Genomic DNA, 72089 nt, shown 5'->3' on the forward strand with positions numbered 1-72089 from the left:
ATTGGCAAAGCTCTAGCAAATGAACTACACGATCTTTTGTGCTAGTCTTAGGATTGGGTCTTGTCCATCACATCATTCTCCTAATGATGTGATCCCGTTATCAACGACATCCAATGTCCATAGCCAGGAAACCATGACTATCTGTTGATCACAACGAGCTAGTCAACTAGAGGCTCACTAGGGACATATTGTGGTCTATGTATTCACACGTGTATTACGATTTCCGGATAATACAGTTATAGCATGAATAAAAGACAATTATCATGAACAAGGAAATATAATAATAATACTTTTATTATTGCTTCTAGGGCATATTTCCAACACTATCGTTATCAACTTTACATCTTTTGGTATTCACACTATGAATATATGTAACATTACGCTCGAGATTCATTAAGAATAAACCATTCACCAGCGGGGCATGACCATAAAACATATCACTCATATAAATAGAACAACCATTATTCTTGGATTTAAATGAGTAGCCATCTCGAATTAAACGAGATCCTGATACAATGTTCATGCTCAAAGCTGGTACTAAATAACAATTATTGAGGTTTAAAACTAATCCCGTAGGTAAATGTAGAGGTAGTGTGCCGACGGCGATCACATCGACCTTAGAACCATTCCCGATGCGCATCGTCACCTCGTCCTTCGCCAGTCTCCGCTTATTCCGCAGCTCCTGCTTTGAGTTACAAATATGAGCAACCGCACCGGTATCAAATACCCAGGAGCTACTACGAGCACTGGTAAGGTACACATCGATTACATGTATATCACATATACCTTTGGTTTTGCCGGCCTTCTTGTCCACTAAGTACTTGGGGCAGTTCCGCTTCCAGTGACCACTTCCCTTGCAATAAAAGCACTCAGTCTCAGGCTTGGGTCCATTGTTTGACTTCTTCCCGGCAATTGGCTTACCGGGCACGGCAACTCCCTTGCCGTCCTTCTTGAAGTTCTTCTTACCCTTGCCTTTCTTGAACTTAGTGGTTTTATTCACCATCAACACTTGATGTTCCTTTTTGATCTCTACCTCTGCTGATTTCAGCATTGAATATACCTCAGGAATGGTCTTTTCCATCCCCTGCATATTGAAGTTCATCACAAAGCTCTTGTAGCTTGGTGGGAGCGACTGGAGGATTCTGTCAATGACCGCATCATCCGGGAGATTAACTCTCAGCTGAGTCAAGCGGTTGTGCAACCCAGACATCTTGAGTACGTGCTCACTAACAGAACTGTTTTCCTCCATCTTACAGCTGAAGAACTTGTTGGAGACTTCATATATCTCGACCCGGGCATGAGCTTGGAAAACCATTTTCAGCTCTTCGAACATCTCATATGCTCCGTGTTTCTCAAAACGCTTTTGGAGCCCCGGTTCTAAGCTATAAAGCATGCCACACTGAACGAGGGAGTAATCATCAGCACGAGACTACCAAGCGTTCATAACGTTTTGGTTCTCTGGGATTGGTGCTTCACCTAGCGGCGCTTCTAGGACATAATCTTTCTTGGTAGCTATGAGGATGATCCTCAGGTTCTGGACCCAGACCGTATAGTTGCTGCCATCATCTTTCAGCTTGGTTTTCTCTAGGAACGTGTTGAAGTTGAGGTGGACATGAGCATTGGCCATTTGATCTACAAGACATTTTGCAAAGGTTTTAGACTAAGTTCATGATAATTAAGTTCATCTAATCAAATTATTCAATGAACTCCCACTTAGACAAACATCCCTCTAGTCATCTAAGTGAAACATGATCCGAGCCAACTAGGCCGTGTCCGATCATCACGTGAGATGGACTAGTTAACATCGGTGAACATCTTCATGTTGGTCGTATCTTCTATATGACTCATGCTCAACCTTTCGGTCTTCCGTGTTCCGAGGCCATGTCTGTACATGCTAGGCTCGTCAAGTCAACCTAAGTGTATTGCATGTGTAAATCTGGCTTACACCCGTTGTATTCAAATGTTAGGATCTATCACACCCGATCATCACGTGGTGCTTCGAAACAACGAACCTTCGCAACAGTGCACAATTAGGGGGAACACTTTACTTGAAACTATTTCAAGGGATCATCTTATTTAAGCTACCGTCGTTCTAAGCAAATAAGATGTAAAACATGATAAACATCACATGCAATCAAATAGTGACATGATATGGCCAATATCATATTGCTCCTTTGATCTCCATCTTCGGGGCGCCATGATCATCTTCGTCACCGGCATGACACCATGATCTCCATCATCGTGTCTAGTTGTCACGCCAACGACTACTTTTACTTCTATGGCTAACGCGTTTAGCAATAAAGTAAATTAATTTACATGGCGTTCTTCAATGACACGTAGGTCATACAAAAATAAAGACAACTCCTATGGCTCCTGCCGGTTATCATACTCATCGACATGCAAGTCGTGATTCCTATTACAAGAACATGATCATCTCATACATCACATATATCATTCATCACATCCTTTGGCCATATCACATCACAAAACACTTGCTGCAAAAACAAGTTAGACGTCCTCTAATTGTTGTTGCAAGTTTTTACGTGGCTTCTATAGGTGTTCTAGCAAGAACGTTTCTTACCTACGTAAAACCACAATGTGATATGCCAATTTCTATTTACCCTTCATAAGGACCCTTTTCATCGAATCCGCTCCAACTAAAGTGGGAGAGACAGACACCCGCTAGCCACCTTATGCAACTAGTGCATGTCAGTCGGTGGAACCTGTCTCACCTAAGCGTACGTGTAAGGTCGGTCTGGGCCGCTTCATCCCACGATGCCGCCAAAGCAATATAAGACTAGTAGTGGCAAGAAAATTAACAACATCTACGCCCACAACTACTTGGTGTTCTACTCGTGCATAGTAACTATGCATAGACCTAGCTCATGATACCACTGTTGGGGGACGTTGCATAAAATAAAAAATTTCCTACGTTCACCAAGATCAATCTATGGAGTCATCTAGCAACGAGAGGGGAGTGCATCTACATACCCTTGTAGATCGCGTGCGGAAGCGTTCAAGAGAACGGGGTTGAGGGAGTCGTACTCGTCGTGATCCAAATCACCGGAGATCCTAGCGCCGAACGGATGGCACCTCCACGTTCAACACATGTACGGTTGGGAAGACGTCTCCTCCTTCTTGATCCAGCAAGGGGGAAGAAGAGGTTGATGAAGATCCAGCAGCACGACGGCGTGGTGGTGGATGCAGCGATGATCACGGCAGAGCTTCGCCGAGCTTCTGCGAGAGGGAGAGGTGTAGCAGGGGGAAGGGAGGCGCCAAGACTTGGGGTGCGGCTGCCCTCCCTCCCCCCTCTTTATATAGGCCCCCTAGGGGGCGCCGGCCCTAGGAGATGCAATCTCCAAGGGGGGGGCGACAACCAGGGGGGAAACTTGCCCCCCAAGCCAGGTGGAGGCTGTTGGAAATATGCCCTGGAGGCAATAATAAAAGTATTATTATTATATTTCCTTGTTCATGATAATTGTCTTTTATTCATGCTATAACTGTATTATCCGGAAACCATAATACACGTGTGAATACATAGACCACAATATGTCCCTAGTGAGCCTCTAGTTGACTAGCTCGTTGTGATCAACAGATAGTCATGGTTTCCGGGCTATGGACATTGGATGTCGTTGATAACGGGATCACATCATTAGGAGAATGATGTGATGGACAAGACCCAATCCTAAGACTAGCACAAAAGATCGTGTAGTTCATTTGCTAGAGCTTTGCCAATGTCAAGTATCTCTTCCTTCGACCATGAGAGCGTGTAACTCCTGGATACCGTAGGAGTGCTTTGGGTGTATCAAACGTCACAACGTAACTGGGTGACTATAAAGGTGCACTACAGGTATCTCCGAAAGTATCTATTGTTTTATGCGGATCGAGACTGGGATTTGTCACTCCGTGTAAACGGAGAGGTATCTCTGGGCCCACTCGGTAGGACATCATCATATGCGCAATGTGACCAAGGAGTTGATCACGGGATGATGTGTTACGGAACGAGTAAAGTGACTTGCCGGTAACGAGATTGAACAAGGTATTGGATACCGACGATCGAATCTCGGGCAAGTAACATACCGATAGACAAAGGGAATTGAATACGGGATTGATTAAGTCCTTGACATCGTGGTTCATCCGATGAGATCATCGTGGAACATGTGGGAGCCATCATGGGTATCCAGATCCCGCTGTTGGTTATTGACCGGAGAACGTCTCGGTCATGTCTACATGTCTCCCGAACCCGTAGGGTCTACACACTTAAGGTTCGATGATGCTAGGGTTATAAAGGAAGTTTGTATGTGGTTACCGAATGTTGTTCGGAGTCCCGGATGAGATCCCGGACGTCACGAGGAGTTCCGGAATGGTCCGGAGGTAAAGATTTATATATGGGAAGTCCTATTTTGGCCACCGGAAAATGTTCGGGATTTTTCGGTATTGTACCGGGAAGGTTCTAGAAGGTTCCGGAGTGGGGCCCGCCTGCATGGGGGGACCCACATGGACGTGGGTAGTGGGGGCAAGGCCCCACACCCCTTGTCAAGGCGCACCAAGATCCCCCCTTAGAAGGAATAAGATCATATCCCGAAGGGATAAGATCAAGATCCCTAAAAAGGGGGGATAACAATCGGTGGGGAAGGAAATAATGAGATTTCTTTTCTCCCACCTTGGCCAACGCCCCAATGGACTTGGAGGGCAAGAAACCAGCCCCTCCACCCCTATATATAGTGGGGAGGCGCATGGGAGCTATACACGAAGTTCTGGCACAGCCCTACCTCTCTTCCTACTCCTCCTCTCCCATGGTGCTTGGCGAAGCCCTGCTGGATTGCCACGCTCCTCCTCCACCACCACGCCGTTGTGCTGCTGTTGGATGGAGTCTTCCTCAACCTCTCCCTCTCTCCTTGCTGGATCAAGGCGTGGGAGACGTCACCGGGCTGTACGTGTGTTGAACGCGGAGGTGCCGTCCGTTCGGCACTAGGATCATCGGTGATTTGAATCACGACGAGTACGACTCCATCAACCCCGTTCACTTGAATGCTTCCGCTTAGCGATCTACAAGGGTATGTAGATGCACTCTCCTTCTACTCGTAGCTGGTTTCTCCATAGATAGATCTTGGTGACACGTAGGAAAATTTTGAATTTCTGCTACGTTCCCCAACAGTGGCATCATGAGCTAGGTCTATTGCGTAGATTCTTTGCACGAGTAGAACACAAAGTAGTTGTGGGCGTTGATGTTGTTCAATATGCTTACCGTTACTAGTCCAATCTTGTTTCGACGGTATTGTGGGATGAAGCGGCCCGGACCGACCTTACACGTACTCTTACGTGAGACAGGTTCCACCGATTGACATGCACTTGGTGCATAAGGTGGCTAGCGGGTGCCAGTCTCTCCCACTTTAGTCGGAACGGATTCGATGAAAAGGGTCCTTATGAAGGGTAAATAGCAATTGGCATATCACGTTGTGGTTTTGCGTAGGTAAGAAACGTTCTTGCTAGAAACCCATAGCAGCCACGTAAAACATGCAAACAACAATTAGAGGACGTCTAACTTGTTTTTGCAGGGTATGCTATGTGATGTGATATGGCCAAAAGGATGTGATGAATGATATATGTGATGTATGAGATTGATCATGTTCTTGTAATAGGATTCACGACTTGCATGTCGATGAGTATGACAACCGGCAGGAGCCATAGGAGTTGTCTTTATTTATTGTATGACCTGCGTGTCATTGAAGAACGCCATGTAAACTACTTTACTTTATTGCTAAACGCGTTAGTCATAGAAGTAGAAGTAGTCGTTGGCGTGACAACTTCATGAAGACACGATGATGGAGATCATGATGATGGAGATCATGGTGTCATGCCGGTGACAAGATGATCATGGAGCCCCGAAGATGAAGATCAAAGGAGCTATATGATATTGGCCATATCATGTCACTACTCTATTTGATTGCATGTGATGTTTATCATGTTTATGCATCTTGTTTGCTTAGAACGACGGTAGTAAATAAGATGATCCCTTACAACAATTTCAAGAAGTGTTCTCCCCTAACTGTGCACCGTTGCTACAGTTCGTCGCTTCTAAGCACCACATGATGATCGGGCGTGATGGATTCTTACGTTCACATACAACGGGTGTAAGACAGTTTTACACAGCGAAAACACTTAGGGTTAACTTGACGAGCCTAGCATGTACAGACATGGCCTCGGAACACGGAGACCGAAAGGTCGAGCATGAGTCGTATAGTAGATACGATCAACATGAAGATGTTCACCGATGATGACTAGTCCGTCTCACGTGATGATCGGACACGGCCTAGTTGACTCGGATCATGTAATCACTTAGATGACCAGAGGGATGTCTATCTAAGTGGGAGTTCATAAGATGAACTTAATTATCCGGAACATAGTCAAAAGACCTTTTGCAAATTATGTCGTAGCTCACGCTTTAGTTCCACTGTTTAGATATGTTCCTAGAGAAAATATAGTTGAAAGTTGATAGTAGCGATTATGCGATCAGTAGAAAGCTTATGTCCTTAATGCACCGCTCAGTGTGCTGAACCCCAACGTCGTTTGTCGATGTTGCGAACATCGGACATACACGTTTTGATAACTACGTGATAGTTCAATTAAATGGTTTAAGTAGAGGCACCAAAGACGTTTTCGAAACGTCGCGGAACATATGAGATGTTTCGAGGGCTGAAATTGGGATTTCAGGCTCGTGCCCACGTCAAGAGGTATAAGACCTCCGACGATTTTCTTAGCCTGCAAACTAAGGGAGAAAAGCTCAATCGTTGAGCTTGTGCTCAGATTGTCTGAGCACAACAATCACTTGAATCGAGTGGGAGTTGATCCTCCAGATGAGATAGTGATGTTTCCCCAAAGTCATTGCCACCAAGCTGCTAGAGCTTCGTGATTAACTATAACATATCAGGGATAGATATGATGATCCTTGAAATATTCATGATGTTTGACACCGCGAAAGTAGAAATCAAGAAGGAGCATCAATTGTTGATGGTTGGTGAAACCACTAGTTTCAAGAAGGGCAAGGGAACAAAGGGATACTTCATGAAACGGCAATTCAGCTGCTGCTCTAGTGAAGAAACCCAAGGTTGAACCCAAACCCGAGACTAAGTGCTTCTGTAATAAGGGGAACAACCACTGGAGCAGCATTACCCTAGATACTTGGTAGATGAGAAGGCTGGCAAGGTCGATAGAAGTATATTGGATATACATTATGTTAATGTGTACTTTACTAGTACTCCTAGTAGCACCAGGGTATTGGATACCGGTTCGGTTGCTAAGTGTTAGTAACTCGAAATAAAAGCTACGGAATAAACGGAGACTAGCTAAAGGTGAGCTGACGATATATGTTGGAAGTGTTTCCAAGGTTGATATGATCAAGCATCGCACGCTCCCTCTACCACCGAGATTGGTGTTTGCGTTGAGCATAGACATGATTGGATTATGTCTATCGCAATACGGTTATTCATTTAAGGAGAATAATGGTTACTCTATTTTTGAATAATACCTTCAATGGTCTTGCACCTAAAGGAATGGTTTATTGAATCTCGGTCGTAGTGATACACATTTTCATGCCAAAAGATATAAGATAGTAATGATAGTACCACTTACTTGTGGCACTGCCATGTAAGTCATAATGGTATAAAACGCATGAAGAAGCTCCATGTTGATGGATCTTTGGACTCACTCGTTTTTGAAAAGTTTGAGACATGCGAACCATGTCTATTGGTGTATATGCATGAAGAAACTCCATGCAAATGGATCGTTCGGACTCACTTGATTTTGAATCACTTGAGATATGCAAATCATACCACATGGGCAAGATGACTGAAAAGCCTCATTTTCAGTAAGATGGAACAAGATAGCAACTTGTTGGAAGTAACACATTTTGATGTGTGCAGTCGAATGAGTGCTGAGGCATGCAGTGAATATCATTATGTTCTTACTTCACAGATGATTCGAGTAAATGTTGAGTATATTTACTTGATGAAACACAAGTCTGAATTATTGAATGGTTCAAGTAATTTCAGAGTGAAGTAGCAGATCATTGTGACAAGAGGATAAAATGTCTATGATATGATCATAGAGATGAATATCTGAGTTACGAGTTTTGGCACACAATTAAGACATTGTGGAAATTGTTTCGCAATTAATACCGCCTGGAACACCATAATGTGATGGTGTGTCCGAACATCATAGTTGCACCCTATTGGATATGGTGCGTACCATGATGTCTCTTATCGAATTACCACTATCGTTCATGGGTTAGGCATTAGAGACAACCACATTCACTTTAAATAGGGCACCACGTAATTCCGATGAGATGACACCGTATGAATTATGGTTTAGAGAAACCTAAGTTGTCGTTTCTTAAAAGTTTGGGGCTGCGACGCTTATATGAAAAAGTTTCAGGTTGATAAGCTCAAACCCAAAGAGGATAAAATGCATCTTCATAGGAAACCCAAAACAGTTGGGTATACCTCCTAATTCAGATCCGAAAGCAATATGGATTGTTTCTAGAATCGGGTCCTTTCTCGAGGAAAAGTTTCTCTCGAAAGAATTGAGTGGGAGGATGGTGGAGACTTGATGAGGTTATTGAACCGTCTCTTCAACTAGTGTGTGACAGGGCACAAGGAGTTGTTCCTGTGGCACCTACACCAATTGAAGTGGAAGCTTATGATATTGATCATGAAACTTCGGATCAAGTCACTACCAAACCTCGTGGGATGACAAGGATGCGTACTACTTCAGAGTGGTATGTAATCCTGTCTTGGAAGTCATGTTGCTAGACAACAATGAACCTACGAGCTATGGAGAAGCGATGGTGGGCCTGAATTCCGACAAATGGTTAGAAGCCATGAAATCCGAGATAGTATCCATATATCAAAACAAAGCATGGACTTTGATAGACAACAATGAACCTACGAGCTATGGAGAAGCGATGGTGGGCCCGGATTCCGATAAATGGCTTGAGGCCATAAAATCCGAGAGAGGATCCATGTATCAAAACAAAGTGTAGACTTTGGCAGAACGGCTCGATGGTCGTAAGGCTAATGAGTACAGATGGATTTCAAAAGGAAGACGGACAATGATGGTAAATGTCACCATTAAGAAAGCTCGACTTGTCGTTAAGATGTTTTCCGACAAGTTCAAGGAGTTGACTACGATGAGATTTTCTCACTCGTAGCGATGCTAAGAGTCTGTTGGAATTATATTAGCGATTACTGCATTATTTATGAAATCTTGCAGATAGGATGTCAAAACATTGTTTCCTCGACGATTTTAATGAGGAAAGGTTCTATGTGATACAACCGGAAGGTTTTGTCAATCCCGAAAGATGCTAATAAGTATGCAAAGCTCCAGCAATCCTTCTAAGGACTGGAGTGAGCATCTCGGAGTTGGAATGTATGCTTTGATGATGATCAAAAATTTTGGGTTTGTACAAAGTTTATGAGAAACTTGTATTTCCAAAGAAGTGAGTGGGAGCACTATAGAATTTCTGATGAGTATATGTTGTTGACATATTGTTGATCAGAAATGACGTAGAATTTCTGGAAAGCATATAGGGTTATTTTGAAAGTGTTTTTCAATGGAAAGCCTGGATTAAGCTACTTGAACATTGAGCATCAAGATCTATAAGGATAGATCAAAATGCTTAATAATACTTTCAAATGAGCACATACCTTGACATGATCTTGAAGGTGTTCAAGATGGACCAGTCAAAGAAGGAGTTCTTGCCTGAGTTGTAAGGTACGAAGTTAAGACTTAAAGCTCGACCACGGCAGAATAGAGAGAAAGGACGAAGGTCGTCCCCGATGCTTAAGACGTAGGCTCTTCAGTATGCTATGCTGTGTACCGCACCTGAAGTGTGCCTTGCCATGAGTTAGTCAAGGGGTACAAGAGTGATCCAAGAATGGCTCACAGGACAGCGGTCAAAGTTATCCTTAGTAACTAGTGGACTAAGGAATTTTCTCGATTATGGAGGTGGTAAAAGAGTTCGTCGTAAAGGTTACGACGATGCAAGCTTGACACCTATCCGGATAGCTCTGAGTAGAGAGACCGGATACATATAATGGAGCAATAATTTAGAATAGCTCCAAGTAGAATAGTTGTTTGGAATAGCTCCAAATAGAGCGTGGTAGCTGCATCTAGGAGATGACATAGAGATTTGTAAAGCACACACGGATCTGAAAGGTTCAGACCCGTTGACTAAAACCTCTCTCACAAGCAACATGATCAAACATAAAACTCATTGAGTGTTAATCACATAGTGATGTGAACTAGACTACTGACTCTAGTAAACTCTTGGGTATTAGTCACATGGCGATGTGACCTGTGAGTGTTAATCACATGGCGATGTGAACTAGATTATTGACTCTAGTGCAAGTGGGAGACTGTTGGAAATATGCCCTAGAGGCAATAATAAAAGTATTATTATTATATTTCCTTGTTCATGATAATTGTCTTTTATTCATGCTATAACTGTATTATCCGGAAATCATAATACACGTGTGAATACATAGACCACAATATGTCCCTAGTGAGCCTCTAGTTGACTAGCTCGTTGTGATCAACAGATAGTCATGGTTTCCGGGCTATGGACATTGGATGTCATTGATAACAGGATCACATCATTAGGAGAATGATGTGATGGACAAGACCCAATCCTAAGACTAGCACAAAAGATCGTGTAGTTCATTTGCTAGAGCTTTGCCAATGTCAAGTATCTCTTCCTTCGACCATGAGAGCGTGTAACTCCTGGATACCGTAGGAGTGCTTTGGGTGTATCAAACGTCACAACGTAACTGGGTGACTATAAAGGTGCACTACAGGTATCTCCGAAAGTATCTATTGTTTTATGCGGATCGAGACTGGGATTTGTCACTCCGTGTAAACGGAGAGGTATCTCTGGGCCCACTCGGTAGGACATCATCATATGCGCAATGTGACCAAGGAGTTGATCACGGGATGATGTGTTACGGAACGAGTAAAGTGACTTGCCGGTAACGAGATTGAACAAGGTATTGGATACCGACGATCGAATCTCGGGCAAGTAACATACCGATAGACAAAGGGAATTGAATACGGGATTGATTAAGTCCTTGACATCGTGGTTCATCCGATGAGATCATCGTGGAACATGTGGGAGCCATCATGGGTATCCAGATCCCGCTGTTGGTTATTGACCGGAGAACGTCTCGGTCATGTCTACATGTCTCCCGAACCCGTAGGGTCTACACACTTAAGGTTCGATGACGCTAGGGTTATAAAGGAAGTTTGTATGTGGTTACCGAATGTTGTTCGGAGTCCCGGATGAGATCCCGGACGTCACGAGGAGTTCCGGAATGGTCCGGAGGTAAAGATTTATATATGGGAAGTCCTATTTTGGCCACCGGAAAATGTTCGGGATTTTTCGGTATTGTACCGGGAAGGTTCTAGAAGGTTCCGGAGTGGGGCCCACCTGCATGGGGGGACCCACATGGACGTGGGTAGTGGGGGCAAGGCCCCACACCCCTTGTCAAGGCGCACCAAGATCCCCCCTTAGAAGGAATAAGATCATATCCCGAAGGGATAAGATCAAGATCCCTAAAAAGGGGGATAACAATCGGTGGGGAAGGAAATAATGAGATTTCTTTCCTCCCACCTTGGCCAACGCCCCAATGGACTTGGAGAGCAAGAAACCAGCCCCTCCACCCCTATATATAGTGGGGAGGCGCATGGGAGCTATACACGAAGTTCTGGCACAGCCCTACCTCTCTTCCTACTCCTCCTCTCCCATGGTGCTTGGCGAAGCCCTGCTGGATTGCCACGCTCCTCCTCCACCACCACGCCGTTGTGCTGCTGTTGGATGGAGTCTTCCTCAACCTCTCCCTCTCTCCTTGCTGGATCAAGGCGTGGGAGACGTCACCGGGCTGTACGTGTGTTGAACGCGGAGGTGCCGTCCGTTCGGCACTAGGATCATCGGTGATTTGAATCACGACGAGTACGACTCCATCAACCCCGTTCACTTGAACGCTTCCGCTTAGCGATCTACAAGGGTATGTAGATGCACTCTCCTTCTACTCGTAGCTGGTTTCTCCATAGATAGATCTTGGTGACACGTAGGAAAATTTTGAATTTCTGCTACGTTCCCCAACAGAGGCGCCCCCACCCCTAGGGTTGGAAACCCTAGGCGCAGGGGGGCCCAGGAGGGGCGCACCAGCCCACCAGGGGCTGGTTCCCCTCCCACTTCAGCCCATGGGGCCCTCCAGGATAGGTGGCCCCACCCGATGGACCCCCGGGACCCTTCCGGTGGTCCCGGTACAATACCGGTGACCCCCGAAACTTTCCCGATGGCCGAAACCTGACTTCCTATATATAATTCTTCACCTCTGGACTATTCCGGAACTCCTCGTGACGTTCGGGATCTCATCCAGGACTCCGAAAAACTTTCGGGTTACTGCATACTCATATCTCTACAACCCTATCGTCATCGAACCTTAAGTGTGTAGACCCTACGGGTTCGGGAGACATGCAGACATGACCGAGACGCCTCTCTGGTCAATAACCAACAGCGGGATCTGGATACCCATGTTGGCTCCCACATGCTCCTCGATGATCTCATTGGATGAACCACGATGTCGAGGATTCAATCAATCCCGTATACAATTCCCTTTGTCAATCGGTACGTTACTTGCCCGAGACTCGATCGTCGGTATCCCAATACCTCGTTCAATCTCATTACTGGCAAGTCACTTTACTCGTACCGTAATGCATGATCCCGTGACCAGATATTTGGTCACATTGAGCTCATTATGATGATGCATTACCGAGTGGGCCCAGAGATACCTCTCCGTCTTACAAAGTGACAAATTCCAGTCTCGATTCGTGCCAACCCAACAGACACTTTCGGAGATACCCGTAGTGCACCTTTATAGTCACCCAGTTACGTTGTGACGTTTGGCACACCCGAAGCACTCCTACGGCATCCGGGAGTTGCACAATCTCATGGTCTAGGGAAATGATACTTGACATTTGGAAAAGCTCTAACGAAACGAACTACATGATCTTTGTGCTATGCTTAGGATTGGGTCTTGTCCATCACATCATTCTCCTAATGATGTGATCCCGTTATCAATGACATCCAATGTCCATAGTCAGGAAACCATGACTATCTGTTGATCAACGAGCTAGTCAACTAGAGGCTCAGTAGGGACTTGTTGTGGTCTATGTATTCATACATGTATTACGATTTCCGGATAATACAATTATAGCATGAACAATATACAATTATCATGAACAAAGAAATATAATAATAACCATTTTATTATTGCCTCTAGGGTATATTTCCAACAGAAGATGGGATGAACCTTTGATTAGAGACACATTTCATTCAATTGATGCTGAAAGGATTCTAAAAAATTCATTGAATGAGCATATATATGGCAAATGATTTCATCGCGTGGAACAAACACAAAGTACTTCTCTTTCTTTGTCCGCTCGGCCTATTACCCTGAATGAGATTACCAATCCGGCAATAGAATGAGAAGGGAGAATGGTCATGGCTCGGCAAAACTGAACCTAGTATGGGATATCTTATGGAAGGTAGATGTTCCTAGTAAAGTATTAACTTTTTCTGGAGGGCACGCCATGGAACAGTCCTTAGCATGACGATTCTAGTGGCGAGGCACATTCCGGTTATACTCAATGCCCAGTTTGTCATGCGGGGGCAAAGGATATTAGACACATGCTATTCACATGAAATCATGTGCATGAAGTATATAAATCCCTTGGCATTTTTTATATAATTGAACATGCGCTCACAGCTGACCAGTCGAGATCCATTGTCCCTGAGGAAATTATGTGCAATCCTCTAAATAAATCTATTGTGCCTGGTCACATACGAGTTAAAGAATTAGTTGCAGTGAAAGCTTGGTACATATGGTGGCAAAGAAGGGAGATGGTTAATGGAGAAACGAAGGCCTCCCCAGCTAGGTTTGCATCTGTTATACAAGCTTTCTCATCAAATCACTCATCAGTTCGAATCATGAAATACCATGGTCTAAATTTCCCCACGAATCCTATAAAACTGAACAACGATGTTGCTTATTTCGAGGATGGTATGGGTGCTACGGGTGCTGTATTACACAATGATCACGCTGAGGCTGTTGTAGGTGTCATTGCTCAGCTATTTCAAACTGCTAGTGCAGCTTCTGCAGAGGCCTTTGCAATGGAAAATGGTCTCGCCCTCCTGGAACAATTAGGGTGCTCCCCAGTTATCATCGAATCCGACTCTTTGGATATTATTCAGCTATGCAATGGTGATATGGAAGTCCTAACCCATGTTCTGTAACTACAGATGAGTGTTTTGTGAGAGCTCGGATAATTGAACAGTCTCATTCCCACATTGTTCAAGGAGTGCCAATAAGGTGGCTCATTCTACCGCAAGGCATGCTTATGATTCAAAGTGTAGTCTATTTTGGGATGGTGATCCACTCATGTTTGTCACGCTTCTTGTAACGATATTGCAATAAATGAGCCAAGAGGCATTTTTCAAAAGAAAAAAGTCTATGATTTGTATATTCTTTTGAGTGGTCAACTACAATTTGTAAGCTCCCACATAAAAAATGGTTACCTCCATTCCTCAATATAAGACGTTGGGTTAGTTTAATTTTAGGACCCTGATAAGTGGCATACGTGTGGCACGAACACATGGCAATTCCGAACATTTTTGATGGCAAGTTTAGTGACGCGAGAATGGCAACTGTAGTTGTTAAGCATGGCAAATTTATTTTTCGGATGGCAAGTTTTAGTTTTTCTGGGGGGTTGTTTTTTTTTCTTTTTGGATGACAACTTTAGCTATAAAAAACGTCAGGACCAGAGTGCTTCATGCCACACATGTGGCACTTACCAATTGGATAATTTTAAACTGGCCCAATGTCTTATATTAAGGAATGAAGGTAATACACGGTGTGTTTGCTTCCAAACCTGGAGAACAATTGCCTGGCCTGAGACTTGCCTGAGATGTGCCTGGATATTGTTTTGTTAGAGGCCTCGAATATCGGATACCTCCCTGGCCTGGAACTGATAGCCTAGCAGGCATTTTGCTTAGCCTGGCTCAGGCCGATGAATTTGGACGCCTGGCTTCCAAGCTAATGCCACCCGAGATTAATTAGTGCACCTGCATGTGATTATCTATGGTTTGCATGCTCACTGCCGTCAACTCAACCTGACATGCTGATTTTTTATTGTGTATGTATGTGTGGGGAGCTCCTAGTCAGCGCTGAAGGCGCCCGTTAACGAGCTGGCGCCTGCAGCGTCGCTGACATGGGCCGGCCCAACACGCGCTTGCACTCAGGACTGGATTCGTTGTTGAAGTGAAAAGGCAATAAAAAATGAGGATCGCTGGAATATCGGATACCTCCCTGGCCTGGAACTGATAGCCTGGCAGGCATTTTGCTTAGCCTGGCTCGGGCCGATGAATTTGGACGCCTGCCACCCAGGATTAATTAGTGCACCTGCATGTGATTATCTATGGTTTGCATGCTCACTGCCGTCAACTCAACCTGACATGCTGATTTTTTTTATTGTGTATGTATGTGTGGGGAGCTCCTAGTCAGCGCTGAAGGCGCCTTCGAACTCAGGACGGGATTGTTGCGGGTGCACCTCACTAACCACTAGACCAAACTAGCTTTGTTATTTACTACAAGAAAACAGTTCTACTTAACCATTCCGTGCAGTAAAACATTAATATATACTCAATATAAATTATCTCAAAAAAAAGTGAATTCAAAAAAAATTCATCAAAATTTTAAGAAAAGTTTCAAAAAAATGAAAAAGGTTCATCGATTTTCGAAAAAAGTTCATTGAATTCGAAGAAAGTTTAAAGGATTCAAAAAAAGTTCATTGAATTCAAAAAAAGTTCATCAGATTCAAAAAAAGTTAAAAAGTTCATCGGTTTTGAAAAAAGTTTATCAAATTCGGAAAAAGTTCATCGAATTTGAAAAAAATTCATCGGATTTGGAAAAAGTTCATCGAATTTTGAAAAAAAGTTCATCGATTTTGAAAACAGTTCATCAGATTCAAAAAAAGTTCATCGGATTTGAATAAAAGTTCACAAATCTGAAAAAAGTTCATCGATTTGAAAAAAAAAGTTCATCGAACTCGGAAGAAGAAAAAGGAAAAAACAGAAAACGAAAAAGGAAAAAAGGAAAAAAAGAAAAAGGTAAAAAGGGAAAAGGTAAAAGAAAGTAAAAGTTCATTCTAAACAAAATCAGGTGTGTTGGCGTGGTTGTATCACCCACGGTACTATGTGTGTGAGGTCTGTGGTTCGAATCACAGCTAACACATGTATTTTTGCTTATTAAAACAGAGAAGAAAAAAATCTATTGGGCCGGCCCATCGCGCGAGCGCTTCAGGCGCCGGTTATATGCGCCAAATAGGAAATCCCGTATTTGTGTCAGGCAAGGCGTTCAACCAAACAGTAGGTGCACATGCAAGCCTGACCAGACATATTTTCCCTTTTCTCCAGGCTACCAGGCATCATTTTTTGCCTGGCATGAAGCCCAGGCATCAACCAAACAGACCTACAATTTGTAAGCTCAGGTGAAAAAAACTCATCCCCGTAGTTGCATGTAGGCCATTCTAGCCCATCTGGGTCGTAGCCAGCCCATTTAACCTTCTCTAGCCAGCTCATGTAGACCATTCTGGCCCATATGGATCTTAGCCAGCCCATTTATTAGCCTTCCTTCTCTAACCTTTTCCCCAAGGAGAGAAACGAGAAAGGCTCACCGTGGAACCGATCGAATCGCAGCGAAGCAGCGGCGGCGGCGGCGATGGGGATCGGCGAGCACTTTGAGGGCGTGAAGCAGCACTGGGCGCGCAACTTCGCCTTCCTCGACTACTTCAAGAAGGTCTACGGCCGCGACCAGCCCCTCCCCAAGTGGTCCGACGCCGACGTCGAAGAGTTCATCGCCTCCGACCCCGTCTACGGCCCGCAGGTATCTCCCTGCCCTGCCCTCTCCCGCAACCCGATCCCGATCTTTCCCTTCCTCCTCCCTCTAAATTACGGAGATCCGTTTCCAGCTCAAGGCCCTGAGGGAGTCCAGGAAGTTCGCGCTCGGCGGGGCCCTGGCCGGCGCCGCGCACCTCGGCGGCGTTGCCTTCAAGTACTCCAAGAGCCCGCACGGTACGGAAAATCTCTCGATCGATCTTGATTCTGGGCTTGCACGCGTCGTCGTTGCTGCTGTGGCTGATCGAGATGCGGTGGGGAATTGATCCGTGGCTGCCTGCCTGCCTGCAGGTGTCGTGCTGGCGACCGGGTTCGGAGCGCTCACTGGCGCCGTGCTCGGGTCGGAGGTGGCCGAGCACTGGTACGAGCTCTACAAGATGGACAAGCAGGGGGCCAACCTCAGGTTCATCTACTGGTGGGAGGACAAGGTCTCAGGTGTGTTGCTTTCTTCTGGCTTCATTCCACATATTACTTCCTTCTGTTTATCCTCATTGTGTGACTCAATTCCAAAAGGTAGCATGTTGCATGTTATACATGTATGCCATGCCACTTTGTAAGACAACATTATGATAGTGATTCCATTGGTTCCTATGCAAAAGTTTCGACTGAGAGGTGTTGATGCTATGCCACTTGAGTGAATTTGGATTTTGGGCTGTGATTATGTGGTATTGATGATATGCCGTTTGAGTGAATTGTGTTTTCGGACTGCAATTATATGGTGTTGGTGAAGTGTTGTCTGAGTGAACTAGGAACGCTAGAAGGATATGATGTGGTTGCATCAGTTTCAGCATGATGATACTCATCAACTTGCACCTGATCATAGTCCAGTAAATGCATGACAGTGTTTCGTTTAGGTTGACATGTTTCTGTTTAGCTCTCACAAAACAATTATATTATATAAGAGTGAATCATGTAGTATGAATTACCATGGTCAAGTGGCTGCGTACAGCTGCATGCCAATATCTCATTGAACTTTGCGTATTTCTGTTTATTTTTCTTAGAACATTATATGACAGTGATTGGCATTGTGATTGTAATTGAGTGACAGTATGACACTTTTTAATTTAGTTTTGGATGTTTCTGTTTAGCTTTCTTAAAGCATTATATGATAGTGACTCTGGCAGTGTGATTGTGTTTTGTATGTTTCCGTTTAGCTCTCCTAGAACATTATATGATAGTATCTCGAGTAGTGTTGATGTGAAGATCTTAGGGATTTATCATAAAGCTATTTATGTGAATTAGTAGTGGTAAGGTATAAGATGAAATATGATTGTTAATTTGATGATAGTACTTGCTAACGCACCATTGTTGATGATATTGCCTGCATGAAAGTATTTTGTTTACTTCCGCTGCCAAACATTTCCAAGATTATTCTAAACTTGCTGCAAATCTTCTTCTGTGAGCAGGCCAGAAGAACTGAAGAAGACTTCTGCATAAGCGTATGCCTGTTTCAGCATACTGGTTTGACAAGACAATGATGTCTCCAGTTTGGGATTTCTAGTTTTTACTTCCTAGTCTTTTTCCAATAAGGTGCATATTGGCAATCAACTGGACAATGTATTTTATTTTCTCTACTATGGGTTTGCTCTCAGTTTCTCTACGATGTTCATGTTTGCACCTATGGAAAACTAAATGCCAGTACTTTTCAGTCTATCAGTTCGCACATGACCTGTAAGTATTCAATGACAGTAAAAATAATATCGGGGATGCCTACTTTCTCCAAAACCATTTCCACTCACGTTTCCAGTATGAATATGAGTGTAGGTCTCGAGGCCTGGAATTATGATCTGGGGTTCAGATACTGGTCTCTCCTACTGCAAGTGATTATGATTCCAATTGCATAGGAGAATTTCTGGAACCAGCTATCCTGACTTGATAACTGCGTGTTTCTTTGGGTCATTATTTTGATGCTATGTCATGTTGTAAGCGTCACTGCATTTAGTTGCCTGAGAAACTATGTTGTATCAGCATTTCATAGGTATCAACACTTCTGTAAGTAGGCACATTCACCTACCCTGAGTTTAATTAGACTGTGTTTTCTAACTCAGCTGCCGCTGGATCTATCCTTGGTACTAGGTTTTAAATATGCCTCGTCAAATTATCTGATACTGGTGATTTTCCAGCATGGTTTCTCATGCCTAATGCTAACAGTTTTTGTTTGCATGTCACATTTGCTAAACAATGTGCCCATGTAAAAACAAGTTACTCAAGGGGTAATAAGTATGCAACATCTCAACATTCGAAGCAACACACAAACAAAGGTCTTGATTATGTGAAATAGCAACATGAGAGCTCCTCAAGAGTTCTTTAGGTAATGTAAAAGCACAGTGCAATGCAATACTTAAGGCCTTAAGGGCACTCCTGAGGGAATATGGCCTATATAGATTACAGAGTAGTACCAGAGCAAACCATACATAAAGCAAGCTTTGTTAAGTATTAACCACCACATTACACACTAATAATAGTCCCTCAAGGCGTTATTACCATCAGAAGGAATAGCCCATCTCTGAGCCCCTACAAGTAGAATAGCCACTCAGTATAGTCAGTGGGTTAGTGATCTCCTCTAACAGTGGGACTGTACTAAAATGCCCATTCTGCTGATCTGCTATAGTCATGCCTACGTCGATCAGTCCATGCTGTTCTACTATCTGCAACCAGGAACACATTTTTTGGTATCAGCAACCATGCTTGCACGGCAGTACACAACACAAAATCTAGTTTGCAGTTCCATGTGTCAATATACGTACAATCGGTACCTTTTCCTGGAGAATTTCGTTGGCAGCTTTCAACATGCCCTCCTGCATATAAAGAATCTAAATCTACTTTCAGCAAATTGTCAATGATATTTGGGTATTTATAAATGTTAACTGTTATTAATTGACTTGCCTTGCTCTTCAGTGCCTGGATCTCTTGAATCATTATCTGCATCTGTTAGATAACAAAGTTTTAGTGGTGCCCAAAAGAGTTGATCTTCCAATAATTTATAGGCTTTGTGTTGAATTACCTTTGCGGAGCGGATGTTGAACATCCATATCTCCAAGTACCTCTCCAGGGCATTCAGCTCGTCAACATTCATGTGCTCATTTGCCCTGTTGCCGTAAATGTACCTGCCATGGTTTTCATTTTGCCAAGATTAAGTCTCTGAGTTCATCGAAGTATAGCTAGAAGACTTTGATGTTCATGTCACAGCCTTTTCCTTTCAATCGATAGTTTTGTTTGGTTGGTGGAGATGGAGTTCAACTAAATGTAAGAGCAAAAGCAGGTCTCTAAGTTTGTGCTACTTATAGACAAGTTTGTGTTGCTTTGAGATGATTCTGTGCAAGTAAACAAATACTCCCTCCGTCCGAAAATACTTGTCGCAGAAATGCATAAAAATGAATGTTTCTAGAACTAAAATACGTCTAGATACATCCATTCTGCCGACAAGTATTTCCGGACGGAGGGAGTATTTCAGGGTTACCAGGGTGTGGTGGCAGACTTAGTGAGGGCCAAAGGGGGCCATGCCCCCCCCCCCCCCCCCCAAAAAAAATCAAATTTATTTCTTTGCGTAAACACATAATATTTAAAACTATTTTAGCCAAATTTAACATAACACACTAGATTTGCCCTTTCAACTCTACTCAAGACTCATTTAGCCCCTCTCAAATCCCGTTGAAGGTCCGCCACTGCCAGGGCAGCTTTGAATGATAAAATATGTTGGTGCTTATGAAATAAACTAGACATGCTGGAAACGTATATCACTTCATCTCCATTTGTGAGCTAATGTGATGTTTACTTGGGCATAAATAATGTGACCTGTAGAAGCAAAGCGAAATGTCTAAGCAGGATGGAGTACCTCAGTCCCTTCTGCAGAAGGTCTATTTCTTGTTTCAGCACCATTGCCTCCTGCTTTGGGTCCTAGTGACAAACACGGTCAAGTTTTAGAATTTCACCAAGTTTTAGAACTGACATGCCCACTTAAAAGTCCCATGTGTGACTTAGACTTGTACATGAACAGGAGAGGACATGAGAAGAAGCTTAATTACCACTCTCTGGTCGCCGCAGCCGTCGGCGGCCACGCCTTCTCCACTGGCACTCTTGTACCTCTCGATCAGCCCGTCCATGGTTCTGCTCAAGACGAAGACAAGAAGAGATGAATGAGCTCGAGGTTGAAGGAGAGCAACCGCTCAATCAAGAGAATTGAGAGGAAGTACATATCCTAGCTAGTCATACCCAGTGGTGGCGAGGTCGTAGAGCTTGCCGTGCGCGGAGAAGATGATGATGCCGATGTCGGCATCACAGAGGACGGAAAGCTCCCTGGCCTTCTTGAGGAGCCCCGCTCGGCGCTTGCAGAAGGTGACCTGCCGGTGGACGGGGTTCTCGATGCGGCGGAGCTGGACCTTGCCTCTCGCCATGGATGATGATGATGATGGATGGATGGGTGGATGATTGATAAGGAGTAGATGGAGAGACGAAGAAGAAGATGGATTGCACACAACCTTCCACTAGTTTGGACTAGCTTCGAGGTTGCTGCGGTTGCACCCTTGCAGCTCTCTCTATGTGAGACTACTGTCCTGGTTAAACCACAGGTGAGGCTAGAGACGTCGTTTTTATAGTGGGAGCAAGAACCAATTCCCTTCCCCCTCCCCTCGCATCCCACACAATAATAATACTTGCCTCTCTAGGCCTACATCGTCCCCTACCAATCAGTGTTTGAGGCATTTGGGCGGTCAAGCTAACAGATGGGAGGGAAGAAAGTTGGTGTGGCACCTTGGAATCCATGTGTGGCGATGCACACATGTTGTACACCCTTTACACTTGGCCTCATGACTGTGTTCCATTCTATTGAGTTCGCCAAGATGAAACATGTGGCGGTTCATGGAACGGACATCGATCGTGACCGTCCAATTGACATGACAGCCGGGTCGGATGAGCTTTCTGAAGTCAACCTTTGATGCAACAACAACAACAACAACAACAACAACAACAAAAATGTATGGCACAAACTAGTGAAATTCCATACAAAAAAAGATCAAGTGTTAATGATTACTAGTAAATTTGTTCTGTTGGCACAAGTATGATGGACTAAGGAAATAGAGGAACAAAGAAAACGCATTGTAAAGAGATCAGATAAGTGCTAGATGTATTGTCATTTTTCTGTTTTTTTAGAACAATTTGCTGACCTTCTTTGCCACAACATTAGGTGGCTAATGTCTGTCTATGAATTCCTCCTCTGTTTGCTTTACGACTATATGTCTTGTTATAAAGATAGCTAGCTTTGCTAGCTTAATCAAAACAGGATGCTCATTTGGTGTCATGTCAATAACCCCTCTTTTCCATCTCTTTTGTTGGACAAAGCATCTGTACCCAACAATTTGCAGTTTTAAACACCTCACTTGATAGTGCTCCAAAAAATTCTTCATCCCTATCACCCTCTTAACATTTTCTTTTTGGCACACACAAAGCAGAGCAAACACAGGGTAAACTTGAGGACACATGAAAGTTGCTCTTTTTTCTTCCGAATGAGAATATATAGTACCTTGTTGGCGAAAACGATGTTTCCTCGTTAAAAATAAACCCTGGCATAAATATAAAGTAATTCTTTTGATCTCTACATTATGCGCTGAAAATAAAACATGAGTGGTTCTAGAAACTAAATGCATCTTCCCCGGTTTTGAAGGTGTGCATGAATCTGAATTCTGGAGACTTGTGAGCCTTAAGAAGCCCATTGTCTCACGTTTGATTCAGATTGCAAGTTCTTTGATTGCCTGCATCACATATAAAATTTGTGCTTTGGTCTTCAAGAATACCTTCACATCAATGGTTGACAAATTGGAGCCAAGGTTTTGCATAAAGGGTGTATGGAGATGAGAACAAGAAAAACCACTTCTCCCAGATGTCAGTCTGGATTCATCAGTGAAATGGAGGGGCTGTGGGAGGCTGCCACCTGGTGAGACATCTCCTTGTGGGATGCTTCATAGTAGATGCTAGTGGTTTGGGGCATAAAGCTTCAACAGATCCCAATTAATTTGCCTTTTGATTAATGAAAGGGCAAAGGAGAGTGAGTGCTCATTGGACATTCCCAAGAGAAAGATTGCTGTCATGTCATCTCCTCCAGCTACATGCTTGGCCTATGACACTTGAGACCTTTTAGATGCTAGCTCTTTCCAGTGTTCTCTAATCCACCAGCATAACATGCTGCTACTGTAGTTAAAGATGCATACTAGTACTATGCTCCTGGCTAGTCATGGATATGTTATTATTGTAGGTCAGTTTCTGTTCATGCTTCTTTGGCCTTATTAGGTGGCTGCTGTAAGCTCAATTTAAAAACTACTCTATGTTGAGATAGCAATCTTGCCTATCATGGCCCTGTCCTTACAGATATACATAACTAACTAGAGACATCAACAACAAGATTGCTTCAAGGAATATATTTGAAGTTATACCAAGTAAAGCGCATTTTGTCACAAATACGCAACTAGTTCAGCAATCTTAAATAATCAGGGAATATTAGCATTGGCTCTTGAAAAGTATGGCCCTCTCTTAAATCATCCAAATATTAAAATGAGTCTAATGGTAATGAACAATTTGGAGAATCAAGAATGAAGCCCAGCCAATCATATTATGTAACATCATCAGATTAAAAGCAGGCTGCAAATAATACTGCTTATATCCCCAAAGTTAAGCTCATGGCTTCACGGCTACAGATTGCTGTTATATTTCTACCTAGGGTGAAAAAGTTACCTTTATCAGATATTATATTTATGTCTTAAACTATACAAGCGCATTAGCGCTCGTTTCATAACCAAGGTGCGCAGCAGCTGCGCGAAGCAATCCATGATCGAATTCCTCCAAGATTCTTGTAGTTAGGGCTCTAGTTTAACGAAGCATCTTATGGAGCAATATCACACAAGAACTAGGCCACTTTTACTCCTTTCATATTTTGGTTCACGATATCTGGTCGGTTTAATCTGCTAACCGGCAATGGACAGAGAAGCTTGTCTACATCGTCGAAGATGGTTTGAGCATATACAACACAGGCCTACAGAAGCGCCATTGCATAGCAAACGATTAAGGCGTGCTGATAATGTCAAGAGAGGGCGGGGTAGACCAAACTTGACAAGGAAGGAGTCCGTAAAAAGAGATCTGAAGGACTTGAATATCACCAAAGATTTAGCTATGGGCAGGGGTGTATGGAAGTTAACTATCCACGCGCCAAAACCATGACTTGGTTTAGACATCTTATGGATTTCAACTCTAGTGTACACCAACCTGTTTGGGACTGAAGGCTTTGTTGTTGTTGTTGTCGTCTGCGGCCGCATTTATGTTAAAGGTGTGGCTAGATCTTAGTCGACTAAGATTTAACGAAGCCTCAGTCATGTGACATAATTTGCAAGAAAGAAAAAGAAAAAACTAAACAGAAAATTTTGCAAAGATCTCAATCGGATATAGCATCGAATGAGACATAACCAAGTCTCAGTAGACTGAGATGTAGCAAGACTGTTATGTTAATTTAATGACCATGTTCAACCTATCTAAGTTTTACATAGATTAAGGTAGAGATGATATGCAAACCTATACCTAGTCTATGATATGCCTAGGCACATAGAAAACTTAATAGAAGGACTAGAAATATGCTAGTGGCACAATGTGCAAGCACTTGCTCATGTCTGCTATGGTGCATTGAATTTTCTCTCCTCTTTGTCTTTGTTATTATGCTGCATGGTGGATGTACTAAGACATGACAACAAGTACTTAGTAATCATCAATTGGCTGCTACAAGTCGGTCGCCAATGGTGTCTGAAAAGCCCACTTTTGTATGATGCAAATGCACAAGGCAGAGGAGAGCAAACTACTATCCAGGACCACTGCCTGCCTGCCTGCCTTTGGCTCTGAATCTAGGAACACCAAAAGCAGCCAATGCAGAGCTTGGCAAGTTGCAGTGTCTGTTAGAACAAAGGAGAAATGCCTGGCTATGCATGCAGAAATCAATCCCCCTAGAGATGCATAGTTTATGGTTTCTAATTAGGGAGCCTTGCTGGTCCAACAAATGTTGATTTGCTTTCTGCCATAGGAAGAGTTATAAGAGGAAAAAGGAGGAAGATATGGTCCTATTTGTTTTGTTTGACTGAGAAAAACAAACCTGTTAAACAGTAGCCATTTCCCCTTATAAACAGGGATGTGTCCTTCGATTCCCGCCGGCTTCTATTCCTCTTTATTTTTTACCAAGAACATCAGTTCTATTTTCTCGAGTGACAAATGAATCTCCAATGATTGGTGTAGCTAAGCGTAACGAGGATATGGATGCAAACATGACATCCAATGAAGGGCCATAAGCTGTTTCAAAATATGGGAACTTGGGCACATGCACTGACTTTTTATCTTTTCAAATTTAAACGAAAACAAACGACTTTTCTGAGTACAAAGCTCTGCATATAATGCAACCATTTTTACTAGTGGAAAATGCATGAAACTTCAAAATTAGACAGACCACACCCGTCTTGTAAAGCATAAACAAGTCCTGAAAACTAGCCAGACCACACCCGTATTCTGAATCATAAATAGGTCCTCCACAGCCTAGCACAGCAACTTGTTCCATGGCACGTCCGTAATCAGCGAAACCGCCGGGAGCTATCCTCACTTCCCAGTCCAAGGGATCTCTGTGCATTGGCAATTCCTTCTTCATCTGCAAGAGATGCAGTCAAAGCAGAAATAAGCAATTGTGTCGTAATTGAAAAAACAACGAGGGGCACGTTACATAAGTGAACTAAATAGATAAAGTTATCTTGATATCTGGGCATCTGGCACATATTTAGATTAACACAATACGGATCAGCTATCAGTGACACGACGCATTTGAGAAGAATGTTATTTAGTCGGTTTTATTCTTGGTACATGAATAGGATATCAATAACATCTATAATAGATGATGTAGTGGCTTGAAATCAATAACAGTGAGTAGTTAGTTTATTCACTAGGAGGAAATGCTAAATTGCGTTCTACAGAACAACGAATAGGATCAGTGTAAACCAGGTTAATACAATACTATCTTGCCATTGACTGAGCTCACCCCAGAACTGTGTGAAGATCTTGAAGAAAAAGTTCACATTACGGGAGACACTGTATGCCATCACAGGAGGAAGAGGCTTGACAAGTGTATCCACCGTGAAAACTCTCCGCAGAAACTGCAAAACAAAGGGCTTCTTATCAGACAATTAACCAACAACGAACAAAAGTAAGTACAAGATGCCTTCATTTCAAAATCAGTTATCCTCGATAGGTGGGATTTGTTGATTTGCTTATTCGTCTAGACATCTACATAAACTTCAAAGTGAATGAAACATTAGGACCACACAAAGTGAATGAAGTATTAGGAATCACACACAATGACAATATCTATCTTTTACCAAATAAGAAGTCAATATCTCTGTGATAGTGTTTTTTTTTTGCGGGTGATCTCTGTGATAGTTCTTATGCACAATATCAGGATCGCCTGTTTGCAACCCCTCTCTGGATTGAGGTGCAACAAGGGGTATACCTCTTTGGGAGGATGGGTCACAAACCAAACAATTCCAGGTCGACGGCCATGGTAGGACATAGTTTTTTTCACTGAGATCACTAGTACCATTTTTTTTTCACTCACGCCAATTTTTAGAGGCTAAAAGTTTTGATATAGCAAACAAGTATAGAAGATCAAATGTCTAAATCGTAAAACAAATGGAAAAGGTTGGCCTAGCACAGCACACACATCTCTCTTATTTTCACGTACTCCAGCCCTAGCATCTTACCCTCAACCACCAAGTCCTGAACACCATGTGTTAGTTATATTCTAACCATCAGTCTTTCAGCTCCCACCAACACCCATCCTGCTGTCACTTCTGACCCCTCCATCCACCAGCGATAGATTGAAGCACCGCTGTAGTTGTCTGACAAAGAATCAAAGGCAACCACAGGTACGCTCAGCGCAGGAAAGGGGCGGGCAACATCCAAGAGCGGTCATGGTGCCACCATGGTAATAGCAGGATGAGGAGCGCCAAGTGACACACAACGACGACTGCATAGTGCAAGTTCTCATTTGGGATCGAGAGCAACTGTTTTGGGCTGTGTTAAGTCCGTCAACCCATGGTGATCCCTACTTGACACTAACCCTTGACTGGGGTGATCGATCACAGGTCAAGGGATGTGGCGTCGACCCATGATCCCTGTTTCTATGTGTAGGACTACTATGATGAACAAGTTAGCAAAGAGTCAAGAAAAACTGTGATAAAAGCCGTGCAGGGTAGATGATACTTGGACATGGCCTTCCATTTACACAACTGTGCTTGTCAGTGGCAAATTATTTACATGAACTAAAAGTATTTTTGTCGATATCTTGAGTAAATAATATGGTCACCTGAATTAAGATGGAAACCATTATATGAGAGAAACCAAGAGTTGCCAATTGTGGGGCTGTTTATTTCATTTAATCCAATTTACAAAATTGTGTTGCTATTGATCCTTTGTCTTAATTATTATGGTTAGGGTTATGACAGTCAAAGGTGAAGTGCAATCTTGTGAATTTTGGCCAACAATGTTCAGATGGTTTTGCAGTGCCTCTATCCAAAAAAACTAAATCTATTGTTTCAGTTTTACTACCATTAGGTCCATTACCAGTTGATTGAACCCTAAACTTGTTAATTAATCCTGAGGAAATTCCTTCTGTTACAACTGCAGCCTCTGAGAGTTCACAATTCGTCGAACACCTAGAGCGAATCGCCCAACACCAATAAACAAGGAAGAGGCATAGGGGGAGGGAAGAGATTGGTGTGTGGCGCGGGCGGGCCATACCCTGCTGTTGCGCTGGAAGGAGTAGCGCAGCTCGGGGTCGATCTCGTCCTCCTCGAAGTCGTCGACGGCGAGGTCGAGGTCCGGGCGCTTGCTGCGTGGCATGTTCATGGTGGGCGTCTCCCCGGGGTTGCTGGTGACGGTGACCTTCCCCTCGCGGCTCATCCTGGACGCCTCGTCGTCCTCCTCCGCCTCCCCCGTCCGCCATGGCGCCGACGACAGCAGCTCCTTCCTCTTCCTCACCATCGTCCTCTCCTTTCTTCTCGCGTGTTGTCGTTTGCTTCCGGTTTGGTTTTGCGAGGAGGAAGGAAGGGGATGACGATGACGAGAGGATGAGGTAGGGAAAGCTTTCCGTTGGGCTCTGGTGGGTCGGATTGGAGAGGAAGTGGACTTTCGTGGACTGAATCACGTGCTTTAGCTCTGGATGTCGTATGGGCCGGCCCATTTTACCTTTTTTATAGTTTATTCCTTCTTTTCTTTTTTAGTTTTTTATTTTACTTTTTCCCTTTTTCTTTTCTTTAATTTCTTCACATGTTTTTGCGAATTTTATTTTCAAATTCGTGAACATTTTTTTGTTCATCCTATTCAAAGAATGTTCATCGAATTCATTTTTTTGTTCATTGTATTTAAAAAACTTTCATAAAAATTCAAAATATGTTCATCATATTCACAATTAGTTCATCATTTTCGAAAAATATTCATCAATTTCTAAAAATGTTTATCAAATTCAAATTTTGATCATGGAATTCAAAATTTGTTCATCAATTTTTTCAAAAAACATTGTTCATCTAACTCAAAAAAATGTGGATCCTATTCAAATTTTGTTCGCCATAATTGTTAAAGATGTTCATCAAATTCAGAAAACTATCATCAATATCCAAATTCACTCGCATTTTTTGAAATCAGGAACATTTTTCAAATTCGTGAATATTATTTGTATTCTGGGACATTTTTTGGCTCCACGAACTTTTTGAATCTAATATTTTTTAATTTGGAAATATTTCTAAATCCTGAATTATTTAAATAAGGAAAAATGAAAACAAAAAGAAAAAATAGGGGGCGCCCCACCGCCGCTCATGGGCCGGCCCAAATGGCCGTGCGAGGGGAGCAAGGGTGCGCACTGTGACCCACCCCCCCAGCACGGAGCGCGCTGAATAGGAGGACGCACGTGGGATGTCGTAGGCCCTTTCGTGTCAAAGTTGAATGGGTTGTCATTAATCAGCTTGCGGGCATATACGAATCGAGCTGATTTCATTGACTCATAACGAAGCATCAAAAGAACACAGACACAATAAGCCCACACCTGTGTCTAAAAGAACAAGTTCACACCTGGCCTTAGTGAAGAAAATACAGTCGATGATTCATTCCCACAGTGTTTTAATACAATAGATTTTTTTGACTTATCTGCCGAGAATACCACACACGCCATTTCTTCACGAAACTTCATACCCGAGTAAAATGATCGACCAGGTTTGATACCCCAAAATTTCACATTTCTTTATGTTCCCTGGTTTTTTTTGTTACTATTCGTATAAGGTTCACGGGCACCCAAGAGCTCCAAGTCTGTGTCCCTACTATAATCTAATACTTCCTCTGTTTCTTTGCATCTGAGTTTTGTCTTAAGTCAAACTTCATATAATTTCACCAAGACTGTGGGAAAAAATATCAACATTGACATCATCAAATCAATATCATTACATGCATCAAGGACTTAATTCATATCGTACACCTAAACTTTTTTTGAAAGGGAGGATGTACCCCCGGTGAAAGCGCAGGTTTACTCCCAGAGGGGGTGAATGGGAGATTTTTAGAAATTCGTCAAACTCCGACGAATTTGACGAAGATCAAAATGGAGAAATAGAAACACGGGAGAAACTAAGTCATCATAGAATCAGAGTACATGCAATTAGGATACGTAATAGTGAACAACATGCAATCATACAATCATGCACGCATGAAGAAAATGAACTGAGGAAATGAAAGATACCGAGATGAAATTTTTCAGTTCAAATTCGTCAGAGCATAGATTACAAATTCATCAGCGGCAGAATAAAGTAAGGGAGGGCTGAAGAATTTGAAACCAGGTTGGCTCGATGAAGACAATGGAATTTTGTAGACCAGTTCCAGTTGCTGCATCAACTGTATCTAGTTTAGGCGGCTGAGTCGCAACTCAGAGGACACACGATCTTCACCGTATTCCTCTTGAGCTAAAGTCACTGAATCCTTGCCCAATCAATTGTGGTAAGTCTTCAAAGTAGACTTCCAAAACCTTCACAGACTTGTTCACCGACACACCACAATGACTCTTGGTGTACTCAGAACTTGACGCTTAACCGTCTGAAAGAATGACAGTCTTCAAAGGTAATAGGCGTCAGATCACACAGATCAATCTCTTCAGTGATGCTCAATCACTTTGGCTCTGGGTTTTTCCTCACTTAGGATTCTCTCAAAATTGTCGGAGGATAGGTTGTTCTCTTATGACAAGTGTCAGTTTCTCTCGGAGTAGTCAACCAACCAGTGGTTGTGGGGGCGGCTATTTATATCCAGGGCAACCCGACATGAATTGTCATAATGCCCTTCTCTGATTCTATCATTGTCAGGATAAGGATCCACTCAACAGCTGGCACGCGGCGCAACAACGGTTGGAATTTGAACTCTCAAATTCACCGGGGCACTCAATTTCCTCACTTTCAGGCAGAACACACCGGTGAACTCCTAACTCCTCAGCATGACCAAATTCGTCAGTGACCAAATGAACTTCGTCACTGTCGCTAGCAATTGCGTCAGCTATACTGGAGATTTCCAAAGGCTTCACTGAAGCGACTTTTGTGTATAGGTTTGTATAGGTTTGAGCATCACTTTGGAAATGTGAAATATGATTCACCTAGACCCCCTTTAATAGTACGGTTTTTCCTATGACTCAAAGAAGAAGAAAGGAAATTATGAAAACAAAATCTTCACGCTTCAAAGTCTTCACTTCAATTCCTTAAAAGGTCGTACCAATTTCATCACCAATTTCTTCACTTGAAGAAATACTTTTTAGGGGTCGTCTTCCATGTGTTAAACTAAATCTTTTGGAACTCTGTCTCCTGTTTATACTCACAAACTCATTAGTTCCTCAACCTATTTGTCATCAATACTCCAAAATCACTAAGGGGGCACTTGATGCACTTACACCTGGCCTCTGCATCTGGGCGATGCATGCAACCATTTTATTAATTATGCACAAAGTCCTTACAAAGTAATACATCAGTAAGCCTGAAGCCACCATCTTGGCAACACTTGTCGCTACTCCTATTCCCGTGATGAAGGGGTGCCGAATGTCCGAGCCTAATACCAAACAAACATCCCACCAACACCTAACATCTAATGACGGATGCCCCATCCAAGCCATAAAACTTGGACTGGGTTACAAACTGGTCTGGCACACTTTCAGTGGGCACCCACATATGCATGATGCAAGGTCCGTCACCTCCTTCATCCATTGATCCGTCCTCAAATCAGATATTGATGCATCGACCTTGCCAGGCCTCTCTACCATCGACGTCACCACGACGCCAGACAACATCGCCCTCCTACGCGAGTCCATCCCCACCCATCGGACACGGAGTCTCCACTGCGCCACGCCGATGAGATCCGCCACCATTGATGTTTAGGATGAAGCACCGCTCCACGACCTACCGACGTCCACCAAGTCGTTCACATGTCCGTCCAGCCGATGAATGTCTCCAAAGATGATGCCCTCATGGGGGTGACGATGAATATATCGTGATCATCCGATCCAGGAGGCCCCACAACGCCTCCAACGAGGGCTACTACGCCCACGGCGCCACCGTCAATGGTAGCCTCCTCCAGATCTGAGGTTTCCATCGGAAACAATGGAGCGAGGGATGCCCCACATTGCCTCCAACGAGGAAAATGACACCCACGGGCGCCGCCAACGATGATGGCATCCTCACCCACTTTAGCAGCTAGGCCACCATCTCCTCCTCCAGTTGATCCGCCCCCGGGAAGCCACCATGAGGCAACACCAACCGACTAGATCCCTTTGGACCAACAATAAAGACAACCAAAGGTAGAGGAGATCACATCGCTGTGTGAACGGCACCATGGACACACACATGTCGTCCCGAGGCGCCCGCTCAAGATCCACCGTCATAGCCACACCTCCAAGCCGCGACACAGGGACGCCCCGCCGCCGCCATCATCCCCCTGCACGGGCTTTGCCCAGCCGGGATCCGGTAGCGACGGGAGGGGAGGCAGAGGGGAAGGGGAGGCAGACGGGAGGCGGAGGAGATCATGATCTGGAGGGGAGGGGAGGCGGACGGGAGGTGGAGGCGGAGGAGATCGGGATCTGGCATACCTCGTACACCTTAACTATTGTAGATGTTGATGCTTATATAGAAATTTGGTAAAATTTCACGACCTTTCATTTAAGGCAAATCTTATATGCGGAGTAAAAAGAAATGAATGGAGTATTTCTCTAACATGCATTGAGAATGTGTGCAATACATTATAGTGAAATGTAGGTCGCAACGGCTCGGCGTGTTAGGAGAGAAACATAAATATGTTGATTGGTAAGAGCATCTCCACCCGCCCCCAAGAGCCCCCAGGGCATCTTTTTTATCGCCGGTGCCAAAAACATCGCCCAGTAGCGCCCTCAGGAGCCCAAAATTTGCAGGTTTGGGACAAAATTGGCGTTGGCGGACCCAGGCCAAACCCAGCATGCTGGGGGCCGACCAGGGGCGCCGGGGGAAAGAAAAATGGCGCTAAAACTTCCCGCTCCCGATTCCCATCCTGTGGGCCCGCAGAGTCAGCGACTAGGCTTTGTCGTCCTCATTGCCTCGCCTTGGCTCCAGCGCGAGTCAATGCCAAGGCTGTCGTCGGTCAGCCTTCCATTGATCACGGGCGGCGCACTGATGGCGAGCCGTCACGCGCCCCGCCCTTTCCTGCCACGCGTCCACGTTGCTGTCGCCTCCTTGCCGCTATAAAAGCCGACTTTCATCACCGCTCGCCGCACACTCGCCACAACCATCTCTCTCTCCCCCGCCTCCAGCGCCGACCACCTTTCTCGCCCTCTCTCGTATTGAGAAACGTAACATGCAATTTCAAAAAAATTCCTACGCTCACGCAAGATCTTTCTAGGAGATGCATAGCAACGAGAGGGGAGAGTGTGTCCACGTATCCTCGTAGACCGAAAGCGGAAGCGTTAACTTAATGTGGTTGATGTAGTCAAACGTCTTATCTAATCAACTGATCAAGTACCAAACGTACGACACCTCCGAGTTCTGCACACGTTCAGCTTAATGATGTCCCTCGAACTCTTGATCCAGTAGAGGTATGAAGGAGCCGATGAGTTCCGTCAGCACGACGACGTGATGATGGTGTTGGTGAAGTGATCCGCACAAGGCTTCGCCTAAGCACTACGACAATATGACCGGAGGAGTAAACGGTGGAGGGGGGCACCGCACATGACTAAACAATTGATGTGCTTTGGGGTGCCCCTGCCCCCGTATATAAAGGAGGAGGGGAGGATGCCCGCCACCTGGGGCACGCCAAGGGAGGGGGGAGTCCTACTAGGACTCCACTCCTAGTAGGATTCGGCCCCCTTCTTTTTTCCTTCAACCGGAAGGGGGATAGGGGAAGGGAGAGGGAAGAGGAGAAGAAAAGAGGGGCGCCTCCCTCCCCTAGTGCAATTCGGACTCCCCATGGGATGGGGGCACGTCCACCACTTGTGGGCTGCCTCCCCTCTCTCCTATGGCCCATGTTGGCCCAACAATTCCTGGGGGGGTACCGGTAACCTCCCGGTACTCCAAAAAATATCCGAACCTTCCCGAAACCGTTGACGTGTCCGAACATAACCTTCCAATATATGAATCTTTACCTCTTGACCATTTCTAGACTCCTCTCATGTCCGTGATCTCATCCGGGACTCCGAACAACCTTTGGTCACCAAAACACATAACTCATATAATACCTATCGTCATCAAACATTAAGCGTGCGGACCCTACGGGTTAGAGAACTATGTAGACATGACCGAGACACCTCTCCGGTCAATGACCAATAGTGGAACCTGGATGCTCATATTGGTTTTGTTGGGGAACGTAGTAATTTCAAAAAAAATCCTACGCACACGCAAGATCATGGTGATGCATAGCAACAAGAGGGGAGTGTGTTGTCCACGTACCCTCATAGACCGTAAGCGGAAGCGTTATGACAACGCGGTTGATGTAGTCGTACATCTTCATGATCCAACCGATCCAAGCACCGAACGTACGGCACCTCCGAGTTCAGCACACGTTCAACTCGATGACGATCCCCGGACTCCGATCCAGCAAGGTGTCGGGGATGAGTTCCGTCAGCACGACGCAGACTCTGATCCAACAAGGAGTCGGGGATGAGTTCCATTAGCACGACGGCGTGGTGACGATGATGATGTTCTACCGACGCAGGGCTTCGCCTAAGCACCGCAATGATATGACCGAGGTGGAATATGGTGGAGGGGGGCACCGCACACGGCTAAGGAACGATCACGATGATCAACTTGTGTGTCTAGAGGTGCCCCCCTGCCCCCGTATATAAAGGAGGGAGGGGGGAGGTGCGGCCGGCCCCCTAGGGGTGCGCCTGGAGGAGTCCTACTTCCACCGGGAGTAGGACTCCCCCCTCTTGCCTTGGTGGAGAAGGAAAGGGGGGAGGGGAAAGAGGAAAGGGGGCGCCGCCCCCCTTCCTTGTCCTATTCGGACTAGGGGGAGGGGGCGGGCGGCCTGCCCTGGCCGGCCCTCCTCTTCTCCCTCATGGCCCATGTAGGCCCATTAACCCCCCCCCCCCGGGGGGGGGGGTTCCGGTAACCCCCAGTACTCCAGTAAAATCCCGATTTCACCCGGAACGTTTCCGATATCCAAATATAGGCTTCCAATATATCAATCTTTATGTCTTGACCATTTCGAGACTCCTCGTCATGTCCGTGATCACATCCAGGACTCCAAACAACCTTCGGTACATCAAAACTTATAAACTCATAATAAAACTGTCATCGTAACGTTAAGCGTGCGGACCCTACGGGTTCGAGAACTATGTAGACATGACCTAGAACTGTTCCCGGTCAATAACCAATAGCGGAACCTGGATGCTCATATTGGCTCCTACATATTCTAAGCAGATCTTTATCGGTCAAACCGCACAACAACATACGTTGTTCCCTTTGTCATCGGTATGTTACTTGCCCGAGATTCGATCGTCGGTATCCAATACCTACTTCAATCTCATTACCGGCAAGTCTCTTTACTCGTTACGTAATGCATCATTCCATAACTAACTCATTAGCTACATTGCTTGCAAGGCTTATAGTGATGTGCATTACCGAGAGGGCCCAGAGATACCTCTCCGACAATCGGAGTGACAAAACCTAATCTCGAAATACGCCAACTCAACATGTACCTTTGGAGACACCTGTAGAGCTCCTTTATAATCACCCAGTTACGTTGTGACGTTTGGTAGCACACAAAGTGTTCCTCCGGTAAACGGGAGTTGCATAATCTCATAGTTCTAGGAACTTTGTATAAGTCATGAAGAAAGCAATAGCAACATACTAAATGATCAAGTGCTAGGCTAACGGAATGGGTCAAGTCAATCACATCATTCTCCTAATGATGTGATCCCGTTAATCAAATGACAACACATGTCTATGGTTAGGAAACATAACCATCTTTGATTAATGAGCTAGTCAAGTAGAGGCATACTAGTGACATTATGTTTGTCTATGTATTCACACATGTATCATGTTTCCAGGTAATACAATTCTAGCATGAATAATAAACATTTATCATGATATGAGGAAATAAATAATAACTTTATTATTGCCTCTAGGGCATATTTCCTTCAATCTCCCACTTGCACTAGAGTCAATAATCTAGATTACACAGTAATGATTCTAACACCCATGGAGTCTTGGTGCTGATCATGTTTTGCTCGTGAAAGAGGCTTAGTCAACGGGTCTGCAACATTCAGATCTGTATGTATCTTGCAAATCTCTATGTCTCCCACCTGGACTTGGTCCCGGATGGAATTGAAGCGTCTCTTGATGTGCTTGGTACTCTTGTGAAATCTGGATTCCTTTGCCAAGGCAATTGCACCAGTATTGTCACAGAAGATCTTCATTGGTCCCGATGCACTAGGTATGACACCTAGATCGGAAATGAACTCCTTCATCCAGACTTCTTCATTTGCTGCTTCCGAAGCAGCTATGTACTCCGCTTCGCATGTAGATCCCGCCATGACGCTTTGTTTAGAACTGCACCAACTTACAGCTCCACTGTTTAATAAAAACACGTATCCGGTTTGCGATTTAGAATCGTCCGGATCAGTGTCAAAGCTTGCATCGACGTAACCATTTACGACTAGCTCTTTGTCACCTCCATAAACGAGAAACATATCCTTAGTCCTTTTCAGGTATTTCAGGATGTTCTTGACCGCTGTCCAGTGATCCACTCCTGGATTACTTTGGTACCTTCCTGCCAAGCTTATTGCTAAGCATACGTCAGGTCTGGTACACAGCATTGCATACATGATAGAGCCTATGGCTGAAGCATAGGGAACATCTTTCATTTTCTCTCTATCTTCTGCTGTGGTCGGGCATTGAGTCTGACTCAACTTCACACCTTGTAATACAGGCAAGAACCCTTTCTTTGCCTGATCCATTTTGAACTTTTTCAAAACTTTATCAAGGTATGTGCTTTGTGAAAGTCCAATTAAGCGTCTTGATCTATCTCTATAGATCTTGATGCCCAATATGTAAGCAGCTTCACCGAGGTCTTTCATTGAAAAACTTTTATTCAAGTATCCCTTTATGCTATCCAGAAATTCTATATCATTTCCAATTAACAATATGTCATCTACATATAATATCAGAAATGCTATAGAGCTCCCACTCACTTTCTTGTAAAAACATGCTTCTCCAAAAGTCTATATAAAACCATATGCTTTGATCACGCTATCAAAGCGTTTATTCCAACTTCGAGATGCTTGCACCAGTCCATAAATGGATCGCTGGAGCTTGCACACTTTGTTAGCACCTTTTGGATCGACAAAACCTTCCGGTTGCATCATATACAACTCTTCTTCCAGAAATCCATTCAGGAATGCAGTTTTGACATCCATTTGCTAAATTTCATAATCATAAAATGCAGCAATTGCTAACATGATTCGGACAGACTTAAGCATCGCTACGGGTGAGAAAGTCTCATCGTAGTCAACCCCTTGAACTTGTTGAAAACCTTTTGCAACAAGTCGAGCTTTGTAGACAGTTACATTACCATCAACGTCAGTCTTCTTCTTGAAGATCCATTTATTCTCAATGGCTTGCCGATCATCGGGCAAGTCAACCAAAGTCCATACTTTGTTCTCATACATGGATCCTATATCAGATTTCATGGCTTCAAGCCATTTTGCGGGATCTGGGCTCATCATCGCTTCCTCATAGTTCGTAGGTTCGCCATGGTCAAGTAACATGACTTCCAGAATAGGATTACCGTACCACTCTGGTGCGGATCTTACTTTGGTAGACCTACGAGGTTCAGTAGAAACTTGATCTGAAGTTTCATGATCAATATCATTAGCTTCCTCACTAATTGGTATAGTTGTCACAGGAACCGGTTCTTGTGATGAACTACTTTCCAATAAGGGAGCAGGTACAGTTACCTCATCAAGTTCTACTTTCCTCCCACTCACTTCTTTTGAGAGGAACTCCTTCTCTAGAAAGGATCTGAATTTAGCAACAAAAATCTTGCCCTCAGATCTGTGATAGAAGGTGTACCCAATAGTCTCTTTTGGGTATCCTATGAAGACACATTTCTCCGATTTGGGTTCGAGCTTATCTGGTTGAAGTTTCTTCACATAAGCATCGCAGCCCCAAACTTTAAGAAATGACAACTTTGGTTTCTTGCCAAACCACAGTTCATAAGGCGTCGTCTCAACGGATTTTGATGGTGCCCTATTTAACGTGAATGCGGCCGTCTCTAAAGCATAACCCCAAAACGATAGCGGTAAATCAGTAAGAGACATCATAGATCGCACCATATCCAGTAAAGTACGATTACGACGTTCGGACACACCATTTCGTTGTAGTGTTCCGGGTGGCTTGAGTTGTGAAACTATTCCGCATTGTTTCAAATGTAAACCATACTCGTAACTCAAATATTCTCCTCCACGATCAGATCGTAGAAATTTTATTTTCTTGTTACGATGATTTTCCACTTCACTCTGAAATTCTTTGAACTTTTTAAATGTTTCATACTTGTGTTTCATCAAGTAGATATACCCATATCTGCTCAAATCATCTGTGAAGGTGAGAAAATAACGATACCCGCCGCGAGCCTCAATATTCATTGGACCACATACATCAGTATGTATGATTTCCAACAAATCAGTTGCTCGCTCCATAGTTCCAGAGAATGGCGTTTTAGTCATCTTGCCCATGAGGCACGGTTCGCAAGTACCAAGTGATTCATAATCAAGTGATTCCAAAATTCCATCAGTATGGAGTTTCTTCATGCGCTTTACATCGATATGACCTAAACGGCAGTGCCACAAATAAGTTGCACTATCATTATCAACTCTGCATCTTTTGGCTTCAACATTATGAATATGTGTATCACTACTATCAAGATTTAATAAAAATAGACCACTCTTCAAGGGTGCATGACCATAAAAGATATTACTCATATAAATAGAACAACCATTATTCTCTGATTTAAATGAATAACCGTCTCGCATCAAACAAGATCCAGATATAATGTTCATGCTCAACGCTGGCACCAAATAACAATTATTTAGGTCTAATACTAATCCCGATGGTAGATGTAGAGGTAGCGTGCCGACCGCGATCACATCGACTTTGGAACCATTTCCCACGCGCATCGTCACCTCGTCCTTAGCCAATCTTCGCTTAATCCGTAGTCCCTGTTTCGAGTTGCAAATATTAGCAACAGAACCAGTATCAAATACCCAGGTGCTACTACGAGCATTAGTAAGGTACACATCAATAACATGTATATCACATATACCTTTGTTCACTTTGCCATCCTTCTTATCCGCCAAATACTTGGGGCAGTTCCGCTTCCAGTGTCCAGTCTGCTTGCAGTAGAAGCACTCAGTCTCAGGCTTAGGTCCAGACTTGGGTTTCTTCTCCTGAGCAGCAACTTGTTTGCTGTTCTTCTTGAAGTTCCCCTTCTTCTTCCCTTTTCCCCTTTTCTTGAAATTGGTGGTATTGTTAACCATCAACACTTGATGCTCCTTCTTGATTTCTACCTCCGCGGCTTTTAGCATTGCGAAGAGCTCGGGAATAGTCTTGTCCATCCCTTGCATATTATAGTTCATCACGAAGCTCTTGTAGCTTGGTGGCAGTGATTGAAGAATTCTGTCAATGACACTATCATCAGGAAGATTACTCCCAGTTGAATCAAGTGATTATTATACCCAGACATTTTGAGTATGTGTTCACTGACAGAACTACTCTCCTCCATCTTACAGCTATAGAACTTATTGGAGACTTCATATCTCTCAATCCGGGCATTTGCTTGAAATATTAACTTCAACTCCTGAAACATCTCATATGCTCCATGACGTTCAAAACGTCGTTGAAGACCCAGTTCCAAGCCGTAAAGCATGGCACACTGAACTATCGAGTAGTCATCAGCTTTGCTCTGCCAGACATTCTTAACGTCGTCAGTTGCATCAACAGCAGGCCTGGCACCCAACGGTGCTTCCAGGACGTAATTCTTCTGTGCAACAATGAGGATAGTCCTCAGGTTACGGACCCAGTCCGTGTAATTTCTACCATCATCTTTCAACTTAGCTTTCTCAAGGAACACATTAAAATTCAATGGAACAACAGCACGAGCCATCTATCTACAACAAACATAGATAAGGAAAATACTATCAAGTACTAAGTTCATGATAAATTTAAGTTCAATTAATCATATTACTTAAGAACTCCCACTTAGACAGACATCTCTCTAGTCATCTAAGTGATCACGTGATCCAAATCAACTAAACCATGTCCGATCATCACGTGAGATGGAGTAGTTTCAATGGTGAACATCTCTATGTTGATCATATCTACTATATGATTCACGTTCGACCTTTCGGTCTCCGTGTTCCGAGGCCATATCTGTATATGTAGGCTCGTCAAGTTTAACCTGAGTATTCCGCATGTGCAACTATTTTGCACCCGTTGTATTTGAACGTAGAGCCTATCACACCTGATCATCACGTGGTGTCTCAGCACGAAGAACTTTCGCAACGATGCATACTCAGGGAGAACACTTCTTGATAATTTAGTGAGAGATCATCTTAAAATGCTACCGTCAATCAAAGCAAGATAAGATGCATAAAGGATAAACATCACATGCAATCAATATAAGTGATATGATATGGCCATCATCATCTTGTGCTTGTGATCTCCATCTCCGAAGCACCGTCGTGATCACCATCGTCACCGGCGCGACACCTTGATCTCCTTCGTAGCATCGTTGTCGTTACGCCATCTATTGCTTCTACGACTATCGCTACCGCTTAGTGATAAAGTAAAGCAATTACAGGGCGTTTGCATTTCATACAATAAAGCGACAACCATATGGCTCCTGCCAGTTGCCGATAACTTCAGTTACAAAACATGATCATCTCATACAATAAAATATAGCATCACGTCTTGACCATATCACATCACAACATGCCCTGCAAAAACAAGTTAGACGTCCTCTACTTTGTTGTTGCAAATTTTACGTGGCTGCTACGGGCTGAGCAAGAACCGTTCTTACCTACGCATCAAAACCACAATGATAGTTCGTCAAGTTAGTGTTGTTTTAACCTTCGCAAGGACCGGGCGTAGCCACACTCGGTTCAACTAAAGTTGGAGAAACAGACACCCGCTAGTCACCTGTGTGCAAAGCACGGCGGTAAAACCAGTCTCGCGTAAGCGTACGCGTAATGTCGGTCTAGGCCGCTTCATCCAACAATACCGCTGAACCAAAGTATGACATGCTGGTAAGCAGTATGACTTGTATCGCCCACAACTCATTTGTGTTCTACTCGTGCATATAACATCAACGCATAAAACCTAGGCTCGGATGCCACTATTGGGGAACGTAGTAATTTCAAAAAATCTCCTACGCACACGCAAGATCATGGTGATGCATAGCAACAAGAGGGGAGAGTGTTGTCCACGTACCCTCATAGACCGTAAGCGGAGGCGTTATGACAACACGGTTGATGTAGTCGTACGTCTTCACGATCCGACCGATCCAAGCACCGAACGTACGGCACCTCCGAGTTCAGCACACGTTCAGCTCGATGACGATCCCCGGACTCCGATCCAGCAGGGTGTCGGGGATGAGTTCCCTCAGCATGACGGTGTGGTGACGATGATGATGTTCTACCGACGCAGGGCTTCGCCTAAGCACTGCAACGATATGACCGAGGTGGAATATGGTGGAGGGGCACCGCACACGGCTAAGGAACGATCACGATGATCAACTTGTGTGTCTAGAGGTGCCCCCTGCCCCCGTATATAAAGGAGGGAGGGGGAAGGTGCGGCCGGCCCCCTAGGGTGCGCCTGGAGGAGTCCTACTCCCACCGGGAGTAGGACTCCCCCCTCTTGCCTTCGTGGAGAAGGAAAGGGGGGAGGGGAAAGAGGAAAGGGGGGCGCCGCCCCCCTTCCTTGTCCTATTCGGACTTGGGGGAGGGGGCGCGCGGCCTGCCCTGGCCGGCCCTCCTCTTCTTCCTCATGGCCCATGTAGGCCCATTAACCCCCCGGGGGGGGGGGGTTCCGGTAACCCCCCGGTACTCCGGTAAAATCCCGATTTCACCCGGAACGTTTCCGATATCCAAATATAGGCTTCCAATATATCAATCTTTATGTCTCGACCATTTCAAGACTCCTCGTCATGTCCGTGATCACATCCGGGACTCCGAACAACCTTTAGTACATCAAAACTTATAAACTCATAATAAAACTGTCATCGTAATGTTAAGCGTGCGGACCCTACGGGTTCGAGAACTATGTAGACATGACCTAGAACTGTTCCCGGCCAATAACCAATAGCGGAACCTGGATGCTCATATTGGCTCCTACATATTCTACGAAGATCTTTATCGGCCAAACCGCATAACAACATACGTTGTTCCCTTTGTCATCGGTATGTTACTTGCCCGAGATTCGATCGTCGGTATCCAATACCTAGTTCAATCTCATTATCGGCAAGTCTCTTTACTCGTTACATAATGCATCATTCCGTAACTAACTCATTAGCTACATTGCTTGTAAGGCTTATAGTGATGTGCATTACCGAGAGGGCCCAGAGATACCTCTCCGACAATCAGAGTGACAAAACCTAATCTCAAAATACGCCAACTCAACATGTACCTTTGGAGACACCTGTAGAGCTCCTTTATAATCACCCAGTTACGTTGTGACGTTTGGTAGCACACAAAGTGTTCCTCCGGTAAACGGGAGTTGCATAATCTCATAGTTGTAGGAACTTTGTATAAGTCATGAAGAAAGCAATAGCAACATACTAAACGATCAAGTGCTAGGCTAACGGAATGGGTCAAGTCAATCACATCATTCTCCTAATGATGTGATCCCGTTAGTCAAATGACAACACATGTCTATGGTTAGGAAACATAACCATCTTTGATTAATGAGCTAGTCAAGTAGAGGCATACTAGTGACATTATGTTTCTCTATGTATTCACACATGTATCATGTTTCCAGGTAATACAATTCTAGCATGAATAATAAACTTTTATCATGAAATGAGGAAATAAATAATAACTTTATTATTGCCTCTAGGGCATACTTCCTTCAGGTTCCCACATATTCTACGGAGATCTTTATCGGTCGAACCACAATGTCAACGTAGTTATTCCCGGTATGTTACTTGCCCGAGATTCGATCGTCGGTATCTTCATACCTAGTTCAATCTCGTTAACGGCAAGTCTCTTTACTCATTCTGTAGTGCATCATCCAGCAACTAACTCATTAGTCACATTTCTTGCAAGGCTTCATATGATGTGCAGTACCGAGAGGGCCCAGAGATACCTCTCCGATACTCGGAGTGACAAATCCTAATCTCAATCTATGCCAACCCAACAAACACCTTAGGAGATACTTGTAGAGCATATTTACAACTAGCCAGTTACATTGTGATGTTTGATAGCACACAAGGCATTGCTCCAGTGTCCGGGAGTTGCATAATCTCATAGTCGGAGGAATATATATTTGTCACGAACAAAGCAGTAGCAATAGAACTGAACGATCATTATGCTAAGCTAACGGATGAGTCTTGTCCATCACATCATTCCACTAATGATGTGATTCCGTTATCAAATGACAACTCATGTCCATGGCTAGGAAACTTAACCATCTTTGATCAACGAGCTAGTCTAGTAAAGGAATACTAGGGACATGTTGTATTGTCTATGTATTCACAAATGTATCAAGATTTCGGTTAATATAATTCTAGCATGAATAACAAATATTTATCATGAATAAGGAAATATAAAACAACAACTTTATTATTGCCTCTAGGGCATATTTACTTCAGTCTCCCACTTGCACTAGAGTCAATAATCTAGATTACATTGTAATGAATCTAACACCTATGTAGTCTTGGTGCTGATCATGTTTTGCTCGTGGAAGAGGCTTAGTCAATGGGTTTGAAACATTCAAATCCGTATGTATTTTGCAAGTCTCTATGTATCCCTCCTTGACCAAATCTCGGATGGAGTTGAAGCGTCTCTTGATGTGTTTGGTCATTTTGTGAAATCTAGATGGCATTTGCTCTAGTATTGTCACAAAAGATTTTCATTGGACCTGATGCACTAGGTATTACACATAGATCGGATATGAACTCCTTCATCCAGACTCCTTCATTCGCTGCTTCTGAAGCAGCTATGTACTCCGCTTCACACGTAGATACCGCCATGACGCTCTGCTTGGAACTACACCAACTGACAGCTCCACCATTCAATAAAAATATGTATCCGGATTGTGACTTAGAGTCATCCAGATCAATGTCAAAGCTAGCGTCGACGTAACCATTTATGACAAGCTCTTTGTCACCTCCATAAACGAGAAACATATCCCTAGTACTTTTCAAGTACTTCAGGATGTTCTTGACTGTTGTCTATTGATCCACTCCTGGATTACTTTGGTACCTCCCTGCTAAACTTATAGCAAGTCACACATCAGGTCTGGTACACAGCATAGCATACATGATAGAACCTATGGCTGAAGCATAGGGAATGACTTTCATTTTCTCTGTATCTTCTACAGTGGTCGGGCATTGAGTCTGACTCGACTTCACACCTTGTAACACAGGCAAGAACCCTTTCTTTGACTGATCCATTTTGAACTTCTTCAAAACTTTATCAAGGTATGTGCTTTGTGAAAGTCCTATCAAGCGTCTTGATCTATCTCTATAGATCTTGATGCCCAATATATAAGTAGCTTCACCGAGGTCTTTCATTGAAAAACTCTTATTCAAGTATCCTTTTATGCTATTCAGAAATTCTACATCATTTCTATTCAACAATATGTCATCCACATATAATATTAGAAATGCTATAGAGCTCCCACTCACTTTCTTGTAAATACAGGCTTCTCCAAAAGTCTATATAAAACCATATGCTTTGATCACCTCATCAAAGCGTATATTCCAACTCCGAGATACTTGCACCAGTCCATAAATGGATCGCTGGAGCTTGCACACTTTGTTAGCACCTTTAGGATCGACAAAAACCTTCTGGTTGCATCATATACAACACTTCTTTAAGAAATCCATTAAGGAATGCAGTTTTGACATCCATTTGCCAGATTTCATAATCATAAAATGCGGCAATTGCTAACATGATTCAGACAGACTTAAGCATCTCTACGGGTGAGAACGTCTCATCGTAGTCAACTCCTTGAACTTGTCGAAAACCCTTTGCAACAAGTTGAGCTTTATAGACAGTAACATTACCATCAGCGTTAATCTTCTTCTTGAAGATCCATTTATTCTCTATGGGTCGCCGATCATTGGGCAGATCCACCAAAGTCCACACTTTGTTCTCATACATGGATCTCAGGATTTCATGGACTCAAGCCATCTATCGGAATCTGGGCTCATCATAGCTTCTTCATAGTTCGTAGGTTCATCATGGTCAAGTAACATGACCTCCAGAACAGGATTACCGTACCACTCTGGTGCGGATCGTGCTCTACCAGACCTACGAGGTTTTGTAGCAACTTGATCTATAGTTTCATGATTTTTATCATCAGCTTCCTCTCTAGTTGGTGTAGGCATCACGGGAACAGATTTCTCGGATGAGCTATTTTCCAAATTGAGAGCAGGTACAATTACCTCATCAAGTTCTACTTTCCCCCCACTCACTTCTTTCGAGAGAAACTCCTTCTCTAGAAAGGTTCCATTCTTAGCAACAAAAATCTTGCCTTTGGACTTGTGGTAGAAGGTGTACCCAATTGTTTCCTTAGGGTATCCTATGAAGACACATTTCTCCGATTTGGGTTCGAGCTTATCGGGCTGAAGCCTTTTGACATAAGCATCGCATCCCCAAACTTTAAGAAACGATAGCTTAGGTTTGTTACCAAACCACAGTTCATATGGTGTCGTCTCCATGGACTTTGACGGTGCCCTGTTTAAAGTGAATGCATCTGTCTCTAATGCATAACCCAAAAACGATAGTGGTAAATCGGTAAGAGACACCATAGATCACACATATCCAATAAAGTGCGGTTACAATGTTCGTACACACCATTACAATGTGGTGTTCCAGGTGGCGTGAGTTGTGAAACTATTCCTCATTGTTTAAAATGAAGGCCAAACAAACTCAAATATTCTCCTCCACGATCAGATCATAGAAACTTTATTTTCTTGTTACGATGATTCTCCACTTCACTCTGAAATTCTTTGAACTTTTCGAATGTTTTAGACTTGTGTTTCATTAAGTAGATATACCCATATCTGCTCAAATCATCTGTGAAGGTCAGAAAATAACGAGACCCGACACGAGCATCAACACTCATTGGACCACATACATCGGTATGTATTATTTCCAATAAGTCACTAGCTCGTTCCATTGTTCCGGAGAACGGAGTTTTAGTCATCTTGCCAATAAGGCACGGTTCGCAAGTATCAAATGATTCATAATCAAGTGATTCCAAAAGTCCATCTTTATGGAGTTTCTTCATGCGCTTTATACTGATATGACCCAAACGGTAGTGCCAAAAATAAGTTGCACTATCATTATCAACTTTGCATCTTTTGGCATCAATATTATGAATATATGTATCATCACGATCAAGATTCAACAGAAATAGACCACTCGTCAAGGGTGCATGACCATAAAAGATATTACTCGTATAAATAGAACAACCATTATTCCCTGATTTAAATGAATAACCGTCTCACACTAAACAAGATCTAGATATAATTTTCATGCTCAACGCTGGCACCAAATAACAATTATTCAGGTCTAAAACTAATCCCGAAGGTAGATGTAGAGGTAGCGTGCCGATGACGATCACATCAACCTTGGAACCATTTCCGACGTGCATCGTTACCTCGTCCTTAGCCAATCTTTGTTTAATCTGTAGTCTCTGCTTCGAGTTACAAATATGAGCAACTGAACCGGTATCAAATACCCAGGCACTACTATGAGAATTAGTAAGGTACACATCAATAACATGTATATCAAATATACCTTTGTTCACTTTGCCATCCTTCTTATCCTCCAAATACTTGGGGCAGTTCCGCTTCCAGTGACCAGCCCCTTTGCAGTAGAAGCACTCAGTTTGAGGCATGGGTCCAGACTTGGGTTTCTTCCCCGGGAGTGACAATTTGCTTGTCAGTCTTTTTGAAGTTCGCCTTTTATTTACCCTAGCCCTTCTTCTTGAAACTAGTGGTCTTGTTAACCATCAACACTTGATGCTCCTTCTTGATTTTTGCCTCCGCGGCCTTTAGCATCGCGAAGATCTCGGGAATAGTCTTTTCCATCCCTTGCATGTTGTAGTTCATCACGAAGCCTTTGTAGCTTGGTGGCAGTGATTGAAAAACTCTGTCAATGACACAATCATCTGGAAGATTAACTCCCAGCTGAGTTAAGCGATTATGGTGCCCAGACATTCTGAGTATGTGCTCACTACCATAACTTTTCTCCTCCATCTTGAGGCTATAGAACTTGTTAGAGACTTCATATCTCTCAACTTGGGAATTTGCTTGAAATGTTAACTTCAACTCCTAGAACATCTCATATGGTCCATGACGTTCAAAACGTCTTTGAAGTCACGATTCTAAGTCGTAAAGCATGGCACACTGAACTAACGAGTAGTCATTGATGTCTACTACACAGCCTTCTCCTTGTAGACGTTGTTGGGCCTCCAAGTGCAGAGGTTTGTAGGACAGTAGCAAATTTCCCTCAAGTGGATGACCTAAGGTTTATCAATCCGTGGGAGGTGTCTCTCTCAAACAACCCTGCAACCAAATAACAAAGAGTCTCTTGTGTCCCTAATACGTTTCCAACGTGTCTATAATTTTTTATTGTTCCATGCTATTATATTACCCCTTTTGGATTTTTATGGGCTTTATTTTACACATTTATATCATTTTGGGACTAACCTACTAACCGGAGGCCCAGCCCGTATTGCTTTTTTTTTTGCCTATTTCAGTATTTCGAAGAGAAGGAATATCAAACGGAGTCCAAACAGAATAAAACCTTCAGGAGCGTGATTTTTGGAACAAACGTGATGTAGAGGACTTGGAGTGCAAGCCAAGAAGTAGCCGAGGCGGCCACGAGAGGGTAGGGCGCCCCCCTACAGGGCGCCCCCCCTACAGGGCACGCCCCCCTGTCTCATGGGCCCCTCGGGCAGCCACCGACGTACTTCTTCCTCCTATATAAGCCTACGTACCCCGAAAACATCCAGGGAGCCAACGAAACACAATTTCCACCACCGTAACCTTCTGTATCCGCAAGATCCCATCTTGGAGGCTTCACCGGCGCTCTGCCGGAGGGGGAATCGACCATGGAGGGCTTCTACATCAACACCATAGCCCCTCCAATGAGTTGTGAGTAGTTTACCACAGACCTACGGGTCCATAGTTATTAGCTAGATGACTTCTTCTCTCTTTTTGGATCTCAATACAATGTTCTCCCCCTCTCTTGTGGAGATCTATTCGATGTAAACTCTTTTTGCGGTGTGTTTGTCAAGATCCGATGAATTGTGGGTTTATGATCAAGTTTATCTATGAGAAATATATGAATCTCCTCTGAATTCTTTTATGTATGAGTGAGTTACCTTTGCAAGTCTTTTCGAATTATGAGTTTGGTTTGGCCTACTAGATTGATCTTTCTTGCCATGGGAGAAGTGCTTAGCTTTGGGTTCAATCTTGCGGCGTCCTTACCCAGTGACAAAAAGGGTTAAAAGGCATGTATTGTATTGTTTCCATCGAGGATAAAAAGATGGGGTTTATATCATATTGCATGAGTTTATCCCTCTACATCATGTCATCTTGCTTAAGGCGTTACTCTGTTCTTATGAACTTAATACTCTAGATGCAGGCAGGAGTTGGTCGATGTGTGGAGTAATAGTAGTAGATGCAGGCAGGAGTCAGTCTACTTGTCACGGACGTGATGCCTATATACATGATCATGCCTAGACAATATCATAATTATTTGCTTTTCTATCAATTGCTCAACAGTAATTTGTTCACCCACCGTAATACTTATGCTATCTTGAGAGAATCCTCTAGTGAAACCTATGGCCCCCGGGTCTATCTCTTATCATATTTGCTTTCAATCTACTTTTATTTGCATCTTTACTTTTTGCATCTATATTATAAAATACCAAAAATGTATCTATCTTATCATACTATCTCTATTAGATCTCACTTTCGCAAGTGGCCGTGAAGGGATTGACAACCCCTTTATTGCGTTGGTTGCGAGTTCTTTGTTTGTTTGTGTAGGTGTGTGGGACTTTTGAGGAGCCTCCTACTGGATTGATACCTTGGTTCTCAAAAACCGAGGGAAATACTTATGCTACTATTGCTGCATCACCCTTTCCTCTTCAAGGAAAACCAACGCAAGCTCAAGACGTAGCAAGAAGGATTTCTGGCACCGTTGCCGGGGAGGTCTTCGCTCAAGTCAAGATATACCAAGTACCCATCACAAACTCATCTCCCTCGCATTTACATTATTTGCCATTTGCCTCTCGTTTTCCTCTCCCCCACTTCACCCTTGCTGTTTTATTCGCCCTCTCTTTCCCAATCTCCTCCTCTCTTTTCGCTTGGCTTTTTCTGTTTGCTTGTGTGTTGTATTACTTGTTGCCATGGCACAAGATAATACCAAATTGTGTGATTTCTCGAATACCAATAATAATGATTTCCTTAGTACTCCGATTGCTCCTCTTAATGATGTTGAGTCTTGTGAAATCAATACTGCTTTGCTGAATCTTGTTATGAAAGATCAATTCGCCGGCCTTCCTAGTGAAGATGCCGCTACTCATCTAAACAACTTTGTTGATTTGTGTGATATGCAAAAGAAGAAAGATACGGATAACGATATTGTTAAATTGAAGTTATTTCTGTTTTCACTTAGAGATCGTGCTAAAGTTTGGTATTCGTCTTTGCCTAAAAATAGTATTGATTCTTGGAACAAGTGCAAAGATGCTTTTATCTCTAAGTATTTTCCTCTCGCTAAGATTATCACCCTTAGAAATGATATTATGAATTTTAAACAACTTGATCATGAGCATGTTGCCCAATCTTGGGAAAGAATGAAATTGATGCGCAATTGCCCTACTCATGGTTTGAATTTATGGATGATCATACAAAAAATTTATGCCTGTTTGAACTTTGCTTCTAGAAATCTCTTGGATTCGGCCGCGGGAGGCACGTTTATGGAAATCACGTTAAGAGATGCTACAAAACTTCTTGATAATATTATGGCTAATTATTCTCAATGGCACACCGAAAGATCTTCTAGTAAAAAAGTGCATGCTATAGAAGAAATCAATGTTTTGAGTGGAAAGATGGATGAACTTATGAAATTGTTTGCTACTAAAAATACTCCTCTTGATCCCAATGATGTGCCTTTGTCTACTTTGATTGAGAATAATAATGAATCTATGGATGTGAATTTTGTTGGTAGGAATAGTTTTGGAAACAATGCTTATAGAGGAAACTTTAATGCTAGACCGTTCCCTAGTAATTCCTCTAATAATTATGAAAAATCCTACAATAATTCTTATGGTAATTTTAATAAGATACCCTCAGATTTTGAGAATAGTGTGAAAGAATTTATGATCCCTCAAAAGAATTTTAATGCTTTGCTTGAAGAAAAATTGCTCAAAGTTGATGATTTGGCTAGGAACGTTGATAGATTTTCGCTTGATGTTGATTCTCTTAAACTTAGATCTTCTCCTCCTAAGAATGATATTAATGAGTATCTCAAAGCCATGAGAATTTCAATTGATGAGTGCAAGGAAAGAACCGCTAGATTGCGTGCTAAGAAAGATTGCTTTGTAAAGGCACGTTCTTCTAGTTTCCATGAAAATAATGATGAAGATCTTAAAGTTATTGATGTGTCTCCTATTAGATCTTTGTTTTGCAATATGAATCTTGATAATAATGGAACTGATGATGAGTCAACTTTACCTAGAAGGCGTCCCAAGAATTCAGAGTTTTTAAATCTTGATGCTAAATTTGGTAAAAGTGGGATTGGAGAGGTCGCGACTTTAAATAGTATTGAACCCACTATCTCGGATTTCAAGGAATTTGATTATGATAATTGTTCTTTAGAAGCTTGTATTTCCTTGTTGCAATCCATCGTTAATTCTCCTCATGCTTATAGTCAAAATAAAGCTTTTACCAAACATATCGTTGATGTCTTGATGCAATCTTATGATGAAAAACTTAATTTGGAAGTTTCTATACCTAGAAAACTTAATGATGAGTGGGAACCTACTATAAAGATTAGAATTAAAGATCATTAGTGTTTTGCTTTGTGTGATTTGGGTGCTAGTGTTTCCACGATTCTGAAAACTTTATGTGATATTCTAGGTTTCCATGATCTTGATGATTGCTCTTTAAATTTGCAACTTGCGGATTCCACCATTAAAAAGCCAATGGGAAGGATCAATGATGTTCTCATTGTCGCAAATAGAAATTTGGTGCCCGTTGATTTTATCGTTCTTGATATAGATTGCAATCTTTCTTGCCCTATTATTCTTGGTAGACCTTTCCTTAGAACGATTGGCGCGACTATTGATATGAAGGAAGGGAATATTAGATTCCAATTTCCATTAAAGAAAGGCATGGAGCACTTTCCAAGAAAGAAAGTCAAATTACCTTATGAATCTATCATGCGAGCTACTTATGAATTTAGTGCCAAAGATAGCACTACTTAGGTCTATCTTCGCTTTTATGCCTAGCTAGGGGCGTTAAACGATAGCGCTAGTTGGGAGGCAACCCAATTTTATTTGTGTTTTTTGTTTTTTTCCTGTTTAGTAATAAATTTTGCTTCTACACTCTATTTAGATGTGTTTTTATCTTTTAGTTAGTGTTTGTGCCAAGTAGAACCTATAGGATAACCTATGATGATAGTTGATTTGATTCTGCTGAAAAACAGAAACTTTGCACGCACGAATTTAGTTTTGTTAAATCACAGAAACATGATTTTGCGTTGATTATTCTTGCTTCTGATCAGTAAACAAATTTTCCAGGACTTCCTATTTTTGTAGGATTTTTAGAGTTCTAGAAGTTTGTTTTAGTTACAGATTGCTATAGACTGTTCTGTTTTTGACAGATTCTATTTTTCGTGTGTTGTTTGCTTATTTCGATGCATCTATGGCTAGTAAAATAGTTTATAAACCATAGAGAAGTTGGATTACATTAGGTTTAACATCAAAATAAATAAATACTTAGTTAATTGCAGTACCTTATGTGGTGGTTTTGTTTTCTTTCACTAACGGAGCTTATAAGATTTCCTGTTGAGTTTTATGTTGTGAAGTTTTCAAGTTTTGGGTAAAGCTTTTATGGACTATGAAATAAGGAGTAGCAAGAGCCTAATCTTGGGGATGCTTATGGCACCCCAAGATATTCAAGGATAGCCAAAATCCTAAGCTTGGGGATGCCCCGGGAAGGCATCCCCTCTTTCGTCTTCGTTCATTGGTAACTTTACTTGGAGCTATATTTTTGTTCGCCACATGATATTTGTTTTGCTTGGAGCATCGTGTATTATATTAGTCTTTGCTTTTTAGTTTACCACAATCATCCTTGATGTACACACCTTTCGGGAGAAGCCTACTTGATTGAATTTGTTAAAATACCCTATGTGCTTCACTTATATCTTTTGAGCTTGATAGTTTCTGCTCTAGTGCTTCACTTATATCTTTTAGAGCATGTTGGTGACTTATTTTTGTAGAAATTTCTAGTATCTCATGCTTCACTTATATCTTTTTGAGAGTCTTTTAGAACAGCATGATATTTGCTATGGTTATAAAATTGGTCCTAGAATGGTAGGCATCCAAGTTGGGTATAATAAAAACTATCATAGGAAGTGAATTGGATGCTATGATCAATTTGATACTTGATAATTGTTTTGAGATATGGAGGTAGTGATATTAAAGTCATGCTAGTTGGGTGATTATTAATTTAAAGAATACTTGTGTTGAAGTTAGCAAGTCCCGTAGCATGCATGTATGGTTAAAGTTGTGCAACAAATTTGAAACATGAAGTGTACCTGGCTTGTGCATCCTTATGAGTGGCGGTCGGGGACGAGCGATGGTATTTCCCTACCAATCTATCCCCCTAGGAGCATGCGTGTAGTACTTGATTTTTGATGACTTCTAAATTTTTGCAATAAGTATATGAGTTCTTTTGACTAATGTTTAGTCCATGGATTATACGCACTTTTACCTTTCTGCCATTGCTAGCCTCTTCGGTACCGTGCATTGCCCTTTCTCACCTTGAGAGTTGGTGCAAACTTCACTGGTGCATCCAAAACCCCGTGATACGATATGCTCTATCACACATAAACCTCCTTATATCTTCCTCAAAACAGTCACCATACCTACCTATTATGGCATTTCCATAGCCATTCCGAGATATATTGCCATGCTACTTTCCACTGTTCTGTTTATCATCATCATGACATACTTTACTTTTGTCATATTGCCATTGCATGATCATGTAGTTGACATCGTATTTGTGGCAAAGCCACCATGCATAATTTTCATACATGTCACTCTTGATTCATTGCACCATCCCGGTACACCGCCGGAGGCATTCATATAGAGTCATATCTTGTTCTAGTTTCGAGTTGTAATTCATATGTTGTAATCAATAAAAGTGTGATGATCATCATTATTAGAGCATTGCCCAAAAAGAAACAAAGAAGAAGAAAGGCAAAAAAAAGAAAGGCCCAAAAAAAAGAAAAGAAAAAAAAGAAAAAAAAGAAAAAATAAAAAAATAAAAGGGGCAACGTTACTATCTCTTTTTCCACACTTGTGCTTCAAAGTAGCACCTTGTTCTTCATGTAGTGAGTCTCATATTTTGTGCTTCAAAGTAGCGCCATGTTTTTTATATAGTGAGTCTCATAAGTTGTCTTTTTCATACTAGTGGGAATTTTTCATTATAGAACTTGGCCTGTATATTCCTACGATGGGCTTCCTCAAATGCCCTAGGTCTTCATGATCAAGCAAGTTGGATGCACACACACTAGTTTCTTTTTGTTGAGCATTCATTTATAGCTCTAGTGCATCCGTTGCATGGAAATCCCTACTCCTCATGTTGACATCAATTGATGGGCATCTCCATAGCCTGTTGATTATCCTCGTCAATGTGAGACTTTCTCCTTTTTGTCTTCTCCACACAATCCCCATCATCATATTCTATTCCACACGTAGTGCTATATCCATGGCTCACGCTCATGTATTGCGTGAAGGTTGAAAAAGTTTGAGATTATTTAAGTATGAAACAATTGCTTGGCTTGTCATCGGGGGTATAGAAGTTGGGAACAGCTTTATGTGACGAAAATGAAGCATAGCCTAATTATATGATTTTGTAGGGATGAACTTTCTTTTGCCATGTTATTTTGAGAAGACATGATTACTTTGGTTCGTATGCTTGAAGTGTTACTATTTATTTTATCAATATGAATTTTATTTTGAATCATTTTGGATCTGAACATTCATGCCACAATAAAGAAAATTACATTGAGAATTATGCTAGGTAGCATTCCACATCAAAAATTCTGTTTTTATCATTTACCTACTCGAGGACGGGCAGGAATTAAGCTTGGGGATGCTTGATACGTCTCCAACGTATCTATAATTTTTTATTGTTCCATGCTATTATATTACCCCTTTTGGATGTTTATGGGCTTTATTTTACACATTTATATCATTTTTGAGACTAACCTACTAACCGGAGGCCCAGCCCGTATTGCTGTTTTTTTGCCTATTTCAGTATTTTCAAGAAAAGGAATATCAAACGGAGTCCAAACGGAATGAAACCTTCGGGATCGCGATTTTTGGAACGAACGTGATCCAGAGGACTTGGAGTGCAAGCCAAGAAGCAGCCGAGGTGGCCACGAGAGGGTAGGGCGCCCCCCCTACAGGGCGCGCCTCCCTATCTCGTGGGCCCCTCGGGCAGCCAGCGACATACTTCGTCCTCCTATATAAGCCTACGTACCCCGAAAACATCCAGGGAGCCAACGAAACACAATTTCCACCACAGTAACCTTCTATATCCGCGAGATCCCATCTTGGATCCTTCACCGGCGCTCTGCCGAAGGGGGAATCGACCATGGAGGGCTTCTACATCAACACCATAGCCCCTCCAATGAGTTGTGAGTAGTTTACCACAGACCTACGGGTCCATAGTTATTAGCTAGATGGGTTCTTCTCTCTTTTTGGATCTCAATACAATGTTCTCCCCCTCTCTTATGGATATCTATTCGATGTAAACTCTTTTTGCGGTGTGTTTGTCAAGATCCGATGAATTGTGGGTTTATGATCAAGTTTATCTATGAGAAATATTTGAATCTCCTTGAATTCTTTTATGTATGATTGAGTTATCTTTGCAAGTCTCTTCGAATTATCAGTTTGGTTTGGCCTACTAGATTGATCTTTCTTGCCATGGGAGAAGTGCTTAGCTTTGGGTTCAATCTTGCGGTGTCCTTACCCAGTGACAGAAAGGGTTGCAAGGCACGTATTGTATTGTTGCCATCGAGGATAAAAAGATGGGGTTTATATCATATTGCATGAGTTTATCCCTCTACATCATGTCATCTTGCTTAAGGCGTTACTCTTTTCTTATGAACTTAATACTCTAGATGCAGGCAGGAGTCGGTCGATGTGTGGAGTAATAGTAGTAGATGCAGGCAGGAGTCGGTCTACTTGTCACGGACGTGATGCCTATATACATGATCATGCCTAGATAAAACCTATGGCCCCCGGGTCTATCTCTTATCATATTTGCTTTCAATCTACTTTTATTTGCATCTTTACTTTTTGCATCTATATTATAAAATACCAAAAATATATCTATCTTATCATACTATCTCTATTAGATCTCACTTTCGCAAGTGGCCGTGAAGGGATTGACAACCCCTTTATTGCGTTGGTTGCGAGTTCTTTGTTTGTGTAGGTGCGTGGGACTTTTGAGGAGCCTCCTACTGGACTGATACCTTGGTTCTCAAAAACTGAGGGAAATACTTACACTACTATTGCTGCATCACCCTTTCCTCTTCAAGGAAAACCAACGCAAGCTCAAGACGTAGCAGTCCCCAACACACCCAATACAATGGTAAATTGTATAGGTGCACTAGTTCGGCGAAGAGATGGTGATAGAAGTGCAGTATGGATGATAGATATAGGTTTTTTTAATCTGAAATTATAAAAACAGCAAGGTATCTAATGACAAAAGTGAGCACAAACGGTATTGCAATGCTAGGAAACAAGGCCTAAGGTTCATACTTTCACTAGTGCAAGTTCTCTCAACAATAATAACATAACTGGATCATATAACTATCCCTCAACATGCAACAAAGAGTCACTCCAAAGTCAGTAATAGCGGATAACAAATGAAGAGATTATTGTAGGGTACAAAACCACCTCAAAGTTATCCTTTCTGATCGATCTATTCAAGAGTCCGTAGTAAAATAACACGAAGCTATTCTTTCCATTCGATCTATCATAGAGTTCGTACTAGAATAACACCATAAGACACAAATCAACCAAAACCCTGATGTCACCTCAAGTACCTGTGGGCATGATTATATGATATGCATCACACAATCTCAGATTCATCTATTCAACCAACACATAGTACTTCAAAGAGTGCCCCAAAGTTTCTACCGGAGATTCAAGACCAAAACGTGTGCCAACCCCTATGCATAAGTTCACGAGGTCACTGAACCCGCAAGTTGATCACCAAAACATACATCAAGTAGATCACGTGAATATCCCATTGTCACCACAGATAAGCACATGCAAGACATACATCAAGTGTTCTCAAATCCTTAAAGACTCAATCCGATAAGATAACTTCAAAGGGATAACTCAATCCATTACAAGAGAGTAGAGGGGGAGAAGCATCATAAGATCCAACTATAATAGCAAAGCTCGCGATACATCAAGATTGTGCCAAATTAAGAACACGAGAGAGAGAGAGAGAGAGAGAGAGAGAGAGAGAGATCAAACACATAGCTACTGGTACATACCCTCAGCCCCGAGGGTGAACTACTCCCTCCTCGTCATGGAGAGCGCCGGGATGATGAAGATGGCCACCGGTGATGGATTCCCCCTTCGACAGGGTGCCGGAATGGGCTCCCGAGAGGTTTTTGGTGGCAACAGAGGCTTGCGGCGGTGGAACGCCCGATCTATTGTGCTCCCCGATGTTTTTAGGGTATTTGAGTATATATAGGCGAAAGAAGTCGGTCAGGGGAGCCACGAAGGGCCCACGAGGGTGGGGGCGCACCCAGGGGGTAGGGCACGCCCCTGACCCTCGTGGCCACCTTGAAGCTTCCCTGACGTCTACTCCAAGTCTCCTGGGTTGCTTCTGTTCCAAAAATAACTCTCCCGAAGGTTTCATTCCGTTTGGACTCCGTTTGATATTTCTTTTCTTCGAAACACTGAAATAGGCAAGAAAACAACAATTTGGGCTGGGCCTTCGGTTAATAGGTTAGTCCCAAAAATAATATAAAAGTGTATAGTAAAGCCCATTAAACATCCAAAATAGATAATATAATAGCATGAATACTTTATAAATTATAGATACGTTGGAGAGGTATCAGCATCCCCAAGCTTAATTCCTGCTCGTCCTCGAGTAGGTAAATGATAAAAATAATAATTTATGAAGTGTGAATGCTAGCAGGTGCACAAGTTTGATCAATGATAATTTCAATCTCCTTTTCTAGCATCATTATATGTCATAACAGTAGCTCATCTCATAAAACTTCTCATAATCAAGTAACAAGCTATTCACATGTTAAAGCATAGACCATAAACTTTCTTGAAAACTAACAAACTATGTTCTCAGTCATCAAACAATTGCAATTCATCTTATTTTCAGGAAGGGTCTATGTAAGAGCTTTGATTTAGCAAATCCCACATACTCAACTATCATATAGTCTTCCATGATTGCTACCACTCAAAGCATATTTTTAGAACAAATAGCATCCGTCAAACACAAAGAAAGACAGGGGCTTAATGTTTCGCCTCCCAACTTACTTATCATATAGATAATTGTTAACAATAATAATTCATGATCAAATATATTTGAATGGCCATATATGCTTAGATCTTTCCCCATCACATGATGCTTGCCAACTAAAAAGTAGGTTGGAATGAGAAGGAATACTACTAACTCTTGCATAAAAGTAAAAGATAGGCCCTTCGCAGAGGGAAGCAGGGATTTGTAGAGGTGCTAGATCTTGAAGCTTTAAAACAGAGATGAAAATAATTTTGAGAGGTATGCTTTCATTGTCAACATAACAACCAAGAGTTCCCTAATATCTTCCATACTAGATACATTATAGGCGGTTCCCAAACAGAATGGTAAAGTTTTTACTCCCCCTCCACCAACAATCACACTCCACGGCTTGTCCGAAACAACGGGTGCCGTCCAACTTATCAACAATCCTGGGGGAGTTTTGTTTAAATTATTTGCGATTTTGTTTTTGATCTTTTGATCATAGGACTGGGCATCCCAGTTACCAGCCATTTTCTCATGAATGATGAGTGGAGTCCACTCATCGTGAGAATAACCAACCTAGCATGGAAGATACTGACAGCCCCTAGTCGCTACATGAGCGATTCAGGCATACAAAACAGATTATTATTTGAAGGTTTGGAGTTTGGCACATGCAAATTTACTTGGAACAACACTTAAATACCGCATATAGGTAGATATGGTGGACACTCATGGAAGAAACTTGGTTCAAGGATTTTGGATGCACAAGTAGTATTCCCGCTTAGTACAGAAATTTTGGCTAGTAAAGGATTCTAAATAGCAAGCACCACATGTTGGAGGATCTATAACAATATAACTTCTATACAAATATACCCAAGCATAACTCATTATGTTGTCTTCCTTGTCCAATTTCAACTAATTTGCTCAGGTTTGAAAATAATTAATGGGGCTCACAATCATAGAAGATATCTAAGATAGTATATTTATATGTGAAATCTCTCTTCCTTCGATATTCTTTCATGAATTGTTCAAGTGACCAATACAATGTTTGCTATCCTTCAATAATTTTACCACCTCTACTTCTTATATGTGAAGTCATTACTCCCCATGGGATAAGCATACGAAACATATATAATTTCAGATTTATGATATTCAAATCATTCAACCATTTACTCATAGGATATAAGTGAAGCACACGAGTAAATGACAAACTACTCCAAAAAGATATAAGTGAAGATCAATGAGTAGTTAAATAATTATGTAGCTATGTGAAGACTCTCTCTCATTTAAGCATTTCAGATCTTGGGATATTATTCAAACAGCAAGCAAAACAAAATAAAATGATATTTCAAGGATAGCACTCATCATGTGAAGAAGCAAAAACTTAGGCTCAACCGATACTAACCGATAATCGTTGAAGAAGAAAGGTGGGATGCCTACCGGGGCATCCCCAAGCTTAGATGCTTGAGACTTCTTAGAATATTATCTTGGTGTGCCTTGGGCATCCCCAAGCTTGAGCTTTTGTGTCTCCTTAATTCCTCTCATATCACGGTTTCCTAAATCTCGAAAGCTTCATCCACACCAAACTCAACAAGAACTCATGAGATAAGTTAGTATAAACCAATGCAAAAACCTTATCATTTTCTACTGTGACAAATCACTAAAATTACTATTCAACATTGAATACTAAATGCCTCTACATATTTAATACTCCTATCCTCAAATAGAATCATTAAACAAGCAAACATATGCAAACAATGCAAACATAATAGCAATCTGCCAAAACAGTACAGTCTATAAAGAATTCAAGATTCATCATACTTCCCTAACCCAAATAATTATGCAAATTTACCACACTGTAGAAGATTTATCAAATCTCAATATTCAAAAAGTTTCAACAATTTATCATTTTCTAACTTTTCTAGGGAATTTTTGCAACAGCGGTAAACTTTCTGTTTTGAAACAGCAACATGTATACTTGCAAAATAAGCATGGTAAAGGCTATCCTTGAAATATTTATTGAAAATATAGATGCAAAACATTATTCTAAATAACAGCAAGCAAATACTAACAAAATAAAATGACGCTCCAAGCAAAACACATATTATATGGTGAATAAAAATATAGCTCCAAGTAAAGTTACCGATAAACGAAGACGAAAGAGGGGATGCCATCCAGGGCATCCCCAAGCTTAGGCTCTTGGTTGTCCTTGAATATTACCTGGGGTTCCTTGGGCATCCCCAAGCTTAGGCTCTTGTCACTCCTTATTCCATAGTCCATCGAATCTTTACCCGAAACTTGAAAACTTCACAACACAAAACTCAACAGAAAACTCGTAAGCTCCGTTAGTATAAGAAAATAAATCACCACTTAGGTACTGAACTCATTATAAATTCGTATTGGTGTAATATCTATTGTATTCCAACTTCTCTATGGTTCATACCCTTCGATACTACTCATAGATTCATCAAAATAAGCAAACAACACATAGAAAACAGAATCTATCAAAAACAGAACAGTCTGTAGTAATTTGTATCATTCGAATACTTCTGTAACTCCAAAAATTCTGAAATAAATTGGTGGACGTGAGGAATTTGTCTATTAATCTTCTGCAAAAATAATCAATTTAAAAGCACTCTCCAGTAAAAAATGGGAGCTAATCTCGTGAGCGCAAAAGTTTCTATTTTTTACAGCAAGATCATAAAGACTTCAGCCAAGTCTTCCCAAAGGTTCTACTTGGCACAAACACTAATTAAAACATAAAAACACATCTAAATAGAGGCTAGATGAATTATTTATTACTAAACAGGAACAAAAGGCAAGGAGCAAAAATAAAATTGGGTTGCCTCCCAACAAGCGCTATCGTTTAATGCCCCTAGCTAGGCATGATGATTTCAATGATGCTCACATAAAAGATAAGAATTAAAACATAAAGAGAGCATCATGAAGAATATGACTAGCACTTTTAAGTCTAACGCACTTCCTATGCATAGGGATTTTGTGAGCAAACAACTTATGGGAACAATAATCAACTAGCATAGGAAGGCAAAACAAGCATAACTTCAAAATTTTAAGCACATAGAGAGGAAACTTGATATTATTACAGTTCCTACAAGCATATGTTCCTCCCTCATAATAATTTTCAGTAGCATCATGAATGAATTCAACAATATAACTATCACATAAAGCATTCTTTTCATTATCTAGAAGCATATAATTTTTATTACTCTCCACATAAGCAAATTTCTTCTCATGAATAATAGTGGGAGCAAACTCAACAAAATAATTATCATGTGAGGCATAATCCAATCGAAAACTAAAATCATGATGACAAGTTTCATGGTTATCATTATTCTTAATAGCATACAAGTCATCACAATAATCATCATAGATAGCAACTTTGTTCTCATAATCAATTGGAACCTCTTCCGAAATAGTGGATTCATCACTAAATAAAGTCATGACCTCTCCAAATCCACTTTCATCAATATAATCATCATAATAGGAGGCATGATTTCATCATAATAAATATTCTCATCGAAACTTGGGGGACTAAACATATCATCTTCATCAAACATAGCATCGCCAAGCTCGTGGCTTTGCATATCATTAGCACCATGGGTATTCAAGAATTCATACTAACAACATTGCAATCATGCTCATCATTCACATATTTTATGCCAAGCATTCTATGTAATTCTTCTTCTAGTACTTGAGCAAAAATTTCCTTCCAATCATTTTCACGAAAGACATTAAAAAGATGAAGCATATGAAGCACCCTTAATTCCATTTTTTTGTAGTTTTATTTTATAGAATAAACTAGTGATAAAACAAGAAACTAAAAGATTCGATTGCAAGATTTAAAGATATACCTTCAAGCACTAACCTCCCCGGCAACGGCGCCAGAAAAGAGCTTTATGTCTACTATGCGACCTTTGCCTTGTAGACGTTGTTGGGCCTCCAAGTGCAGAGGTTTGTAGGACAATAGCAAATTTCCCTCAAGTGGATGACCTAAGGTTTATCAATCCGTGGGAGGTCTAGGATGAAGATGGTCTCTCTCAAACAACCCTGCAACCAAATAACAAAGAGTCTCTTGTGTCCCCAACACACCCAATACAATGGTAAATTGTATAGGTGCACTAGTTCGGCGAAGAGATGGTGATACAAGTGCAATATGGATGATATATATAGGTTTTTGTAATCTGAAATTATAAAAACAGCAAGGTAACTAATGATAAAAGTGAGCACAAACGGTATTGCAATGCTAGGAAACAAGGCCTAAGGTTCATACTTTCACTAGTGCAAGTTCTCTCAACAATAATAACATAACTGGATCATATAACTATCCCTCAACATGCAACAAAGAGTCACTCCAAAGTCACTAATAGCGGAGAACAAACGAAGAGATTATTGTAGGGTACGAAACCACCTCAAAGTTATCCTTTCTGATCGATCTATTCAAGAATCCATAGTAAAATAACAAGAAGCTATTCTTTCCGTTCGATCTATCATAGAGTTTGTACTAGAATAACACCTTAAGACACAAATCAACCAAAACCCTAATGTCACCTAGATACTCCAATGTCACCTCAAGTATCCGTGGGCATAATTATACGTTATGCATCACACAATCTCAGATTCATCTATTCAACCAACACAAAGTACTTCAAAGAGTGCCCCAAAGTTTCTACCATAGATTCAAGACGAAAACGTGTGCCAACCCCTATGCATAAGTTCACAAGGTCACTGAACCCGCAAGTTGATCACCAAAACATACATCAAGTAGATCACGTGAATATCCCATTGTCACCACAGATAAGCACATGCAAGACATACATCAAGTGTTCTCAAAATCCTTAAAGACTCAATTCAATAAGATAACTTCAAAGGGAAAACTCAGTTCATTACAAGAGAGTAGAGGGGGAGAAGCATCATAAGATCCAACTATAATAGCAAAGCTCGCGATACATCAAGATCGTGCCAAATCAAGAACACGAGAGAGAGAGAGAGAGAGATCAAACACATAGCTACTGGTACATACCCTCAGCCCCGAGGGTGAACTACTCCCTCCTCGTCATGGAGAGCACCGGGATGATGAAGATGGCCACCGGTGATGGATTCCCCCTCTGGCAGGGTGCCGGAACAGGCTCCCGAGAGGTTTTTGGTGGCTACAGAGGCTTGCGGCGGCGGAACTCCCGATCTATTGTGCTCCCCGATGTTTTTAGGGTATTTGAGTATATATAGGCGAAAGAAGTCGGTCAGGGGAGCCACGAGGGGCCCACGAGGGTGGGGGGGGGGGCGTCCAGTGGGGTAGGGCGTGCCCCTGACCCTTGTGGCCACCTCAAAGCTTCCCTGACGTCTACTCCAAGTCTCCTGGATTGCTTCAGTTCCAAAAATAACTCTCCCGAAGGTTTCATTCTGTTTGGACTCCGTTTGATATTCCTTTTCTTCGAAACACTGAAATAGGCAAGAAAACAACAATTTGGGCTGGCCCTCCGGTTAATAGGTTAGTCCCAAAAATAATATAAAAGTGTATAGTAAAGCCCATTTAACATCCAAAACAGATAATATAATAGCATGAATACTTCATAAATTATAGATACATTGGAGACGTATCAGTCATCAACAAGCGACTGCCAGGCATTCACAATGTCGGCAGTTGCTGGGGCAGGTGGTACACCTAGCGGTGCATTAAGGACATAATTCGTTTGTGCAGCAATGAGGATAATCCTCAAGTTACGGACCCAGTCAGTGTAGTTGCATCCATCATCTTTCAACTTAGCTTTCTCTAGGAACGCATTAAAATTCAAAGGAACGGTAGCACGGGCCCTTGATCTACAACATAGATATGCAAAAAACTAGTAGGACTAAGTTCATGATAAATTAAGTTCAATTAATCATATTACTAAAGAACTCCCACTTAGATAGACATCCCTCTAGTAATCTAAATGATACGTGATCCAAATCAACTAAACCATGTCCGATCATCACGTGAGATGGAGTAGTCTTCAATGGTGAACATCACTATGTTGATCATATCTACTATATGATTTACATTCGACCTTTCGGTCTCCAGTGTTCCGAGGCCATATCTGTATATGCTAGGCTCGTTAAGTTTAACCTGAGTATTCCACGTGTGCAAATCTTGCTTGCACCCGTTGTATTTGAATGTAGAGCTTATCACACCCGATCATCATGTGGTGTCTCAGCATGAAGAACTTTCGCAATGGTGCATACTCGGGGAGAACAGTTATACCTTGAAATTTAGTAAGGGATCATCTTATAATGCTACCGCCGTACTAAGAAAATAGGATGCATAAAAGATAAACATCACATGCAATCAAAACATGTGATATGATATGACCATCATCATCTTGTGCTCATGATCTTCATCACCTAAGCAACGTCACGATCTCCATCGTCACCGGCTTGACACCTTGATCTCCATCGTTGCGTCGTGGTCGCCTCGCCAACCATTGCTTCTACGACTATCGCTACCGCTTAGTGATAAAGTAAAGTAATTACATAGCGCTTGTATTTCATACAATAAAGCGACAACCATATGGCTCCTGCCAGTTGCCGATAACTTTTACAAAACATGATCATCTCATACAACAATCTCTATATCACAACATATCTTGACCATATCACATCACAACATGCCCTGCAAAAACAAGTTAGACGTCCTCTACTTTGTTTGTTGCAAGTTTTACGTGGCTGCTGGGGCTGCTAGCATGAATCGTACATACCTACGGCACAAAAACCACAACGGTGATTTATCAAGTTTGTTGATTTAACCTTCACAAGGACCGGCCACAGTCAAATTCGATTCAACTAAAGTTGGAGAAACAAACACCCGCCAGACACCTTTATGTAAAACTAGTTGCATGTCTGTCGGTGGAACCGGTCTCATGAACACAGTCATGTAAGGTTGGTCTGGGCCGCTTCATCCAAAAAGACCGCTGAATCAAAATAAGACATTGGTGGTAAGAAATATGACGATCACCGCCCACAACTCTTTGTGTTCTACTCGTGCATATCATCTACGCATAGACCTGGCTCGGATGCCACTATTGGGAAACATAGCATGCAATTTCAAGAAAATTCCTACCCTCACGCAAGATCTATCTAGGAGATGCATAGCAACGAGAGGGGAGATTGTGTCCACGTACCCTTGTAGACCGAAAGCGGAAGCGTTAACTTAACACGGTTGATGTAGTTGAACATCTTCTCGAATCAACCAATCAAGTACCGAACGTACGACACCTCCGAGTTCTGCACACGTTCAACTCGATGACGTCCCTCGAACTCTTGATCCAATAGACGTATGAAGGAGTCTATGAGTTCCATCAACACGACGGCGTGATGATGGTATTGTTGAAGTGATTTGTGCAGGACTTCGCCTAAGCACTACGCAATATGACCGAAGGAGTAAATGGTGGAGGGGGGCACCGCACACAGCTAAACAACTGATGTGCTTTGAGGTGCCCCTGCCCCCGTATATAAAGGAGGAGGGGAGGATGCCGGCCACCTGGGGCGCACCAAGGGAGGGGGAGTTCTACTAGAACTCCACTCCTAGTAGGATTCGGCCCCCCTTCTTTTTTCCGTCAACCAGAGGGAGAAAAGGGGAAGGGAGAGGGAAGAGGAGAAGGAAAGGGGGGCACGCCCCCTCTCCTAGTCCAATTCGGACTCCCATGGGAGGGGGCGCGGCTACCCCTTCTGGGCTGCCTCCCCTTTCTCCTATGGCCCATGTTGGCCCAACAATTCCCTGGGGGTTCCGGTAACCTCCCAGTATTCCAAAAAATATCCGAACCTTCCGGAAATCGTTCCAGTGTCCTAACATAACCTTCCAATATATCGATCTTTACCTCTCGACCATTTCGAGTCTCCTCGTCATGTCCGTGATCTCATCCGGGACTCCGAACAACCTTCAGTCACCAAAACACATAACTCATATAATACCTATTGTCATCAAACGGTAAGCGTGCGGACCCTACGGGTTTGAGAACTATGTAGACATGACCGAGACACCTCTCTAGTCAACAACCAATAGTGGAACCTGGATGCTCATATTGGTTCCCACATATTCTACGAAGATCTTTATCTGTCGAACCGCATGTCAACATAGTTATTCCCTTTGTCATCGGTATGTTACTTGTCCAAGATTCGATCGTTGGTATCTTCATACCTAGTTCAATCTCGTTACCGGAAAGTCTCTTTACTCGTTGCGTAGTGCATCATCCCACAACTAAATTATTAGTCACATTGCTTGCAAGGCTTCATATGATGTGCATTACCGAGAGGGCCTAGAGATACCTCTCCGACACTCGGAGTGACAAATCCTAATCTCGATCTATGCCAACCCAACAAACACCTTAGAAGATACATGTAGAGCATCTTTATAATCACTCAGTTACGTTGTGACATTTGATAGCACACAAGGCATTCCTCCGGTGTCCGGGAGTTGCATAATCCCATAGTCGGAGGAATACATATTTGACACAAAGAAAGCAGTAGCAATAAAACTGAACAATCATTATCCTAAGCTAACGGAAGGGTCTTGTCCATCACATCATTCCACTAATGATGTGATCCCGTAATCAAATGACAACTCATATCAATGGCTAGGAAACTTAACCATCTTTGATCAACGAGCTAGTCTAGTAGAGGCATACTAGGGACATGTTGTTTTGTCTATGTATTCACACATGTATCAAGTTCTGGTTAATACAATTCTAGCATGAATAACAAACATTTATCATGAATAAGTAAATATAAAATAACAACTTTATTATTGCCTATGGCATATTTCCTTCATCTCCTTCACTGTCCTCAAGCACTCGCCATGGCAGAGAGGTTTCCCGGCGATGGAGCGGCGGCCAACGACTTCGACTGTTGTTGGCTGCACGACTGGGAGGCACGCCTACTGCAGGAGGCCAACTACTTGACGCCGCTCGACATGCGCATGCCCGACGCATGGAGGTTGAGCGTAGGAAGCATCCCTGTGCCTCTGGTGCCCTCTGGCATGGAACGCAGCGTCGAGATCGCGGCGACCCGGGCGAACATGCCGGAGCAAGCGCGCGAGCAACCGAGGTATGCGGCGGGCAACCACGCACTCTGGACCGCTTACTTCGAGCGGTGCCGCGCCAAGCAACTGGCGTCCACCAACGACGCCCCAGCGCCGGGGGGAGGAGGAAGGGGGCACCACATTGTGGAGGTTCGCCATCAATGGCGGGGCACGCCGGGGCAGACTCTCTCTACCGTGCTCGCCCACGTCAAGGGAGGCAATGAGCCACCGCTGGAGTACCCGGCGTCCTCCTTCTCTCGCCGACGCAGAAGCTCTTGGACGCCGAGGCGCATGGACACACCGTCCTCGTCGTCCTCGGGCTCCTGCTCCTCCAGGTCGGCGTCGCTCCTCCCCGTCAAGCCTAAGCCGCAGAAGACACCGCTCCACCGGCGCACCCACGGCGGCAACCTCGTCATCAATGAGGGCGTCCGAGTCCCTTCCCCTCATCTGCCGCCTGATCAAGCCGAAGAAGGAGCCGGCGACGCTCCTCCCTGTGAAGCAGGAGCACGAGGCCATGGCCACCGACCTAGAGAGTGGCCTCCCATGGTCGCGCCAGGACTACGTAAGGAAGGAGATGGAGCGCCAGCGGCACGCCTTGGAAGAGATCGCTGCGCGATGCCGTGGCCGCGACGAGGGCGGCCTCGTCATGCTCTCCGGACAGCGACGATGAGGTCGCTACGCCGAGCCAGCCGGTCCACAACGGCAATCCAGGGCAGGGCTGCAGTAAGGATGCCCCGAAAGAAGGGCCTCTGAGCGATGGCGATGACGACGGCGGCGACGACGACTACACCGCCTTCTAGAACTCCTCGGCATGAACAATCAGAGTAGTTTTTTTATGTTTAATCTATGTAAATTTGCCTAAAATATCAATGAGATCGACTAAATTTCGTCCAAATCAACCAAATTTTGTCGACTTTGGATTTCTTTTAAAAAATTGGCCGATGTCGTTGTGGTCGTGGCTGGGAACCGATTTCCCCCCACGCGGAAATTTTGGCCAGCGAAGGGAGGCACTATTTTCGTCCAAAAAACACCCTTGGGGTGTCGAACGGCTAGAGATGCCCTAAGAGCATCTCCAATCGCGCTCGCAACAGGTCCCCCAGGCCCCTTTTCCGGCGTCGGCGCCCAAAAAACGGCCCAGTCGCGCCCACAGGAGCTCTTTTTTGTCGGTTAGGCCCGAAACTGGCATCGGCGGACCCAGGCCAAACCAGGCGCACTGGGGGCGGACGGGGCAATCGTTTTTGGTGCAAAAGAACGGTGGGCCTGCTGAGTCAGCGACCCCGCGCCTCGTCGTCCTCACATCGCCTCGGTTTCCCGTGGGGAATCAATGCCAAGGCTGCCGTCGGTCAGCCTTCCATTGATTCCTCATGATCGGCACGGTGAGGTGACACGCCTCCTCCCACCACGCGTACACGCGGTGACGCCCCCCGGCCGCTATATAAAGCAGCACCTCCCCCGCCGGTGGACACACACCGCCCACAACCCCTCTCTCTCCCCGTGCACAGCCGCCGCCGAAGAACTCTCTTTTCCTCTCCCTCCCCACAGCACCGCAGACGATGGGCGAAAGGTTCTGGGCGACGCGGCGGTGGCCAATGCCTTCGACCGCCGCTCGCTGCACGAGTGGGAAGCCCATCTCCTACATGAAGTCAACTGCTCGATGCTTCCCGACATGCGCACGCCGGGGCGGTGGAGGCTCAGCGTCGACGGCGTCCCCGTCCCCCCATGCCTTACGTCACGCGCCCCGACAACTTCTGCGTCAAGATCGAGTGTCTCTGTCGGAGGAGCGGCGGGCCCTCCCGCGGTACGCCACCGGCAACCACGAGGCATGGGTGGCGTACTTCGAACGCCGGCAGGCGGAGCGGCTGGCCTCCACCAACAATGCGCCAGTGATGCGGGGGAGCAAGAACAGCGACGGCCACCGCCTGTGGTGGGGCGCTGGGCCGCACGCTCCACGTCGTCCTCGACTACCTCGAGGGCGGCAACGATCCGCCGCTGACGTACCCGGCCGCCCCGGTACCCCGCCGGAGTGGTGGATGCCGAGGAGGACCGGCTCCTCTTCCTCCTCCTCCTCCCGATCCTCCTCCCATTCCTCTGGGTCACCGGCGCTCTTCAGCGTCAAGGCCGAGCTCGCGGAAGCGCCGCTCGACGGGCGCACCCGCAACATCGGCATCGTCATCAACGAGGTTGGGTGTGCCTCCTCCTCGGCTCCTCCCCGCCTCGTTAAGCCGAAGACGGAGCCGGGGCTCACCGCCGTGAAGACCGAGCCGAGGCTCGAGCTCGACGACGACGCGGACATGAAGTGGGCGCGCGAAGATTGGGCGCGGCTGGAGATAGAGGGCCAGCGCCGCGCCCTGGAGGAGATCGCTGCGCACCGTCCTGGGCGCGACGAAGGGGGTGTCGTCGTGCTTGAAGACAGCGACGACGACGCGTCGCCACCGGTCCGCTTGGGCGACCCCGGGCAGGGGTCCAGCGGCATGAAGGAGGAGAAGGACGACGACGGCGGCGGCGACGACGACAGCGACTACGCCGCGTTTAGCGAGTTCATCGGCCTATAGTCGCCGCGCTTTATTTTTTTAGTAAATTTAATGTTCTATGTAAAAAAATGTTGAACGCCGAAGCTTATGCGTGTTAGCGGAAATTTTGTCATGTTTGCCGAATTTTAGCCGTTTTTTCTTTTCAAAACAATTTTTAAAAGGGCGCCTGGGGTCGGCGGCTGGGAATTCGATCGCCCACAAGCCGATTTTTAGCACCGGGTCGCCCCAGGCGGCGGTTTTAAGAGACCCCGGGTGGCCATCGGGTGGAGTTGCTCTAATGTAGCGACGTAGGGACATTGACAAGTAGATAGCCGGCGGACGGAGAGAACTGCAGGCGTAAAGCGGCGGCGTTGGCACAACTTTCTTGTCATGATGGTGTCTTTTGTAGTTGGCAGCCCTGCTTCCGGTTGGAATTAGTCTGGTTTCATACCAGCGGCAGCTAAGCTGAAACCGGCCTCGCGTCCCTTTCCGATAGCTACCGCTCAACTGATGACGATCCATGCCTGCTTCACACGCTTAATCTTTCTTCTTGAGCACAAGTAACCAGTTGTTTCCGAGTACTTTTCTTCTCGGTGCATGATTTATTCTTGTTCTGAACACATGATCTGCTCCCTGTAAATTCCCGATATCTACTGGAATTCTTTTCTAGGGTGTTTTCTTTTCTTTTCATTTTGTCTGGATAACTGATTGTTACTTCAAGAAGAATATGAAAATGTGAGAGAGGATTTTTAGAAGTCACAGATTGTTAGGCCTATTCGAACATATCAAACATTTTTGTTGTGACAGCTGTATAAAGCATTTATGTTCTTGAGATTTCAACGCCCCTATGTATACCGGGGTCATACCCCTTTTCAAAAAGAAAAATGTTTACAAAGGAGCGAAAGGCGTGCGAGTGTGACCCACATTCGAAGAAAGAAAGAGTGAGGCGGATAGTTTCGACACATAGAAGACACCATAGAGTTTTACATATCAAGTTTGGAACGGGTATGTAACTTTACATGACTAAATCTAAATTGCAAAGCTAGTTTAGGGGATAATCATCTAAGTTATAGTAGTAGCAAGTTTTGTTGTTGAGCATCTAAATCTAAATTCAAACATCTAGAGATTATCCTCAAGATCATCAGCTGGATCCATACGTGGTCGTTACTACGGAAGGGGGAGGATCGGGTGCCCATAGTCTTTGGATGCAACCAATGAAGATGGCCTCTCGGGATTTGTTCAGCCGATTTGGTCGATGGCCTAGTAGTAGGATTTGTGATGCGTAAGACTCATTTCCTACTTCTTTTTTTATTTAATTTGCCTTTGGGGCAGTCATGTGTGATCTTTATTGTTGAACTTAATTGTGATTGGATGGTGAACTTTAAAATTATAAATAAAAGTTTGTGTGCATCACGGGATGCAGAGGTCGAGGGATATCCCTTCTTTTAGATTTCTTTATCTATTTCGACATTTTGTTTGCTGTTTGTTTTCTCCAACGACCTTGGCATGAGGGAGCTTGATTCAATCTCTGTTGCAAGTCAAACCTGGGGAGAGGATTGTAGCAGAAAGGTGCGGACACACGTATATTTGCGGTTGTCTGATTGCTTCATCGTTTAAAATCTGGTTCTGTCTTTGCATGTGCTTTAACCCTTAATTACCTTACAAGGGTCCATGTATACAACTTTTCGTAGCTCCACACATCCCACATCGCATGCCTTTTCTTTTGAATTTCAAATTTAAATTTATTATATCTTTTAAACAGAAAGTTCAATTTATACTTCATTTGCATATTCGTGTTTCTTATGACGACGCTTCCAAATAAATCCATTTTTGAATATTCTTTTATTAGCTTTTAAAAATTCATTAAGTTTCAACTACTGAAACTTTATACGAGCGAACGACAAAATCATAAGTTTCAGGAACTGAAACTTAAAATTTGGTGCGCCCTTATGCGGAATCCAATGACTTTTCGGATCCCGAGGCAAATCAGGCGCCCGGACAAGTTTCAACTGCTAAACTTGATAGAAACGATGATAAATTTAGCAAGTTTCTAAAAACTAAAACTAAAACACTAATCTGATAACCCTAGTCCCTAAAGCACAGAACCCTAAAACCTTAAGAGCATATGAAACTTGGTAAGACTTGGTAAAATTTAGTGTTAGGATTTCTTTTAAAAGGTTATCAAAATGTATTCAAGATTGATCTTGTTCGAAAGTTCTCATCGTGCGAACATAAATATGCAAAAGAGTTTTGGACCTCCTTCAAAAAATATAGTACATTCAAATTAAAATATGAAATGAAAATGACATGAGAGTTGGGATGGATGGCTCATGCATCTCGTAAAAACTGCCGAAAAGTGCTAAAAGAAGCATAGACGGATGGACCCTATCATACAGTAATTAAAGGCCTAATACTAAACAAGTTTACAAATACTACTACCTCCGTCCCGGTGTATAAGTCATTCGCGTAGTTCTAGGTCGATAATTTAACTATCTAAATATGTATTATATGTGACAAAAAATATATATTTAGAAACTACATCCGCGTGGAAATCTAGTGATATACTTTTCATGACATATAACACATATTTAATTCCTCAAATCGATGACCTAGAACTACGCGAATGACTTATACACCCGGACGGAGGGAGTAAAACAATTGGACGGTCCGACACGATTCCACATGTGCATGCCACCGCACCTTGGTGCCCCCTGCGAATTTCCAGCCAAAACTGAGGCGGCGGGCAATAAGGTGGTGTTGAACCGCGCGCTTACGTAGGTGCCACTGTCGTGACGAACGCATGTGCACGCCATGTACATGTATGTGGTGGATCTATATCTACAAACTTTTTAGAAAATAATTTTCCTTTAATACAGATCACTAGTAGGAAGGAATAAGGGTCCCTTGGCCCCAAATGAATTGTGCCATCAGATGTTTGAATTTGAAT

General features: G+C 43.2%; 3 protein-coding genes across 6 annotated transcripts; 1 reads left to right on the plus strand and 2 right to left on the minus strand.

The window, feature by feature from the left end:
• The first annotated feature begins 16716 nt into the window (after window positions 1-16716).
• Window positions 16717-18739, plus strand: LOC123159422 (succinate dehydrogenase subunit 6, mitochondrial). The gene is made up of 4 exons (XM_044577258.1): window positions 16717-17000; window positions 17086-17188; window positions 17303-17446; window positions 18418-18739. The coding sequence occupies exons 1-4, from the start codon at window positions 16836-16838 to the stop codon at window positions 18429-18431; spliced, it is 426 nt and encodes a 141-aa protein (XP_044433193.1). The 5' UTR covers window positions 16717-16835; the 3' UTR covers window positions 18432-18739.
• A 510-nt stretch (window positions 18740-19249) lies between these two features.
• Window positions 19250-21614, minus strand: LOC780642 (MADS-box transcription factor 26). 4 transcript variants are annotated; one of them, XM_044577254.1, is made up of 7 exons: window positions 21224-21614; window positions 21037-21118; window positions 20847-20908; window positions 20016-20118; window positions 19898-19939; window positions 19759-19824; window positions 19250-19659 (listed from the first exon to the last, which is right to left on the minus strand). In XM_044577254.1, the coding sequence occupies exons 1-7, from the start codon at window positions 21403-21405 to the stop codon at window positions 19498-19500; spliced, it is 699 nt and encodes a 232-aa protein (XP_044433189.1). In that variant the 5' UTR covers window positions 21406-21614; the 3' UTR covers window positions 19250-19497. The 4 variants fall into 4 exon arrangements, with proteins under 4 accessions (XP_044433189.1, XP_044433191.1, XP_044433190.1 ...); XM_044577256.1 differs by having other exon boundaries at window positions 19759-19809; window positions 21224-21612; XM_044577255.1 differs by having other exon boundaries at window positions 19768-19824; window positions 21224-21612.
• A 3747-nt stretch (window positions 21615-25361) lies between these two features.
• LOC123160858 (uncharacterized) lies at window positions 25362-28135 on the minus strand. Its single transcript, XM_044578709.1, has 3 exons — window positions 27818-28135; window positions 26061-26175; window positions 25362-25676 (listed from the first exon to the last, which is right to left on the minus strand). The coding sequence occupies exons 1-3, from the start codon at window positions 28058-28060 to the stop codon at window positions 25603-25605; spliced, it is 432 nt and encodes a 143-aa protein (XP_044434644.1). The 5' UTR covers window positions 28061-28135; the 3' UTR covers window positions 25362-25602.
• Window positions 28136-72089: the final 43954 nt, after the last annotated feature.

This window comes from Triticum aestivum, chromosome 7B (genome assembly GCF_018294505.1).
Source record: "Triticum aestivum cultivar Chinese Spring chromosome 7B, IWGSC CS RefSeq v2.1, whole genome shotgun sequence".
In the NCBI taxonomy this organism is placed as follows: Eukaryota; Viridiplantae; Streptophyta; class Magnoliopsida; order Poales; family Poaceae; genus Triticum; species Triticum aestivum.

Excerpts from the sequence above, each read along its gene's own strand:
- LOC780642 (XM_044577254.1), bottom strand. The coding sequence starts at position 21,405 with ATGGCGAGAGGCAAGGTCCAGCTCCGCCGCATCGAGAACCCCGTCCAC. Across the intron at positions 20,909-21,036 it reads GCTGCGGCGACCAGAGAGTG|GACCCAAAGCAGGAGGCAAT; the intron begins GTAATTAAGCTT and ends GTTTGTCACTAG. Across the intron at positions 20,119-20,846 it reads CTTCTGCAGAAGGGACTGAG|GTACATTTACGGCAACAGGG; the intron begins GTACTCCATCCT and ends AAACCATGGCAG.
- LOC123159422 (XM_044577258.1), top strand. The coding sequence starts at position 16,836 with ATGGGGATCGGCGAGCACTTTGAGGGCGTGAAGCAGCACTGGGCGCGC. Across the intron at positions 17,001-17,085 it reads ACCCCGTCTACGGCCCGCAG|CTCAAGGCCCTGAGGGAGTC; the intron begins GTATCTCCCTGC and ends ATCCGTTTCCAG. Across the intron at positions 17,189-17,302 it reads GTACTCCAAGAGCCCGCACG|GTGTCGTGCTGGCGACCGGG; the intron begins GTACGGAAAATC and ends GCCTGCCTGCAG.
- LOC123160858 (XM_044578709.1), bottom strand. The coding sequence starts at position 28,060 with ATGGTGAGGAAGAGGAAGGAGCTGCTGTCGTCGGCGCCATGGCGGACG. Across the intron at positions 26,176-27,817 it reads CCTTCCAGCGCAACAGCAGG|TTTCTGCGGAGAGTTTTCAC; the intron begins GTATGGCCCGCC and ends TTTGTTTTGCAG. Across the intron at positions 25,677-26,060 it reads GATCTTCACACAGTTCTGGG|ATGAAGAAGGAATTGCCAAT; the intron begins GTGAGCTCAGTC and ends CATCTCTTGCAG.